We start from the raw sequence: 72,089 nt of genomic DNA, 5'->3' as shown, positions 1-72,089 counted from the left end.
TAGGTCATTCCCCAACTTATACTGGCTTTCTCGCAGCCTTTCTCCGTGCTACTGTGCAAGTGCTGCCTCTGCCTTTCATGAGTTGAATTTTTGCCCCATGCAATAGGGAATGATCCAGAAAGTCCATGACTTCTCAGGAGCACCATCTCTCTGTGTCAGGGGACACATTACATCCATACCGTGTAATACACGCAGTCACTTCCAAATTCAAGGTGCAGGTGGATGCTCAGATGTTTGTGCTCGTGGCATTTCTCCAGCTGAAGATGTGACCCAGGAGAAATTGGGAATGCAGGCTGGTCCTACAAAAGGCTGGACGACAAGGACAGAGGGACCTTTTCCCGGCAGAGCCTGTGGTCACCTTGCCGGGTGAGGATGTCGCCGAGGGTGGGGAGGCACCCAGCAAACCCTGAGCAGCATAGCAATGGCGTTTGTCATGGCCGCGTGTGAGCTCTTCTGCATCCCCCTGAGGTCTCATGATCCTTCCAGATTAGTCTCTGTTCTTCTTTGCAGTTTCATGTGTTCTGGCACAGAGTGGATATATTTTAACTGTTTAACGCCATCTTTTTTTCATGGTCTTTTTTCCTGTAGCAGCAGCCGTTTCAGAGAGTAACTCATAAGAGATGAACCTCCACAATGAAAGGAGAGTTAAACATTTCTTCCCAGCCAAAAGCTTGGATTGAAATGGTGCAGCAATTAACTAAAATTCATCAGAACAGGGGGTTCCTTTACTCCCAATTTCTGGTTAACGCCTCTGCTTTAAACTCTCACCATTTATCCATCCACGTATCCCATTGTTCTCTGCTCCAGACAGGGGCTTCATACAAACACCATTTTAATTACTTTTGTAAGTCATCAGCACAATCTCTGAAATGCCTCATACTTACTGAAGTCTTTGCTGCTTTTTTTCATGTATTATATACAACTTCTCATTAACTTTTTCAAGTCTAATTAAATTTCTGTCATCATTCTTACATTTGCCCCTCCAGTATCACTCTTTGCTGATTCTTCTTGTGATATTACAGTCTAGATGACATCAGAAAGTCTCATTTGTTTGAGTGGAGAATCCATTTTAGAAAAGGAAGGCTTGCAGCAAGTTCTTTATTTTTTAAAGGAGATTTCTTTCTGGTTTGCCGAAAATGAAATAAAAAGCAATTGGTGGTTACTTCTTAGAAATGCTGCTGTCAGATGACTGAAATACTTTAAACAAAGTTGGATTATTATAATGGTGAATTCTGGATTTTTTGATATTTTAGAAACAGTAATATTTCTAATAACAGTTTAAATTGAAAAAATGAGCTGACATTGTTGACTCTTCAACCTCTGTGGTAAGGACATGGTATACGCCAAGAGAACATCACTGTCACTCCAGCTGTGATTATTTTAAAAAGAAGAGAAAGTGTAAGAACAATTTCAGGTCTCATCTGCCTTATTTTAAGGAGTTTTGGTGTGATCTGAGAGGAGCAGAAGAGTTGCTGGTCAATGTCTTTGGTGCCATACAGACCACGTGAGTGATGGTTTTAGTGTCACTAAAGGCCGTTCAATCACTTTAACGGTGGCACACGAGCAATGCAATATTGTGTGAAGATGCACGCTTTGTAAATCCAGTATAAACAATTAATTCCCTATCCTAAATTATCTTCCCCTAAAGTTCCTAGTGGCCTCTCGCTGACCTTAATGTACAATTTTCACAAAGTCTGTTATTAGTGAGACATCTTGAACAATCCTTTCCTGTTTGCTCCTTATGTTTTTGCAATTCACTTCCATGAAAAGGTGTTTTTGGTCCTTATTCATAGACAGCACGTGGAAACGCATGTCCTGCGCTGCCCCTTGGCTGTATCTTGCCACTGTTTCGTCCTTCCTTGCCTACTTCTGGCACAAGATGCTTGGAATGGTGAGCAGGGACTGAGCCATGGGGTAAATGGGAACCACATGGCTAAATCATCATCAGGGCTCTGAAAATTAATCCCTATCCCTGCTGGATTTATCATGGAGAGAGAACTATACGAAATACCGCGGATGAATCTCAGTTTATCTTTGAAAACTTGCTACTCTTTTTTTTGTCTCTTATCTGCATCTGTTTGCATATCTGCAGCATTTATTGCTAATGTTTCCTTCTGCCTGTGCTTCCACATCCTTGTAGTGACTGTTCTTTAACCTTTGAGCACTTGGTTTCAATCTAAAAGCCCTAAACCGGGGCTCAGACTAGAAATGGAAATCAATATCCCAGCCAGGGGCCAAACCAAAGCCATTTTCCCCTTTATTCTCTTAACTTGACATGAAGTCCTTCCATACATTTGTGCAAAGTTTCAAAGACTGTGCAGAATTTGGATCATGGGATGTGAGGGTTCACGTTCACCTTCAGGAAGATCTGCCACAGTTTATTGAGGGCTGAAGAACCCCAAGATCTGCTGAAGAGCCCCCCTCCGCAGGTGAGATCCCATGGGACAGCAGCCTTGGGGCAGAGGTGCCACCTTCCTGTCCCACATCCCCATCAGAGCCACCACCAGGTTGTAGCACTCACTTTGTGCCATTGAAGAGCTGCTCACAACCTGCTCCTCTGGAGTCCGCCTCACCTGCTCCTCGCTTTCCCCATATAAACCATCCCATCCTGCTGATGGTGAGACTTGCCCAGCCCAGCAGGTTGTGGTGGCATCTTGACAAAATGAGGCCTGAACTTGGAAAAGACCTTCTGCGCATTTCACTTACCCTCTTGGTTTTTTTCTCTAAGTGAATCCAATTCTGTGCATCTTTCTTTGACAATTCCCACGTCCTTCCAACCAGGCCCGTGCTCACCACATTGATGTGAACGCTAAGGGTTTGTAGTAATAACAGGAAACGATACGTGTTCAGTGAGTATTTTATAATGACGTGGCTGATGGTATTCTGGAAAGACGGGTTTAGAGTTTTACTGACATAGAGTGTAATAGAACACATTGTCTTAACTTGTTTGCATTGATAAGAGAGATGTTGGGGAGATCTTGCTTTCATGCATTCGGCCTTCCTGCTATAGGCATTGGCTATTTCATGTTTTTCCTCCCGTGCAGTGTAGGTGGTTTCTACACCACCCCCTATAATTCAGGCAAAACCCTGAGCTTGTGCTGGGAGGTACTTAAAGCCAACGAACAGCAAAACAAGCACAGATACTGTCTCCTGCTATTTTCCTTATATTCTGTTGGCATTCTGTATGGCAACTTCCCACCCGGTGCACAAGACATTAAGGATTTCATGACGTTAGTGTGCAGGTTTATTTTTGTCTTCTTGCCTGCTCTAGGAGTCTTGACTCTGAAAAGACTTTTCGAGGGGAGGAAGGGGATGTGCTGGGTGAGGGTGAGACTGATAAGCAAAGACGACACGTGAATTATGCATGTTGTTGAGCGTTCACCTGCAGAAAGCAGCAGGACTTGGATAGTGGATGACCAGCAGAGAGGACCTTGAACAGTAGCTTTGTGAGGCTTATTTATTTACCTATCGGTGCTGTCTTCTAGGAAGATCAATTATCTGAAGGAAAAGCCTTGAGGGATCGTTTTTTGTTCTCATTGTGTACATTTTGGACCGATAAAATAGCGCTTTCTGGTAGTCCTGATGAGCTGTACAAGCAGCTAGTACAGCACACCAGCGAACAGGATTATTCGACCTGGATATGCGAATACGAACATGTTACAGCTCTCCCTGGCTTTTACGACCTTCATTACGCACAGGGGAACAGTTGAGCGTGCATACATTGACTCACACCCAGCCAAGACCATGAAGTGCAGCGCGACGCAGCTCCCTTCCCCGAGGGCACACAGAGCTGGGCAAAGCGCGTTCAGCTCCATGCAGAACTGATTGTACCACTCACGCAGCTCAAATATCAAGACCTCCTCAGAAATTAACACGCCAGGAAAGGACAGCTTTAGACAGGAGGAGTTTGTGATCTGTATGTGTGTAGTAATCACAGACCGTGACTGCCGGTAATTGCGTACCTGACTTTCAGAGTCACGTAGCACGTGCAGTTGCTGCACAGGACTTGTAAATTACTTTGTTCAGAAAATGGAGCTGACGTATCTAGACCTGTTTAATATGCTGCCTGTACACATGAATAGAAATTTCCTTCAGTGTATTTGGTATCCTGAATAAATGGGGGATTAAAAGTGCCTGTGGTTTATCCTTTTTAGCACTTCTCCATGTGTAACCTGGGACGGACTCAAAGGATGCCTGGAGTCTCCTGTGATGGTCAATACCTTTCAGCATCTAAAACTGGCTGGCTCATTAACCATTGGTGGAGGGAGAGTATAAAAGGGATTTCAGTGGATTTATTGAGAGAGTTTTGAGGTTTGAAAGTACTGTCTACATTGTGGGGATTGTAAGGTCTCAAACATCTGCTTCTGTTCCTGGAGCCGCATCTATGGGAAGGAGAAGAAATTCTCACCTGCTGCAGCTGGCTGACCCCAATTTCATCCACTTTTAGAGGATTACCAATGCCAGAGCACAGATTAAGTGTTGAGTTTGAAGTTTTTCCCTCTTTCCCAGCTTGCATGTAGGCTTTGCAAGCTGGTGATGTGTCAGGCTCAGAAACTGGGATCATGGGATGTGAGGGTTTGCATTCACCTTCAGGAAGATCTGCCACAGCTTATTGAGGGCTGAAGAGCCCCAGGATCTGCTGAAGAGCCCCCTGCTGCAGGTGAGATCCCATGGGACAGCAGCCTTGGGGCAGAGGTGCCACCTCTGTCGTCTGTTCTACTGATGCACATACAGCAGAGGTAGCTCTGCTCAGCACGGGCAGCCACCTCTTCCAGATCTCCATCTCTAGTGCTCGCCAGGCTTTGTGGAATCGTCTCTGGTCAAAGCAATGTGGTGGGAGCTGTCCTGCCCCAGCCCCACCATGACTGCCACAACCAGGGGAGCTACAGAAGGAGGCCAACAAACCAGAAGGTCTCTCAAAGTTGGAAGTTTGCCTCTTTGAAAAAAATATTGCAAGGCTATGTCCTTTTTTCCTGCCATAACCATGTTATTCACTAATGGTAACATTCAGACTGAAACCTGCAGATCTCCTTTGGGATCTGATGCCATGATAACAAACACACTATGACTCTTAAGAAAGTTGTTGCCCTTTCCCTAAAGTACTTCAGTCTCATAAATATAAGTATACAAAGAATGATTTTCCTGGAAAGCAGCTGATCCAAAGTTGGGCTCCAGGACTGCTGGACACAGACTGGCATGAGTGAACTGGTTTTTCTGCATGATCTGAGGCTGTGGTTCTTTGGGAGAACAGGTGATAAGAAGATGTGCCTTCCAGCTCTGCTCTCTGGTGGAGTGGGGTGGAAGTCAGGTATGAGGAGATACCACAGGCTGGTTCAGGCTGGGAGCAAACTGGAGGTTAAATTGCAAAGCTGCAGTTTAACTCGCCCAAAGCACGACAGTTGCACCAGTTTTCTTCCAACGCTTATAATTTTTCTCATTGTTACATTAGAGACCCATAATTACAAATTCCAACTCTTATTAACCATCAGCCCTCCACACTTGGGAGCCTCAGTGTTTTGTATTTCAAGGCACCGATGGCCTTTGTTTGATCTTCCATCGCTCCAGATAAAGTGCCCTTGCCCTGACGCTGTGTGTATCGTCTCGTAATTGGAAGAGCTCCTTGAGGCGTCTTATCTGAGCTGCGAACGCAATGCTTCATCATTACAACTAGTTAAAAGAACACTGCCTTCATAAATTGTAATTCTGTGACTCCTTTGAAAAGGAATTAGTATTTTCTAATATCTTTCCTCCTAAAAAGCACCCACGGGTAGTTATTCCAACAGAATTATTTCTTCACAATTAACGATGCAGGCTTCCCCTCTATGAAAGAAGAGTTTTGTGTTAATATTAGTTTTTGGTCGATAATGGGTGGTTGTAAAGGTCAGGCTGTCTAATACCTGCAATGCCACAACATTTGAGTGGGGGTTACGAAGATTAATAGGAAAATGGTTAAAAGAAGCATTAGAAGAACCCTTGTAATTTAAATAGCTTGTCACGCTCTGCTTCGAAGCCTTTGTAAGCTGGAAACCGAAGTTCAGGAAGGAAGGGCAATTAAGAACAAGGGCTCAGTTTATCAATGGCAAGGAGGAATGTCACCTACCGAGTGTCCTGCTCGAAGCCTAGTAAAGGGATCGGTGCTTTTTGGGCTCAGGGATAAAGACCAAAGGGCTTCCTCCAAATTAGTGCTTTGGAAACCTTGCAGATTTTCAGTGGAGATGAGATCAATTGAGCATCAGAGAGAAAGAGAAAAGAAATAGAACAATGAGATGAAGATACCGGGTCTGTCTCGTTGAGCAGGTGGATTAGAGACCCCAGAGATCCTTCCAGCTGAAATGATCCCATGGTTTTGTGATATCTACTTTGCAAAAAAGAGAGTTCCAAACACAGCGGGTTAAATGCAGTACACAAACCCTCTTGGAAGGAACAACCTCTTTCTTTCCAAAAAAATGAATTCATGGTCGTGCCAGAGCTCGCATCAATATCCTTGTTACTATTTTTATATATTGAGCTTAATTCATATATTTTTATTAAAAATGTTGCCTTTGATACTAGTGCTGATGAATGACAGGCTGTAGAATCATCGCATAAGTAGATTTAACTGCTGCTGTGTTCATTCTGATTAAATGGCGTTACAGCGATGTTTTATGAGCCCAGTGAGCAGGCTGGCGGGGAATTTCAGGGCTCAAAATATGCTGAATCTCATACCTACCATCTCAGAGGAGCACCGGGGCATCTTTCTTCTGTAACATCACACGGCGAGTTAATGCTAATGTTATACATCCCCCCATTGCTCCCGGATCGTTCTCTGTGCTATTGCTCTCAGGGGCAACATCCTCCTGGCTTGTTCACCTGCTATAACGCTCTTCGTGCCCATCCCCGTTACCGTGTTTGATGGTGTAATTTCACTTGGCGCTTCCCTCATGGTGATGCTAGCGGTTATTAAACTTGCTTATGCCCTCCTCTTCCTTCCTCGCTTCTGTTTCCATGTGCATTGTGTTATATCCACTGCAACACTTTAATCTTGCAAATAGCGCATGACTATTTTTGACGGTTCAGCAAATTAATGGTTTTGAAGCACCTTTCGTTTTCACTATGAAAATGGAAAAAAGAGTATTGTAGCAGTTCTGTGCAGAAGTTGTTCAGAGGAAAGCTTGCAGCACTGAAAATCACTGCCTGAGTAACAACCTCAACAAGGATGAGGCAGAGACCCAGTGCGGAGCCTTTCAGAGCCAACGGGCGCTTGCCCTTGTGCACTCAACAGCAGGAGCTGCAGAGCACTGGGGATAACCAAGCAGTGTTTAAAGAAAATAGCGTACATTTCTATTGCTATCCTGCAATGACTTCGTTTTACTTAACAGATTAAATAATACAGAGCCTCTGCTATAGGGCAGCGAGCCGCAGGAGATATTTCACAGTAAATCAACATTTACTTCCTTGAGTTATAGAGAGAATTCCGTGGCCCTGAGGCCATTTGAACAAATGGATGGGAATAGATGAGAAAGCGTGGTGGGGCTGGAAGGGTTTTTCAGCAACCTTCTCACTGTCTAATGTCTCTGCACAGAGGAATGAGGAGGGCGTTACACAAAGGGATGTGTGTTTGCTGCTAGTTTTCACGTTAAACAGCTTAGTGTAATATGTAATCTTATGTGTAGTTATGGCTTCCGACAACCAGAACCTTCATTCTTAAATCCTTTTAACTTTTTATTTCATGCAGAGAGCAGGAAAAGAAATACTTAATGAAACTGGAATTTCAAGAAATTGTTGAAAAAATTGAGCAGAATGTGCCAAATAAAACCTGCATCCAAATTTTGAAAATCTATAAAGTCCCTTTAAGAGAGATATTAGTTGTGACAGCAGATAGAAATGAAAAGGTTGTTAATAGTGATATTTATGAACTACTTCTGAGTGTTGCTTGGAGAGGAGCAGATGCACTCGTTTAGTGAGAAGTTATTGTCCTTTGGTTCAATGAGTGCTATGTGATCACTAGGAATAAAGAATAGTTATACATCAGCAGGACTGGATAGCTTGCTCCCAAGCGTCCTAAAACAATTGAGTTAGGGGATTTTTGGTGCAACAATTTCTTAACTAGTAAAGCAAATGTGTAAAATAGAGCTCACAATACTGAAGGGATTTTAAAAGAGTGAGTAAGGTCTAAAGTGCTGATGAACAAAAGGGACAAGTGCAGGTCACCTGCAAAAACAGTTATAAAGTAAAGTAGAAGGAATCAAGTTCTTGTCGAAGATACCGTGAATGTAAGTTGTGGTCGGACACACACTTGGGCTCTGTAGCAGGATAAAACGTAATGTATCGTGCTACAGAACAGATCAGACCGAATGATCTAATGGTCATCTCGAGGCTTAAAATTGGTCAGTAACTCTTCTGCCAGTCCCTGTGGCAAAGTGACACGACAGCCCGCAGGACCCACTATGAATTTCGCTTGGAAAAAAGTTATCAGGCCGTGTATCTTCGACTTGCCGCTGTGTGATGGAGCCGTGGTGGGCCCCGGGTGCCCTGTGAATAGTGATGTGTCTTTAATTAGAAACGGGGGTAAGATTTCCATGGGCGTTCGGGCAGCGTTGTCGCCCTTACCCTGCTGCGGTCGAGCGTTCTGCATGCCTGGCGGGTGGGAGAAGGGATATTTTCTGAAGAATCAGTCATTTTTGGGAGTGTGCGAAGGACAAGGGCTATGTGCCAAATCCAGCCAAGGGAAGCTGGGTGGGAAGTCCCCCCAGTGCAGGGCAATGCTTGAACTGTGGCCCATGAACACTCACATTTACTCTTAAAAAGATTTTTGAAGATGGTGTTTCATGGAAGAGTAGCGATATTTTTTTGACTTTTGAGAGAAGTGGTGTCTGGGCATCAGAAATCCTTTAGTGAATATGTAGCATTAAAACACGGCATGTTAAAGCTATGGAATCCCAGAATGTGAGGGACTGGAAGGGCCCTGTAAAGCTCATCCAGTGCAATCCCCCCATGGAGCAGGAACACCCAGCTGAGGTTCCACAGGAAGGTGTCCAGGCGGGTTTGAATGGCTGCAGAGAAGGAGACTCCACAACCTCCCTGGGCAGCCTGGGCCAGGCTCTGACACCCTCACTGGGAAGAGAGTGAAGTCTGAAGGTATTTCTAAAGGCTTCTAAAAGTGTCGCATTATTGCATGCAGTCGTGCACAAGCGCTGTATGTTATAAGGTGCAGGTACCCTTTACCATGTGGCCGTGTCACCATTTCCAGTCACACAAAGCACCAGTGGAAGATGTGGTGGTGTTCAGACGCTCTGCTCAGGTGGCTGTGGACACACTGGTGATCTGACCGCAGAGCAACTCTGCAGAAGGCAGTGATTTTTATTTCTAATGCTATTTTTTTTAGGCTGTCTTAACTGTTTCCTCCTCCTTGGGAGTCTGTGTCGGGCACTGTGCGATGATGGCACTGACCAGGTTCCTTCCCCTGCCCTGTACGTTGAAGGATAAAGTGCTGTTTGTATATCCAATAAACAGTGTAGAAATAGGTAAATACCGTCAATCCAGTCTCTGCTGTCCTCCTGGTGCGAGGGCAGCCAGAACAGCTCTGCCTTAGGAGGCTCAGTATATTTTCACATGGCAAAGTGATTTTTGGGGTGACTTGGTTTTGCTGTGTGGGCTTCTGCGATCTGACTCACTGACTCTCCCCTCGGTGGAGCTGGCAACTTGTATTTGTTGTATATATATATATATATATAATATTCTTTTTCTCTGTGCAATTGGCAGCTCCATCAAGCTGTAAAACCAACATGTTGGGGAACTGTGAGCTGGCATTCCCGGGGCTCTTCTGAGTCATATTTATAACAATGGCTAATATGAGTTCTGCAGTTAATCAAGAACGAGGGCTAATGTACCATAATTCCTGTTCAAAGGACTGTTTTAGGTATCGCAGCTCAGCCTTTGGCATGAATTGATCTTTCCTTTCTACATTTCCAAACAGACACGTCATTAGAACTGGGGTGGTGCTGGGTGAAATTCCAAATCTCAGCTTCTCTTTGCTGCTGGCTTGGGCCGGACCAGGACACAGCTGGACAGGCCAACACTGATATTTGGATATATTGATAGCACCTGGAGGAGTTCAATATTGCTTAACAGACCTGAGGCATAACATTTATTTCTTGAGCTGACGCTCGTAAACACAGCGCTTTGAATCTGCGAAGCGTCGTGTGCCATAAGAACTAAATACCATTATTGTTCTGCGGTCTGTGTGTAATTTTCCACTCTATGAGAATTTTTCCATGTCCTTAACTGCTGCTTTAGCCGTTAAAGATTGAAAATGGCATTTGGAGATGTGGGAGGAAAGCAGCTGTGGGTTGGAAGCACTGTAGTCAGCCTTTGCAGCCCCCTGTATCACAGGGCTGGGTGCATGGCTCTGATTTACACCAGGACTCTGGCTCTTCTGCTGCTGGGAAGGCAGATAGTGCCACAGAGCTTCAAAAGGAACTCCACTGTTTAGCTGAAATGAAATTAGGGGAGACATTCTGTGTGCTTTTCTTTAACGAGAGTCTCTAAATACATTGAAATATCATAATAAATCCCAGCCTGATTAAGATACTACAAATGCCAGGAGTTAAAATACTCTTGTTGGATATGCTGTGTGCCTTTTCACCTAAGCAGGCTGCGATAACCAAAGCTTAATTTAAAATGAACGATGGATATAAGAGATGTGTAGGATATGTTTTTTAGGGGATGTTGGTTGGTTTGGTGGGGTTTTTCTGTTTGTTTTTAGCAGTGACAAATGAAGAACTGGATTCTGGGGTAGTACTTGAGAAAGCCTTGGGATAGCGATGGATTGAGGAATTTGTTAAACCGCCAGAAATGACTTTTTAAAAATTATTTTTTAATTTTAATAAAACAAGAGAGAAAAACCTGGCTTGTCCTGCCTGTGTCTCGAGTTAGTGCTTACGGACACCAGGACAAAAAGAGAAAACAACTAAATGCCAATAGCATAGGCATATGCTTATGGCTCTATGCAGTATGATATACTAATTAAAGACCTGAGTTTGATTCTACATGGAGTGGAGATGAGACCGTGGTAATGTTTGACGTGAGGACCTTTGGTACCAGATGAAAATGTTGTGCTCCCAGGAGGTGAAAATGCTCATCTGGCCTAAAAAGCTCTGATAACTTCTTGAAGCGTATTTAACTCTGTGCCGCATCACACTGCCTTCATAAATCTTTCAGAACAGCCAAAATTGGGCAAGTTTTCTTTGTGACAGGTCCCATCTGGATGGACTGCATCTGCACAAAGCAGCAGCGGGTGGGCCGGGAGCGAGTGGGCTTGGAACCTTGCGCAGAAGGGAAAGAAAACCCTAAACCTGCTCTTAAATATATTAGACCTGGTTAAAAAAGGAGGAAACAGGTGTTTGTTTAGCTCTGCATAGATCACCAGTGTGGGTTGTGTGAGTAGCTGCTGCAGGAGGTTAAGAATTTATCAGGATTTATAAAAAAACTATGATGTTTAAACAGTTTCTGAAGGTTTATTAGCCCCAAGTGCTGTTGGATAAACCAGTTGTTACCTGCTGGGATTCGAAGGAACTGCTCCTGAATGGGAAGGTATTTTATTGAAGCCACTGAAGAATTTCTTTCTCAGCAGCCCTGATTTTCCATTAAGTTGCTTGGATGGACAGATCTTGAGTGAGATTCTGTATTTAAAATCTTTGTTCAAAGGTTTCTTGCCAAAATCACAAAATTATGCAGAACTCTAGCATGGGAATTCAAATACTTCCTTTACATATATATATATATATGTATACACATATACATATATATATATATAAATTTTTAAAGTACAAAATATAGGAAGTTACTGTATGTAATTTCTCTATTAAAAGTTTAGTCCATACCAGAGAACCACAACTCGCACAACTGGAACTTAATGACAAAGATATACTAAGGCATTATTTTTCTCTTGACAAATTAATTAAATTTGCAAACATTTAGAGTAGGTCTCACTAGCCAATGGGAAAATTGCACTAATTAAAAATGAACCCCAAGGATCAGCCGTCAGAACTCAATTGTTGAAACAGAAATATTAATCCGTTTGATGAAGAGGAGCGGGAGAGTCGTCCCCTCAGAAGGGTATTCCAGGCAGTAACAAAACTTTGGCATTAGACGAGCTAGAAGGATGAAAAATTGCCTCATTTACAGTGTGACAGTGGCGGTGTTGTGAGCGATGGCTGTAGAGGCAACTGGGTAAGAGTCTTCCAAGGTTAAGGAAATCAAACTTTTAACTCTAAGAAAAAGAGAAATAAGTTATTTTCTGTTTTCTCACATCATTTTCAACTTCAAAAATCTGAGCCTGACACTGTAGAACCTCCAACTTGTTTTTTTTGTGAGAAATTTCTTCTTCTTTGCCGCTGCTTTGGGGACTTCCTACAGCAGAAATACTTGTGTTGAGTCAGCAATTTTGCATCTTTTCACTGAAGTCGGGTGAGGACCTGGGTTAGCAGAGTTTAACCGACCACGATTCAAGAAGAAAGCACAGGTTTTGTGGAGCCAGTTGAGTTTGGGGCTGTGAGGTTGTGCGAAGATGTTTTGTGCTCAGTGCTGGCCTCCTCTGGCAGGAGGTGGAGGACTGGACTGGGAACTGGCCCAAGTGAAGAACCAGAGAGTTGTGGGCAATGGGGCAGAGTCCAGTTGAGACCTGGATCCAGTGCAGAGCCTCAGGGGGCAGTGCTGGGCTGGTATTATTCAATATATTCATAAATGACTTGGATGAGGGAATAGAGTGACTGTCAGCAAGTTTGCTGGTGACACCAAGCTGGGAGGAGTGGGTGACACTGGAAGCTGTGCTGCCATCAGAGACCTGGAGAGGATGGAGAGTTGGGCAGGGAGAAATTTAATGAAATATAAGAAGGGCAAGTGTAGAGTCTGGAATCTGGGCAGGAACAACCCCAGGTTCCAGTGTAAGTTGGGGAATGAGCTATTAGAGAGCAGTGTAGGGGAAAGGGACCTGGGGGTCCTGGGGACAGCAGGGTGACCATGAGCCAGCACTGGGCCCTTGTGGCCAGGAAGCCAATGGTACCTGGGGTGGGTTAGAAGGGGGTGGTCAGTAGGTCAGAGAGGTTCTCCTGCCCCTCTGCTCTGCCCTGGGGAGACCACACCTGGAATATTGTGTCCAGTTGTGGCCCCTCAGCTCCAGAAGGACAGGGAACTGCTGGAGAGAGTCCAGCGCAGCCACCAAGATGCTGAAGGGAGTGGAGCATCTCCCGTGTGAGGAAAGGCTGAGGGAGCTGGGGCTCTGGAGCTGGAGAAGAGGAGACTGAGGGGGGACTCATTCCTGGGGATCAATATGGAAAGGGGCAGTGTCAGGAGGATGGAGCCAGGCTCTTCTGGGTGACAACCAGTGACAGGACAAGGGGCAATGGGTGCAAACTGGAACACAGGAGGTTCCACTGAAGGAGGAGAAGCAACTTGTTGGGGGTGAGGGTGTCAGAGCCTGGCCCAGGCTGCCCAGGGAGGTTGTGGAGTCTCCTTCTCTGCAGCCATTCAAACCCGCCTGGACCCCTTCCTGTGGAACCTCAGCTGGGTGTTCCTGCTCCATGGGGGGATTGCACTGGATGAGCTTCCCAGGTCCCTGCCAACCACTCACATCCAGTGATTTTGTGATTCTTTGATACCTGGGGCTGTCCTGGACATGATACTTGTTGTGTAGCAAAATTAAGGTATGGTCTTCAGGTCAAAGCACCTGAAATATTAAGAACTGCAGCATTTTATTCTTCCTGAGCTTTTGTAAGTATTTGCAGTTAAAATTTTGTAACGTTCCTTGCTGTCAGTAGCAATAACCACAGGACATAGGGGATGCTTCCAGGGTTGCTGGTGTAAACCAGTCGATACCAAGAGCCCAGCTCAGGGCTCCTCTCCTTGCCAGTGCAGCCTTAGGACCGACTTTTGGCTTCCGTCCTGCTAAATGGCCCTGCAAAAATTCCCAAATTTGTAACATTTATAATATGCGGTTTATTTTATAGCTCTAATAAAATCCTTCAGTGATAAATTATTTACGTTAGCGTTGTTACTCCCTGGTATGACTATACCATTCAAAGCGATTTTCTTGTCCCAGCAGCCAGCGACATACTTCAAGGAGCCCAACAAAATGGCAAGAACAGGTTGAGTTTGTGCTATATAAAGCACTTTTAATATCAGTAATATAATTATTTTTATTATAAACACTAGCATCTTATGCTGCCGCAAAAATAAGTTTACACGTTGCTATGTTCCACCACAAGAGCCTCAGGAGTGTGCGAGTGCCAGGTTCCAACCACTGTGCTGGAAATTGCAGCTCTGCTGGCGCTTCGGCTCTTGGAAACAGAAAAGGAAAAGTCCAGGATAAGTCCTATAAATAACGTTGCCTTCTTTTTCTGCGTTGTGTGCTGGTAGCTGCATTTTCGTATTTCATAGTCTCTTTTTCAGGGATGAATAATTTAGCATGTTTTGAGGGTATTGCTAAATAAATCCTAAAGAAAATAGAATAAGAGGAGGGAGAAGCCTACCAAGGTTATTCACCCATCGCAAATTGTGTGTGTGTGAATGCGTAGGGGTACGTGGATGTTGAATTATAGTCAGCTCACATCTGTTAAAGGCCTTTGCCCACCCTACACAGCCATCCACCAAAAATCCAACATAACAACCACCTTGGGCAGGCTGATTTCTTCCTCTGAGCTGGAAAAGCCGTTCTGGGGGTGATGGTCCAGGAGATCCACTGAGACTCCGTGAAGCATCTTGCATGTTTGTGCATTAAGGGTTTTAGGGGCAGAAATGCAGGAGAGTGAGAAGAAAATACAGGTAGAAATGCTGCTGAAAACCACCAGTCAACACAGAAGAATTTGCCAGTACAATTTGCGGTGGTTTTAGCGCTAATAGCAGGAGCACAGCAGGCAGCAGAGCCCTGAGGTTTCCACTCAGGTGATAACACACAAGGAGGAGCCAGAGACAGAAAACCAGATTATTCTATTCTAACGTATGGGGTTTGTTCACCAATGAGTGTTTTACCAACTCCAGGCATCTCTGAAACACAAGGAGCTGCTGTTTGGGTTGGGTTCTCAGCTTGTTGCTTGGGCTGTTACATTAATTATTGATCTTTTTACTTTCTTGCTGGATGGGTCAGTGTTGTAACCTGAGAGGATTTATTTGCAATGAGTCTAAGAAACTGCAGAACCTTCATCGTGTATCCAACAGTGTCCACCCTCCTACTCCGCTTCTCGTGGCTCTGAATTTATTAGGGGTGTGGGTTTAGAAGATGAAGATCATAATATAATTCCCTACAGGCGTGAGCTCAGCTACAGCAGCCAAACAGGATAAATCACGCAGATAAATCACCGCAGGTGAATCTCAGCTCCTCACAGTGGTTTTTTGGCTGTACGTTTTGGCCGGTGGTTTTTGGTGGTTTGGGATTTTTGGCAGCCAGCCGTACCTGGTTTTACACCCGTTTTAGCGCATCATTTCCCCTGTGTAAATAAGCAGCCCAGATACCAAGGGCTCGGGAAGGAGACAGAATGTGCCCTGCAGGTCAGAGACCCCGTCCTGCTGGACGAGGTGGAGGCTCCGTCAGTCCTGGTAAAACTTGAGCTCAGCTCTGACTCTTCTAAGATGTTCTGCCTGCTTTCTCATGTTAACTTGCCCGTCCTGCCTTCCCCAGGCTGGCGTAAGTCTGTACCAGGCATTTTTCTCCCCATAGAGGTGCTTATCCCCTGTAATCACATTTCTTCTCCAATTGAGCTCTCAGGCCATGGCATTTTTCCCAGTCCTCGAGTAATTTCTGTGGTTCTTCTCCACGCCGATTTTTCAACCTTGTTTTAGAAATGAAAGCACAAGACATACACTCAGTGTTGAACCCTCAGCTATACAAAAAGAAAACCACTTTTTTCCTCACCTATTTAAGCACGTCCAGGGGTGACTGTGGCCCAAATCACCGTCTGCCCTGGGACTTCTCTGGTCTCCTGTTTCATTCACTGTTCCTTAACCTTTTGTGGCTCTATGCTTGTATTTTGGATTTACCCTCTTCCTTTCCTGGGGTCAAACGTGCCCTTCGTAGCAGCTCTTTGGTGGCTCTGGAGAGCTCTGGGCTCTCACAGGGACTGTGCATCCTCCTGGGCACCTGTGACAAGTGGGGACTGGTGACCAGCGGGTCCCTTTCCTCTGAAATGCTGTTTGTTACAGCTGCAGAGAGGAGAGAAAAGAGTGAAAAATACAGAATCCCAGAATGTGAGGGGTTGGAAGGGCCCTGGAAAGCTCATCCAGTGCAATCCCCCCATGGAGCAGGAACACCCAGCTGAGGTTCCACAGGAAGGTGTCCAGGCGGGTTTGAATGGCTGCACAGAAGGAGACTCCACAGCCTCCCTGGGCAGCCTGGGCCAGGCTCTGACACCCTCACCCCCAACAAGTTTCTTCTCGAATTCAAGTGGAACCTCCTGTGTCTGAGGCATCCTCATATAATTAATGTAATTTAATCCTCAAATAATCAATGTAAGAGCCCAAGCAACAAGCTGAGAACCCAACCCCACAGCAGCTTCTTGTGTTTCAGAGATGCCTGGAGTTGGTAAAACACTCACTGGTGAACAAACCCTATATGTTAGAATAGAATAATCTGGTTTTCTATCCCTTGGGTTTATCTCTGGTGTCACGGGGCACCTGGATCTCCTTTCTCTTGGGTTTTCCTGCCTCCACAACCCGTGTGATACTCCATGCAAACACCTCGGCACATCCCAGGGGCCTGGATCATCTCCTTTCCAAACAGCACTATCTGGGTGGTCAGATTAATCCCACACCTTTTGGGGTTTGGCAGCAATTTGGCGGGGACAATGGCTCGTTTGAGCACAAGCAGAGTGCAATCCAGGCAGCCCGAGTTTCAGACCCCATCTCAGTAAATCCTCCTGCAGCTCACTCGTCACTCCGGGCAGCCTTGCTTGCCATTTATAAAACCTTTGTGCGTGGCACAAGAGTTATAATACTCCAAATGCTGGCTTTTAAACACCGACGTTGCAATCCCATTGTCTTTGAAGCCAGTGCTCAAAGCTCCCATTGCCATAGTGAAACAGAATTTCCAATCAAACATTTCAAAGTGGGGGCGGGTTTGCTGGTTTTGGTGGCTGTAGTGAATTGGCAGTGATTTCCCGGGCACCGTTCCGCTGGCGTGGGGTGTGAGGGGTCTCGCTCTGCTCTTCCTGCAGCCTTAGCGCTGCAAAAGCTCCAACCAGCAGTGCAGTGTTCTGGAGGAAACAAAATGGAACAAAACAAGCAAAAATAAAAAAAAAAAATGAAGCTAAGACCCCATTCCTATCTATAAAGCCTGGTGGTAGGTGACTATCTTCCCTAAAAAAAGCAAAATAATTTCCACTGAGGTAGAAATACCAATGTTTGTTTTGAAGCCTTCTGAAATAGCTCTCATTGTCCCTTAGCTGTTCTTAGAACAAAAAGGGAGTTGATGGGGTGGGACACACTCCGTGTCCCTTTGCTGTGGCGGAGCATTCATGTTTTTGCTGTGGATGTAGCTCTGGTTTCCCGCAGCAAAGCTGCAGGAGGTCCCGGCTGCATAAACTCACCACTGCCCCTCATCCCTCCATCAGAAAACTGCCCCGGGCTTCCTGACATAGAAAGCATTATTATTTCTTTTAACGTGCAGTTTTAAAGCCCACATCTGGCTGCGCTCACCCCTGCTCGCAGAGGGACAAACAGCCACACGGAGCCACCAGCCTTCCAGACCCGCCATATTGCTGTGGAAGGGGAACTGCTGGTAAAGGGATTGCTCACGCGGTGCTGGCAAACGGTATAAATCATTTGTTTTCCCGGTGAGCAAAAGGAAAAGTCGCAAAGAAGCGCTTTCCCTGTTCCTCGCTGCAAACTGCTTTGCTGCTTTCACCTGTGACTTTCTGCAGACTGGCTCCCCCGGGCAGAGCATCCCTGGTGGGGTGGCCGGGCAGGATGGCACCACAGCCCATCGTGTCCACACATCAGGGGATGTTGCCTTATGCGCAATACAGATTTGGGGTGGCCGGGCAGGATGGCACCACAGCCCATCGTGTCCACACATCAGGGGATGTTGCCTTATGCGCAATACAGATTTGGGGTGGCAGGGCAGGATGGTGCCACAACCCATCGTGTCCACACATCAGGGGATGTTGCCTTATGCACAATACAGATTTGGGGTGGCCGGGCAGGATGGTGCCACAACCCATCGTGTCCACACATCAGGGGATGTTACTTTATGCACAATACAGATTTGAGCAGGCCTTGGTGTCCAGCTGCAGCAGGCTGAAATCAGAGAGGTTCGGAAAAATTCGTGTGCCCAAAAAGACAAGGATGAGAGTGAGTTATCACACGTGCTGCACGCAGGGTTTGGAAGAAACAGCTAAACGTGAGCTTTTAGTAAATGGTGTTTTCTACGGGGGTGGAAAGGAGAGGGTGGAATATGGGTGTGGTTTTTTACTAAACAGCCCTGCAATGAGCCTCAAGGGTTCAAACAACACCGAGGAACAGTGTGGAGCCTCATTTTCTGTCCTGCTTCCCATTGATGGATCCCATAGCTTCAGGTAAAATACAGTATTTGAGTCTCTGCAGATTTAGTTCACTTTGCTCACACATGAGGGTTTGTTTTCACAAGGGGGTTATATTTACATGAATACGAATGTTCTCTCATGACCCAAGGAGGGTGAACAGTGCCTGGACAGTGTCAGGATGGAGCGCTGAGTGCTGGGAAAAACACCAGTGCGGATGCATAAGAGACAGAAAGAACAGCCAGGGCCGAGCGGCAGAGATGGACACGTGGGGGGGTTGTCCTGGGGCGGCCTCTGGGCTGAAATGGCTCTGTCAGCATACGGGTGCTGAGCACTGGGGAGCACCGAAGGAGAAAAGCCCCAAATCTCCTTCCCAGGCTAAGGAGTATGGAGGATGGATATATAGAGCTTTAGGAAAACTGTGAATTAGGTTCCATTTGGGGTGGGGGATGCTGGTCCGGGGGTTTCTGCCCTCTCTGGAGAGCACTCTGTTAGTTCACAGGAGCTTTTCTTTAGATCTTGAAAAGAATTATTGTTGAGGTTTTGACTGCAGGGTGACAATAAAACTGTGGCAGATGTATTGCTAGCCCCTCTCCTCTCCCCGCTTCCGCTCAGCACAGGCGATCGGGAGGGAAAGAAGGACAGAGAAAAGAGAGTTGGAAAAATTCAAAATGTTTTACTAATGCTGCTGATAAAATAGAGAAAATAATACAAACTCTACCAAACCAATCTGGAAAGTCCCGGCAACTGCAGAGCCGGCAGCCGAAGTCCTGGGCTGGACTCTCTAGCCAACCGGAGCTGGATTCAGTCTGGCACTGGCCTCGGTTCGCAGGGACGACTCGCAAGGTCCTCTGCTAATGTCGCCATAGGGAAAAGGGATGAGATCCTGGTGATCTCCCACTTTTATATGAAGTATCAGGTGAATGGGATGTTATACTCGGTTGGTCAGTTTTTGGTCACCAGTTTCTCGTTGCCCCTCTCCCGAGATGTCCATCCATGCTTATCAATGACCTCGCATTCCATTGCTGTGTCTACCAAAACATGGATCTGGCTTTCAGGAAAATGCAGCTGATGTGAAGCTTTAGTTGACAGGCACGTTCACTAAAAGAGAAACCTGTTTTAAACAAAACCAGGACAAATGACATTTTTCTTTAGAGACTCTTTGCTCAGTTTTTGGCCACGCTGGAGAACTTTGCAGCTGTCTCAAGGTTTAGCGAGAGTTTCCTTATTTCTTTCTTTTTTTCCCTGAAGCTGTACAAGCCTAAAGGAATTCTCTCCGCTGTGCTATGTCCATGCTCACACTTGGTGTCCATCTCCTGTCTCTGGATGTCATTCTTTCACAGGCACCAGTGGGTTAGATAAGAACCACCATCAGTTCGCTTTGTTGGCCAGGAACGTGGGAAGCTGCTCTCAGGTTCTTTCTGATGCGCTCCAGCTCTCACGGCTGAACCGGAGCCAGGCTTATCTGCTCACCAGAGATGAGTCAAGCTTAACAGCCCTTCAAGCGCTGATCCTGGCTTATGGGAGCTCTCCTCCCGCTCGGCAGTCGCAGGCACTTGGGACCGAAGAGGTCGTTGCCATCGGGCAGCCCTTGGGCATCTGGAGCTCTGTCCTTGCTCTTCAGTTCATAGGATTGACATGAAAAGTTTGCTCTTGCTGTGCAATGAAGTAGCTGGGGCTGTGCTGCAGGGTTTTGGCCAGGCAGGGCTTGCAGGAGAAGGGGGTGGGACAGATGTTCTGCTTCAGGTCCCTCTTGCTAAAACTTCTGGTAGATCAAAATCTGCCTTTGTTTCTAAAGCTGTTTTCATGCCCTGATTTCAGGGATCAGCTGAACAAGTACAGGTGAAAAATAACGTGACATCTTACGATCAGCTGCCTACAGAGCAATGCGAAAAGGCAGAGCCTTTGATCTGCTTCAAATAATGGTGTTTCTCGTACAGATAACAGCCCAGCCAGGGCAGAATTTCATGTGTGACGAGTGTGAATCGAGAGCTTTGCACTCGGTGGAAGAAACACCCCGCGTGGTGACTGCCAAAGCGAAGGTGACACAAAGGTGGGCTTGGAGATCCCCAGTAACAAAATCACAGGATGGGGAAATCTGGGTGAGTTTGTAAATGACTCAGAGAAAAAGGTGCAGAAAACAGGACAAGTCTGATCTGGGGATGCCAAAGCGTTGCTGAAGCTGCTTTTGTTCTCTAATGCCAGACAAGTCTGCCAGTCTTGGCTCTGCTGCAAGCTTCACTCTCCGTAATTAAAAATCAATTAGTATGTTTAGCAATTATCTAATTAACTCACTAAAGCTATCATGTTAGATTCATATCCAAACATGCCTCTAAATTGTATGTGTTGGTAATAATGCAAATGATGCCTTTATTTCTCATGTAAGTTTGAATTAATTGAAGCGCGTGACATTTCTGTTAGTTTTGCACATACATAATACACTGTACTTGGGTGTCTTTGAATAACCAATTAGCATCATGAAAACTTTCCTGGGAACACAGTTTTGCGAGTCAGGACTTGCTCCCTGAAGCTTGGGCATGAAAAGCAGGGCTAAATTAATCCTGCCACATCAGCACCAGCTTGCAGGAGCGTTTAAGTCAGTGTGAATTGACTGTACCTGGGCTTATTCTCATATAACTGGTGGATCAGAGGACTAAGCTCCAGGCTATACCCTGAGCAATGTGTCCTGTGCTTGGCAAGTGGCCTTTCACTCGCTCCTTGTGTTTCATTTAGGCTGGGATCTCGGTGCGGTGAGGACCGTCCCTCACCAGCTGTGTCCACACTGTGTGTGTCTGCGCCCAGCCCGATCCTCTCAACAATCATAGGGAAACTGCCAAGGACCCCGTCATTACCTGCATTCAGAGGTAAGGTCAAATTCATTATTGAGTTAGCATTTAGAAAGCCATCTATTAAGCCAGCTTAGGTAATTTTCTCTGCTGCAGCTAACAGAGAAAAGAAAGAAGGAAGGAAAGCATCCATCTTTTTGCAGCTGTCTCTAGAATGGGAAGCGTGAGCAGCTTTTGCAACCTCTGTTGTTTTCTGAAGCTACCTGGATACCAACGCTTTCCTGGGAATCTTGTTGTTCAACATATTAATGAGCGGGGTGCACAGAAAGGTAGAACAGCTCTGTAATGTGCTCCAGCTTTGCAGAGCCAAACGTTTATTTAGTTAAGCAAACTTAATGGCTTGAGTGCTTGCTAATGGGAATTGGAGAAAATCCATGGCCAAATAATAAAGACCCTATTGCAAAAGGTGGTTTGGGGCTATCAGTCTGGATCACAGAGAAGGCTCCCTGTGTGTTCAGGAATGGTGACTAAAAGGTGACAGATACTGTTGGTGAATTTGGAGCGCGTCCCCTCTGCAGCTTTGGGATAGCTGCAATTGCAGGTGTTGCCAAACAGTAATAAAGACGAGAATCAATGCTTCTGTAAAACCCCTGGAGTCTGAAAAACAATGGGTGAAGCTCTAGAGGTTTTGCAGACCTTAAACCAGCGGTATTCTCTCCCTTTGGGCACAACAGCAGTTTCCAAATCAGAAATCCGTATGTTCAGCAGCTTCGGTGCTGCTGAGCAGGATGGATGGATGGATCAGTGGGCGCTTCAGAGATGGTCGCTTCGACCTTATCAATAGCCAGGAATGTGGCCAGAGAGCACATGGTCACCGAATGGTGGGAATAGAGCCATCTAACAGGCTTCTTCAATTCCCTGGGGAACGTTGGTCCTTGGTAAGAGTAGACTTGGTTTGTTTGGTGATGTGGAAGCCAAAGCTGAGATGCAATGATGTGTGTTGGGGGCCTGGATATCTTGGATCCTTCGGTTGGTTGGAAACCTCTGCAGTGAAAAAATACAATAGAAAGGGCTCTGTCTGGGAAATAAAAGCAAAACGTGACTGTGGGCCAGATTTGTGGAGGTCGTTAGGTGCCTAAAGGTGCAGATAGATAGTGCTGAATAAAACCTGCATCCAGCAGTAGGTGGAAAGGAGACTAGAGAAGAGATGAGTGAATTCAGAATGCTAATAAGGAGCTGTGAGTTAGCAGGGTCAGAGAGCGGCCGGGGGCAGGTGAAGAGGGGAACGTCCAGATTTACTGGAGCTGAACTGGTGTTTAAATGTGTGCTGAGACCCAGTGTCTGCTCTTCAACAGGGACGTGACTCCAGGCTCCTGGAAGCAAAACACTGTTCTGTTTCCACGTTATGTGAGGTACATCATCTTTGCAAATAAGTATTCCTTTCTGTACTCAGATCCTGATATCTTAGAGGGCATTTAATATTATAATTGTTATTGAGAAGGAAATGAAATGTTTCTTTGGTGTAGCTGCCCTCTCACAGCACTTAAAGCTTTTGGAGTTAAGAGCAGGCACTGAAACAGGTGACTGATTTCATCATACTTAACATCTTGCTGACATTCACAGGCTTCTGCCAAATGCACTTTCTGTGTTTGGTGTCTCATAGCTACATGAGATGCTCTTAAAAATTTATCAGTGCATGTTACAAAAGACAGTCTTTCAAGCGCAGAAGCCTACTAACTTGTATTCCTGCTCTGCCACCCAGAATAGAAAATGCATTAAGGTCTTTTTAAAGATTTTCTTGCTTTACAACCTCCTGGAGCTGCTGAACTGTGTCATAAGTTTGGAATAATTTAAAGGTTGTCTCCTAGAAGTAAGCAATTATCCTATTTACAGCTGCGTATTTGCAGTGTGATCTCTGCTACAGCACCTGGAGAAAATGCGGTTTTGTTTGCGGAAGTACTGGAGAGGAGGATTAGAAACAATAAATTAGACCTAGAATCGTTTCTCAATTTTAAAAAAGTGGCCATGATGGGATAATCTCCTTTTCCTCTTCCTCCAGACCACTGCGTGGTCTCTTCTGTTTGGAAAAATTTCTCTCGTGGGATCTTTCCCTAAAAGTTGTGAAGGCCGATGTCTGCAGTGATGTGTGTGGAAAGGCTTTGAGCACCTTTGCAGCACTTGCTGCTTGGGTCCCCAGACAGCGCATCCTCCATTCTCTCTGCAGCGGTCACTGCACGGGCAGAGGCGCATTTGGAAAGACAAAGTGATTTAACCGAGGCCGTATCTCAGGTCACCAGCACAGCTCAACCTCATCCGCTCTTACTCTCCTGTGTTTGGTCCTCAGTGAATGCTTCATTTGTTTAGTGTAGCGGAAAAAGGAATAAAGAATCCCAGAATGTGAGGGGTTGGAAGGGCCCTGGAGAGCTCCTCCAGTGCGATCCCCCCATGGAGCAGGAACACCCAGCTGAGGTTCCACAGGAAGGTGTCCAGGCGGGTTTGAATGGCTGCAGAGAAGGAGACTCCACAACCTCCCTGGGCAGCCTGGGCCAGGCTCTGACACCCTCACCCCAAACAAGTTGCTTCTCCTCCTTCAGTGGAACCTCCTGTGTTCCAGTTTGCACCCATTGCCCCTTGTCCTGTCACTGGTTGTCACCCAGAAGAGCCTGGCTCCATCCTCCTGATTCTGCCCCTTTCCATGTTGATCCCCAGGAATGAGGTCAAAGGTGTAGATGCTTGAGGGGGGAACTGAGATTTTCTCTTTCCCATTTCCCTATCCAGTAAGCCTTTGGCACACTACTGCTGCTTATTTTGAAAGTCCCATATAGAAGGTAATGTAGGGACGTAGGGGAAATGGGAGATGACTCCAAGAGAAATTAATTTCCTGTTCATATACCTAAGTATATAATTATAAAGAAGGTATATACCTAAGAAGGTATATAGGAAGGCATATATCAATACTTAAAAGAGGCCTACGAGAAAGACGGGGACAGACTTTTGAGCAGGGCCTGTTGCAACGGGTCAAGTGGTGATGATTTAAACTAAAGGAGAGAGATTCAAGTCAGACATGGGGAAGGAATTGTTGGGTGGTGAGAGCCTGGCCCAGGTTGGCCAGAGAGGTGGTGGCTGAACCATCCCTGGAGACATCCCAGACCAGGCTGGACGGGGCTCTGAGCAACCTGAGCTGCTGAAGATGTCCCTGTCATGGCAGGGGTGGCACTGGGGAGCTGGGAAGGTCCTTCAACACCAAACCATCTGTGATTCTGTGAAGGAATTCTGAATCCCGGGCTGACCCCACATACACAGTAGACTGGTCTAGGGGTAGATGCTGAGATGCTGTCAGCTTGTCCCTGGGCTGATGGTGACAAGTGACTAAGGGCTCATTGTGATAACGTTTGTGGTGGCTTGGTACTTAACCACACTTCTGGTACCAGGCAACCCTCCTCCTGCAAACCCCACAAAAAAACCCTTCTCAGTTCTGCAATGTACTGAAAAATCAATGGATTGGCTTCTCTGGCTTGCAAGTATCTGCACAATTATTATCCATAGGAAGGACAGCAAAACTGCAGGATTTTTTCTGTTTCTCCCTCCTCTGAAGGCCTACTGAGCCATCCAGGAGGAGGTGGTGGAGCTAATATTCAAATATGCAACTTGGCTAAGAAAATGGGAGCTTCCAGCTTTGGTTCTGAGCAGCAGGATAAATTGGCTGAGAATGAAGGTAGGAGGCAGCTCGTGAGCATGACCGTGAAATACAGAGGTCACACGCTGCAGGAAGGCTATGGAAGAGAGAAAAGTGCAGAAAATGGAAAACAAACAAATGAATCCAAACCACAAACAGCAAAAAAAGCACCTCCCCAAACCCAAGGGAAAAACCACTGGTGACCTTCAACAGGGCCGAGTTCAGTAAACTCGGAACTGGTGGGTAAGGTCCTTTGGGAACCAAGCCCACATGAAACAAGTTCAGGAAAGCTGGCAGTTCTTTGAAAATGCTCTTAAGGGCACACATAAAATCCATCCCGGTGCAGAGGAGCAATAACAAGGGTAGTAAGAGACCACAGTGGCTAAATCATGAGCTCTTTTATTGACTGTGAGCAAAAAGCAATTGTACAGAAAGTAAAAAGTGGACCAGCTCTCCGAAAAATAGAGCGTAGGAGAATACTGGAAGCACAGAGGAAAAAGGAGAAAGATGAAAGCACAAAGCGAGGGTCAGGTAGAAAAGTGCTCGGAGGTGCAGCTGCGTGGGCTGCAAGAGGAGCCCCAGGGAACCCCTGGGTCACCATGGGTGGACGCGGATGGGGACACGTGGGTGGTGCCTTCAGGGGTGGCTGGAGCTCCGCGTGCTTTTCCTTCCTCCCGCCCTTGCTGAGAACAGCAGCGGACACCACAGTTTGCAAAGGGATGAGCACTCGAGCTGAAAGACTTAATAAAGAATTTGCATAAGGTAAATTTTGGTGAAGCAGGCTGGTTTGACAGCACCGTTTTGTTCTCACTGAGCTCACCAGGTGATCGTTAGCAGTTACCTGCTAATCCTCGAATTTGCAGTTTAAGATTGGAAAATGACTAGCAAGATCTGGATGAAATGATGTATGGGGTCAGCTTAATTCTTGGAGCCAGAGGGCTGACCCCAAACAGGTGTCAAAAGAGCAGGACCCTGCACCGAAGGTGGTGTCAGGGAAACTGTCCCTGTCTGCAGCAGCTCTTGGGGTTTCTATTAGTTTAACAGAAGCTGGAGGCAAATATAAATCAGTCTGTAGCTGTGAGCTTTCCATTTGCCTATCTTAGCTAGATTAAAATTATGTTTTGAAAGCTCTGTGCTTGTGCTTTGCCAATAAACCAAAAATGCCTTCCTGGATGAATGTAGGAGCTGTAGTTTACCATTTACATGGAAATTACGTAATTCTTTGCGAGTTTTATACGTTCATACTCACCAATAAGGTTTCAGTGAAGCAAACAGCAGTGGTGCAGCATTAAAAACACAACCTCTGCGTCACCAGGTATTAAATTGCAGCAGGAATTCATGGCTCCTGACCAGGTCATAGCTGGAGACAAAGGTATTTTTGTGGCACTTTGCAAACTCCAGGCTCTGTTGGCAGCTGTCTCCAGCCATCAGGTAAAACCCCCCTGCAAATCCTGCAGCTGGCTGAGGTTTGGAAACGCGGCTGCCCAGGGAGTGTGTGTGCAATGGGCTGCACGAGGCTGGCAAACGAAGCAGATGCTCGTTCTAATTGAGTAACCTGAGCAGAAACAGCCTCTATAATAAAGCCAGATGTATCGGCCAGGGCTGCACTGGGACGCTTCTCTGTGTTGTGGGGAGCAAGAGGAGCCTGGAGATACAACGCTGGCGAAGTGACTTTTCTGGCGCTAAGGTAAATCACAGCCTTCCACTGGGTGCTGTCTGGGAGCAGGGAACACACCCCACAGTGACGTTTCCTTTCCCCCGTGCCCCACCAGTTTCATCTCCAATGTCGTGGAAAGGCCTGAGAAGTCCAGATTTCTTTGTGTTGCCAGACATTTTTTGGCTGGCAGGGTTACTGAGGAGCCGATCGCCCGACGGGATGGCCGGCGCTCCGAATGCAGGCGCAGAAGTGAGTGTCTGCAGATGGGTGAGCTTGGGTCTAGGATCCACTTTCTCATCTTTGTCCCCACTGTTTTCCCTTGATAAAACAGCTGAATAGCATGGATGGTAGTTTCCTCCGGAGAGGAGATATAGAGGGAGGGGCATGTAGAATTCTATTTAAATGTGTCAGTAAATGGATGAATTTTTCAGTTGGATTTTTTTCTCGATAGAATTTGTTCTGCTTACCGTGGTGGTTTGGCCCTGGCTGGACCCCGGCACACCAAGGCTGCTTTTTCACTCCTCTTCTTCAGCTGGACAGGGGAGAGAAAATAAAACGCAAGGCTTGTGGGTGGGGATGAGGACAGGGAGGTCACTCTGCAGGTACCACCATGGGCTGCAGGAACCTCTGCTCCGACACCTGGAGCATCTCCTGCCCCCCTTCTGCACTGACCCTGGTGTCCTCAGTTATTTCTCTCACGTATTCTCACTCCTCTCTCTGGATGAAGTTGCCATTGCACAGATTTTTTTCCCCTGCTTCTTCAATATGTTATCCCAGAGGCAGCAGCATCATTGTTGATGGACTTGACCTTGTCCAGGGGTGGGTCCATCTTGGATCCAGCTGCCATTGGTTCTCTCAGACATGGAGAAAGCTTCTTGCAGCTTCTCATGGAAGCCACCCCTGTAGCCCCCAGCTACAAAACCTTGCCATGCAAACCCAATGCCCTCACAGTGGTGCCAGGCTGTGGCACAGCACCACAGCACGTCCACTCAGAGCTCTTCAGGAATAAATGTGGTCAGCGAAAGTGTCCGCAGGGTTACAGCCGCTCACTCTTATGAAGAAGATAACTTGGGGAAAGTTAATGGAGACCAAAATCAATTCTACTGAGCACCATGTTACCAGAGCAGAGCAGCTGCTACAGCTGTTACGGGTGGTTCTGTTCCTAGTGCACGGTCATGTCCCCCAAAGCTTTGATTTGCCACCACCCTGCTGACCTTTCGCATGGCCCTGACGTGTCAGGAAGGTGTTAAGCTGGAAGGAGGCAGTGGACAAGCAAACAGGGGCTGAGTTATACCCCCAGCCTTGCTCTTCCCATCCCTCGTGTCCCAGAGCAAGTCGTGCAGCCTCGTCATTCCATGCTTAGGAGAACAGACCTCAGCTGGTTGTCACTCTTAAGGTGCTGCACACCGAGGTCCTGAGCTCCATTTCCAGCTCCAGAGCTACACAGGCTCAATGTCACCAGTGAGTCCAGAACAGAAATGCACGTGTAGCATATTTAATCCCTTCCCCTTGTGGTTACTTTCTGTTTGTGTGATAAAAGCAGGTTTGAACAGCAGCATGCACACAGATCTGGTGTTGTGTGGCCTGTAATACGCCCAAGATATTTTATCCCCCGCAAATCCTCCAGCATCGTTCTGACCCAAGCGTACAAACGCGATGCTGAGCAGCACTGCTGAGGGAGGAAATGCCTCGTAACCAGGCAGGTGCCTCGCTTCTCGTTTGTGCCCATGCGAACATCTATGATTTTATTTCATAATGGCGTTGCAGTGAGCTACGCCTTTACAAATAGGAAATTAAATCAGCTGGTGATGTAAACCTGCAGAGGAGAACAGGCAGCTGTAATGGTTCTTTATTGCTTATTTCATCTGCTGTTGCATTTTGCCATCGTCTGGTGCTTAGTGAAGTGTATGATTTATTCATAGAAGACACTGTCACAGCCAAAGGGTTGTACAATAAACCACTGACAAGGCCTATGCCAAAAGCCATTAGGAAAAGAGAACAATAATCTAGACACAAAGTATTTACAGACCAAGTTGTCTTTAATTTAAAATCCTTTACTAAGGCTTGATGATAATTACATCACATTTCAAACCAGCCAATACTGACAGGCTTCTGTGTTTTCCCCACTGGTATTAAAAAATCTGCTGTAATTGAAATCTACTTTAAGAAGCTGCAACAAATTAATGTCGTTTTAAGGTCATTGAAGCACTGATGCATGCTGCTGAGAGCCAGACTTTTCTTTCTTAATACTAGTGCCAGGCTGGCAGAGGAGTTGGTGGGACAGGTATGTGCTTAATACATCTGTTGGGCTGGATCCTGACTGCTGGTTTTCTCCTCTTCCTTCTGCTTCTCTTTCTCTCCCCATACAGAGGTGTGTATATGTATGTTTAAAATATGTATTTTATATATATAGATGTGCTTTTTCTCCTTTGTGAAGGGGTGAGGTATCTTACCAATGTGGGGATGGAGAGATGCTGTAAAGCCTGTAAATGCACTGGGACTCCCAAAGGGACGGTGCCTCGAGGACTGCTCCGCCCCTCACGCCTCCCTCTCTGCTGCAGCTCTGTCTCCATCATTCCACACCACGGATTACTTTAGGAGGCTGTGAGAGCTGCCAGTATCTCTGGATTCAGCATGATCCAAGATGATAAAACATTGATATCACAAAGCATGGGGGCAGAGGGAGGGACATGTCAGTTTGCCGTCATCCCTTTGGGTACCTACACACTGATGCATGTTTGGAAATGTTTGAGGGAATACAGTAACTTTCAGCAAGTTTGCTGGTGACATCAAGCTGGGAGGAGTGGGTGACACTGGAAGCTGTGCTGCCATCAGAGACCTGGACAGGCTGGAGAGCTGGGCAGGGAGAAATTTAATGAAATAGAACAAGGGCAGGTGTAGAGTCTGGAATCTGGGCAGGAACAACCCCAGGTTCCAGTGTAAGTTGGGGAATGAGCTATTGGAGAGCAGTGTAGGGGAAAGGGAGCTGGGGGTCCTGGGGACAGCAGGGTGAGCATGAGCCAGCACTGGGCCCTTGTGGCCAGGAAGGCCAATGGTACCTGGGGTGGGTTAGAAGGGGGTGGTCAGTAGGTCAGAGAGGTTCTCCTGCCCCTCTGCTCTGCCCTGGGGAGACCACACCTGGAATATTGTGTCCAGTTGTGGCCCCTCAGCTCCAGAAGGACAGGGAACTGCTGGAGAGAGTCCAGCGCAGCCACCAAGATGCTGAAGGGAGTGGAGCATCTCCCGTGTGAGGAAAGGCTGAGGGAGCTGGGGCTCTGGAGCTGGACAAGAAGAGACTGAGGGGGGACTCATTCCTGGGGATCAATATGGAAAGGGGCAGTGTCAGGAGGATGGAGCCAGGCTCTTCTGGGTGACAACCAGTGACAGGACAAGGGGTAATGGGTGCAAACTGGAACACGGGAGATTCCACTTAAATGTGAGAAGAAACTTGTTGGGGGTGAGGGTGTCAGAGCCTGGCCCAGGCTGCCCAGGGAGGTTGTGGAGTCTCCTTCTGTGCAGCCATTCAAACCCGCCTGGACACCTTCCTGTGGAACCTCAGCTGGGTGTTCCTGCTCCATGGGGGGATTGCACTGGATGAGCTTTCCAGGTCCCTTCAACTCCTCACATTCTGGGATTCCGTGTGAAATGGAGCTGTGCAGATCCAGCTTCTCCATAAATGGGAAAGTGGCAGGTGACAGGGTCATGGTGAAGCCTCTGAACCATGGACCATGTGGCAGTGGTGGCCACACAGGTCCCTGCCTGGCCATGGGCATGTCAGAGATTTACAGAGTGTTTGGGGTTGAAGGGACCCCTGGAGATCCCCCAGTCCAACTCTCCCAGAGCAGATCACACAGGTGGGTCCAGGCGGGTTTGAATGTCTCACAGAAGGAGACTCCACACCCGCTCTGGGCAGCCTGGGCCAGGCTCTGGCACCTCCCAGCAAAGAAGTTTCTGCTCATGTTCAGATGGAGCCTCCTGTGTTTCAGTCTGTGCCCGTTGCCCCTCACCCTGGCATTGAGCACCATTGAACAGAGTCTGGCCCATCCTCTGACACCCACTCTGAGATACTGATCCCATTGATCAGACCCCTCTCAGCTTCTCCAGCTGAACAACCCCAGCTCTCCCAGTGTCTCCTCATCACAAAGATGCTCCAGTCCCCTCAGCATCTTTGTGTCCCTTTGCTGGACTCCCAAGTAATTCCATGTCCTTTGACTGTGGATCCCAGCACTGGACCCAGAACTCCAGATGTGGCCTCACCAGGCAGAACCACATCTCCTTTGGTGCTTCACAATCTCTTCTGCATTTCTCGTTTTTTGGAGCCTGTGCCCCAAAACAGCCTCCCCAACAGAAGTCCCTCTGCTGCAGCCAGGGCACTGGCTCTTCCCCACACTGATGTGTCAGACAGGGCAAGGGTGCCCACGTTGTGCATTTCCATCTGGAAGACAGACCCGTTTATCATTTTGAACCGTGTTTATTATTTGCTAGACAAGGGTAGCGGTGACAGCTTGTCGGGCACAGGCGACAGGAAAGCTTTTGGCACCTGTATGACGTTAGTGACATCTTGCTGGAATAAAGCAGGTTTTAGCAATCCCTTTGTGAAAGGTAAATACCTACACGCTCCACAAATGGCGTTCTTTTTTGACAGAGGCACTTAATTTCACTGTGTCATACTATTCCCTCTAAGAAATGGGGGCATTTTCTCTGATGGAGGGTCTGCCCGCACTGTCAGAGATCTGCTTGTCCTGTGCTTGTTCAGCCCGATTCCTGACAACTCCTGGCCAGCCCGGAGGAGTCTGTGAGCTCTGGTGTGCGTACCAAGAGTCATGGAGAAATTAAGGAAAGAAACATATTGTTAGCATTTCCAAGGCTCATATAATGTAAAAAAAACGTAAGTCACGGAGTCCCAGAATGGACTGGGTTGGAAAAGACCTCAGAGATCATCCAGTCCAACCCTTGGTCCAACTCCAGCCCATTGACCAGATCATGGCACTAAGTGCCACGGCCAATCTCAGTTTAAAACCCTCCAGGGCCGGTGAGTCCAGCACCTCCCTGGGCAGCCATTCCAATGCTGACCACTCTCTCTGCACAGAATTGCTTTCTCATCTCCAGCCTCAATTTCCCCTGGCAGAGTTGAAGCCCATGCCCCCGTGTCCTATTGCTGACTGCCTGGGAGAAGAGCCCAATCCCCACCAGTCCGGATATAGATTGTGGATGGTGAAGAAGAGCAGTGGAATCATCCCAAAGGCAGCAGTGTTGCTTTGGAGCTAAAACCGGACCTTTGGTTTTTTCCTTAGTCTGCTAAAGCTGTGATTCTTCCTGCACCGATGATGTCCTTGGAACAACGTAAGTCAGTGCAGATGCAGATTGCTTGCATGTATAAGCATAACAGTTTTGGGTAGGCATAGTTTTTAAAGGGTTAATGCCATCAGATGTCTCTACACTGTTCCCTACTAATAGGTATTTAATCACGTTTTGCGGCTACTTTTAGGAGACAAGAGGAGGCTGCTGTGCCTCCTTTGCTGCAGGTGAGTGGGGCCCAGGCAGGTGCGGTGCAGGTGTGAGCAGTTGCAGGGCTCTGCCGATGGAGAGCAGCATCCCCATTGCTCAGCAGCCCCGCGGAACCGCAGCGTCGAGCGCGGGCTCCTGCCAATATTTACATTTGCTATAACTTTGTTCTCGCTTTACTTCTTTGTGATCTCGGGTGTCGCGGAGCTGTGAGGAATTGTTAAAGGACTTTGAAAGAACACATTCTGGTTTCTTTGTGATGTACAATGAAAGCGGCAGGAGGAAGAAAACCGTTTGTAAATCCAGCGGTGGAAAAAAAATCCTTTAATTAGCAGGCAGCCTAATGAAAGCAGTCCGCTTTGGAAACAAAATACATCTAGAGGTCTGTCTCTGGGTGGGCATGCATATTGTGTTTATAGTCCCTTGAAGGATTTGAAGGTACTTTTGTTGTAAATTATGCCACTGTTCTCCAAAGAGTTTAGATAGTCCTTATTATTCCCAGCAGTGTTGGAGAAAAACTCCAGCCCTTTAAATAAGTTTTGTAGCATATGGAAGAGTTTTGTCACAGCTCCTGCTCAGGAGATGTCCAAGCAAGGAGCTGGGTTGGCCATGGCCATGCTTGGGGACAGGAGGTTAGTCTGGTCTAACCTTCGGTCTAACCTTTGGTCTGACCCAGTGCAGTCATTCCTGTGTTTAGCCAGCTTATCTACTATTTCCTAAGCGTTTTCAGCAGCTGATGTGGGCAGGCTGGGGAGGAGATGGGGTTGTGAACACCCCGGTGACCACGCTTACTCCTTCAGAGCTGGAAAAGACATTGAGGATGTTTAGTTAAAGAATAGCAATTTAATTTGGGCATCATGAATTCCTATTCCTCCCTTCCAAATGGGTTTAGACAGCAGATTTAACTAGGTGATGACACAGGAAAAGGATGAGCAGGCAGGTGTTTAGGTACACAGGCTCCTGGAAATGCAGAAAGATGTTCCTGATATGAGCTCTCAAATCTTCACACAAGTAGAAAAGGTCCAGTTGAAATTTTAGTTGAATGTTGTTGTTTGGGGCGGTTTTGTTTTAACAAGGCGAGCGGAAATCTCCACCTCGTCAGGGTCTCCTCCGGCAGTGGTAGGAGGAGATGGGGACATAAACTTCACCCAGAAATAAAGGCTCCTTCCCCTCCTCTCAGCAGCTCTTGCAGGTCTGCAGTGTCTTCTGCTTTGGAGGATGTTTAGAGGGCCCTGGCAGAGATCACTTCTGGAGTTTATGCCACTTCTCCAATAAGAGGCAGCACTTTTCTGTCCTAATGCTGAAAACAGACCAGGAATGAACCAACACAAGGCAGCCAAAGGCATGAAAATGCTCCCTCTTCTCTAGGAAATGTCCCTGCCCCTCCTCACTGAGGCTGGAGGAACCGTCCCCTCTCGTGGTCTTCATCCCTTCTCCCTCCTACCCGTCCCCTGGATCCCTCATGTGTCGCGGTGGCAATAGAAGCAGATCAAGTGTCCACCTGCAAGGGCTGAGAGTTGGCAAGATGTAAAGAAAAGGAAAAGAGAAAATAAGTTATGATTTTCTGGAAAAAACTGCCACCGCCTGAAGCTGGCAGATTGCTAGGGGGGTTTCATTGGGGCTGACGATGCTGTCGCTGTTTGTCACAACTTGTCTCTCTTAAGCCGCTGGCTGTGGGATGGGATTAGGTGGGAACACCAGCCTGGCAAAGCCTGCTTCTTGTTGGAGCTCCGTACCCGAAAATGAATGCGTGCCTCTGCTGGCTTCCACGGCGATGCCTTGGCAGGGGATTCTGAACAACCTGCCATCGCCTCCCCAGACTTCCTCAGACACTACACTCAACCTACTGCTCTTCATCCGCAAGCATCGCAGCCTTTAAAGGACTTTTCTGTACAGGGTTTTCTTCAGCCGCTGTTTTCAACAAGCAGGAGATGCTGATAGCTTCAAAAATCCTGCTCGGGATATGGCATTAATATTTGATCTTCATTGAAGCCAAGGAGTTGTCTGACTTCTGCAGATGATGCAGAGAATAATAAAGCTTTTGTTTGTTCTTCCCGCAAGAAAGAAAAGAAAGGAAGCTTGGTTTGTGCTGATGTAAAGTGAATGCTAATGAGGTGCTTGTTAGTGGAGAAGCTGCAGCCGAGCTCTCTGCTTATGAAAATTTCCAGCTCTGAATAGAGAAGAAGGTGAGGGAGGAAACGTGAGGGGGAGCGGGGGTGTCCTACCACCAGTTGATTTGTGCGGCTCTGAATTCCTGTGCATGTGCATCTCCAGAACATACCTGGAAAGGGATGGTGCAGCAGGGTCGGGGTGATGCTGCCGTGAGGACGTGTTACCGTACGGAAATCACAGAATCAGTTAGGTTGGAAAAGACCTTTAAGATCATCAAGCCCAACCATAAACCTCGCACCACCAACTTTACCCCTAAACCACATCCCTAAAATGAAGGTATTCAAATAAGTAAATAACCCATTTTCACTGTAAGTGATTTTTGGGGGAGGTGGAGAAGGTTCTCCTAGAGTTTGGTCAGCAAAGGTTCTTCTGGTTATTGTGATGTTTCCATCTTGAAAAACAAAAGAAGCAAAAGTTGATGCACAGTTTTACTCAGCACAGATCCACGGTAAAGGCCGAGGACTTGCGTGTACTCTGAAAATGAAGATTTCTGTCTTCTCACTCAAATTTCAGCCTGACAGTCCGGGTGTACATGTCAACAGATGAGGTTTTCTTTGGCCCATCGCCCTGCGCTTGCCCCAGGTGAGCCCCAACAACGGGACCTCTTGTCCGGCACCACTGCGTTTGGCCACAGTTGGTTCCTGGGAAAAGGGAGCACTGAGTAAGTTCTGAGAACCTTAAATTTTATATTTTTGGTCTATATTCTTCCTGTTGTGCTAATGCTGGAAATGTTTGGGTTTTACTTACTTCCTTGCTATAATAAAAGTTTGGGGTGGGCGAAAAGCAGCTATAAAGACAGGAGTGGGAAGGCTCTTGGCAGGAAGAAAATAAGGAGAAAGTAAATTACTGCCTACTTAGAAAGTAATGAGATGAGCAATTACCGCACCGGTGGAAATGAGGTGATCTCAAATGCAAAAGTCCCTTCTGAGACATCCTCAGCAAATGCACCTTTCAAGGATGGGACCTTCTCCAAAAAGCATTTTAACCAAGTATTTTTTATGGGAACAGTTTTATCTTTGGATTGGGAGAAAACCATGCAAAGTCTACTGTTTCCGAGCAGAAACGCTATATTGTTGAACTAATGCTGAGCCAATTTTCTGGAAATCTCAATTATTTTCCCTTTGTAGATTGTAAAGTCAGCCGAGGGTCTGCTCTAATGCCTATAAAAGTCAATGGGAGATTCTGCATTAACTCTCCAGAGAGCTGGATCCGTTTGGTTTTCAGCTGCAAAGCCTTTAAGCTTTGCTTTTCTTTGAGCTATGTGAAAGTAAGATTTACGTATTGGAAAATTGCACCCGTGAGTTACAGAAGGCCGCTGCTAATTTTCCACAAGCATTTTGAGCAGAAATAAGATATGCAAATAAGACCTAAAAATCAAATATAAACGACCGAGTGTATCCTTGGTGTTGTGCTAAAAGCAACGCCAGGTAAGTACTTTGTTTCATTACATCACATAGTTGAGACTGGGAAGTGATTAGGACAAAAAGCTCGTTAGTGTAAGCAGAACGAGTTGCTGCCGCAGCAGCTGTCCCCATGTTATTTGGTGGTTTTTTTGAGTTTTAGGAATGATTTGTCAGATTTTTCTCTCCAGACATAAAGAGGGACATTTCCCTGTATATATTGAGTAATTACAGGACATTTTTACCCTTAATGAAGATTTTCACTTTATTATTCGAAGTTTACATGAGGGCAGAGTTGAGAGGCTTTAACTGGTTGAGGGCTTCACCACGGCTGGAGCAGCACAAGTGTTGCCCTAAGAACGGGGCTTTGGGGGCTTGTTTGGACAGATAGGAAATAAAGATACAGGGATGCTGTAGCTGTCTTTGCAGCAGGAGATCCAAAACCTGCCTCTTTACTCCTGAGTATTTTGGCCAAATAAAGCCAATCTCTATAAATCCTGCTTTAGTGATGGTTGGTTGGCGGTGCTGAAGTGGTTGATAGAATCATAGAATCTTTTTTTTTGGAAGAGACCCACAAGATCATTGAGTCCAACCATAACCCACTGCTGGCACTGCCCCGTGTCCTGAGAACCTCGTGTCCGTCTGTCCAACCCTCCAGGGCTGGTGACTCCAGCACTGCCCTGAGCAGCCTGTTCCAATGCCCCACAGCCCTTTGGGGAAGAAATTGTTCCTAAATCCAACCTCAGCCTCACCTGGTGCAACTTGAGGCCGTTTCCTCGATGCCTGAGGAGCTGAATTTCTCAGATGATGGTGGATCTCTACGATGGTTGATGGTTTGGGCCTGGCCAGCAGAGGGAGGTGCAGGGGATGGGTGTGCATGGACGGGCACGCACACGCTGAACCGCGCTGTAAATCAGGCTCCTAAAGCTGATGTTCCCCTGGGAACAGATGGGCATGGAGGAGCAAGAGCTGCCGGTGCCGGCAGAGCTCCATTGGTGATGAATTTGCTCCATCATCTTCACCATGGTCTGCAATGTGCTGTCGTCTCTTCAGGAGCAGGATTTGCTTCCCTACTCACCGGCTTTCGAGCTCTAATAAAAGCCAGCCTGCGGGTAATCCTGCTCCGATCCGCATCCTCCGAGCTGGCTCCAGTCTGCTGGAAATGTGGGCTTGTTACACCTCGGACGCATAAATAAAACCAGAGCTCTCTGCTCCGGGTATGGTGGCTGCAAGAAAACTCATCGTGTTCCGCTTCATTTCTGCCTGGACTCATCTGCGAGCGTGATCCGGACCGAAGCAGCGGTGTGATGGAAGATGTTCCTCTGCACTCACTGCTGCTCAGCGGCCCTGGCGATGGAGTTATTTTTCAACCTGCGCTTCTCTAGCGTTCGGTGGAAAAAATGTGAGTTAAAATGAAGCCCCAGCCCTCTTCCCACAGTGACAGGAGCCACCAGGCATGTCCTGTTTGCCCATTGCGTTGGCTTGAGCATCCATCTCTTTCCTTCCCGCTCCCACCACCCTTTGCACAACGCACCAAAAGATCGCTGCTGTTAGCATTAATAATTCTATTTTTATTGCAGCTGCTTTATTTTAAATGGCAATTATTGAAAAAATAAACGTTGCCTCCTTAAACTTGAATGGGAGACAAAGGCTGGCAGATGCCTGGGCTGGGCTGGCAGTGCTGGAGACCCTGGGCAGAACACAATTTATCAGTGTTCTGCTATATTGTTTGGTTTTGGTGTGCAGTGCATGGTGAGGGGAGGGAAATGTGTTGCGGGCCCGGTCACTGCTTTACGGGCATATTGTAGGATGCGTGTGGGCGGCGTAATTGCAAAGAGAGTCTTGCTGGTATCTCATAATGAGAAAATATCTTAATTTAGCAGCGAGGGGCCTTACAGATGTAACAGAAGAAGTTCAGACGCCTGACATTTTTTCTATACAGAAAACCGTCTCTTGATAGCGTGTGCTCCTAGTGCGAACAGCCACTTCCATTGTTTGATTTCCATCTCAAAAGAATCTCTACATCAAAGGTCAAAATCATCAATAGTTAACCAAACTAATTAATAGCTCCTAGGATCATCGTTAAACACAATTTCTAACATAATTTGTATTTAATTCCACTCATGGTCCACCAGCTTGATAAACTTTTTTACAAGTTCTGTGTTCTAGAAGCTTAATTGCACTTTTGTTGTTGTGTTCTGAGTAATTATATAGCAAACCAGGTTTATCTCTTATATATTAAATCTAGCAAGTGCTCTTTTAACAATCAATTGATATTTAATTACAACAGAGAAACTGCCCTATTAAATCTAAATTAAATGCTCATTCAAGACTATTGAAGTGTTACCAGGCCATCAAATAGCAAACGCAACACAATGCAGCATAAACCGTTATGCGGTTGGTTTTAGGGGCCACTTTGTAAACCCGAGTAGAAAAGCTGACCTCAGATAGCATTTTCTTCAATTTTAGGTGAATTCCTTAGCAAAATTACCATTACAAAATCAATTTTGCTTGATGAATGGTAGCATCTTTTACCCTAGTCATGATAGCTTGGAAGGGAAGGATTAATGAGAAGCTCGGAATTATGGAGCACGGGAAGGCAGGAGCCACCTCAACTCTCGGCCTGTTTCCTCCTCCGACAGCTCAAGAGGAGCAGGATTTTGCCTTTGAAGCCCTGATAACGGTGGATAGCAGGTAGATATGGTGACGTGGAGGCCTTTATGTCAAGTTAATGGGCAAACAGAAAGAGAAAGATAAACGTTATAATGAAAATGTCAGAATTTGAATTGCTTAGTGGGACAGAGGCGTCGCAAACACCAAAAAAATATGTCATATTTCATTTTGCATGGACAAGATTCCTATATACTTCTCAATCAGAAAAAAAAAACAAGTCTGGGCTTGACTAATTCCCAATGATGAGCAAGCCTGGAGGAACCATCTCCCATCTGCCAGGTCCACAATCCATTTCTGGTTTCATTGCAGTGGCTGAGCTGCTACAGAAAGACAAAATACACATGGGGCTGAATATGGGTGAAAAAGCCTCAAACTTCTTCAATGTCTGTAATGCGATGGGAAATATCCTTGTTCATTCATCCTTTGCGGGTCCAGAAGCATCCAGAGCATCTGACCAACCAGAGCGATATCACCCACAGACTTGGTCTTAGCAAGATCCCACCTCCTTCTGCTGAGCCCATTCTTCAGCTCCACCTGAATGAGCAGAGCTGCTTTATTTCTAATATTTCTAATATTTCTAATATTTCTAATATTTCTAATATTTCTATTATTTCTAATATTTCTAATATTTCTAATATTGGGGTTTTTCTGCAGTGCATTGTAGAAGGCATTTAAGTGACTAATGTTTCATGCTGAAAGAGGAACCTCCATTACTCAGTGTAAACTGTTACTTCTGATGAGTTACGGGTCATTCATCAGTCGAATCTGTAACGTCCCATACATATTCATGCCTGTACGCTCTTAGAAGAGTGATGTTAATTTTGGTTTCTCTTGACTTGTTTTCCATCTTCATTTACCTGCACGCCCTAAGCTTGTAGTTTAAAAAAAAAAGAAGTCCAAATTTGTGTTTGATAATTTTGATTGGGTCAATTAACAGCAGAGTGACCTGCAAACCATTAGGAACGCACTGATGCCCGTGGAAAGGTGGTGGATGCACCAGCACTCGCCGAGCTCAATGCTTTGGGTTCCACAGAGATCAGCAGGTGAAAACTTCCCATTTAAGGTGTATTTACACTCCAAATACATCTGATTACAGCACAATCTTGTTGTTAGCTGCAGATATAATATCAACATACAAATAGGAAAAGGGAAGAAAGGAAAATTAATAGTTCCTAATTTTTCCCCTTGCATCTGCCGTTCGTTCCGATGTCTTGTCAGTGGCACATTTAGGCTCACAAGCCCACAATTAATTAGCATTTCCTGAAGTGTAAAAGTAAAGGTTCTAAAGCCCCAGATTAAACCCCGTTTTGATCTGGCATGGGGAACACGGCACTGTAGAGGCAGAAGCTCTGGCCGCTCCACTTGGCTTGGCCCCGTACTGCTGTAAGTTTAGACCTTGAGGTGCTAAACTATTTTCCTTTTAATTATCAGGTTTTGTCTATTTTCTTTTTTTCAATGAAAGAACAAAATTGATTCTTTCTTTTGCAATGTGAGACAAAAAAATATCCTTTAACACACCAGTGTAAGGACGGGGGAAACTCTTTGAGCAGAATAAGAAAGCCTGCTCCTTGCAAGAACGTCCAGGGAGTGTTTGTACTGCTAGTTCAGGAGCCAGACCTTTCACAGAAATATATCCCTTAAGCAATGAGAATGTATTCCCACATTTAGAAGTCAGGAATAAATGGATTTAGCTTGTGATTCCCTTTTTTTTAATCAGCTTAGCGTCACGCTCCCAGCTCTTGCTGAGTACCAGGAGACGGTGATCCATCTGTCAATATTGACAGACGTTAGAGGCCAGCGGTGTGCCAAGGCCGGCCGGAGCGCCGTCGCGGGGTAATTAGCAAATGGAGCGATGCAAAGTGCCAGGTTTCCAAGTGCGCAATCCAACCAAAAGCTCTGGGCAGCGAAGCCGCTTGGAGTCGGCACTGCGGAGCTCACGGGGCTCTTGTTCCTCCATTCGCACCCCAATTTTCACCCAGCGGATTCAAAGGACGTGCGGCCGCGTTTCCACCTCTCAACCAGGACTTTGTGCGCTCTGGGTGAGGAGTTCAGGAAACCCAAGTCACCTTTGGGTTTGGACAATAACACGTGGTAGGGTTTTTTTGCCTTTTTTTCCTGAGGAATAATATTTTTCCTTAGAAATAATTATTCCTAAGCTTCCACCAGCTGCCTACCTTCCATATTCATTGCAGGCTGGCTTATCTTTTTCACCATGCATAAGTGAGCACTGAAAATTATTCACACCGTTACAATAACTGTCTACTTTTCAACCATAGTAGTACCAGCATAACCCTGAAGATGCTAAGTTATTATTTCCCAATTGAGGTTTCTGAACTCCTGAATGATTTTGCTTTACAAATCGTGGCTCAAAGGAAAGTCTCAACGGTTTGGAGAATGGATGGGTCTTGTGGCCCTGTTTGATTTACCTCATCTTCTGCTAAAGAGCCTGCTCTCATCTTTTAATTATTCCCAAAACTGCTTTTTGCTGGAACAACCTCTAAATGAATGCAGGGCTCTCTGGGCTGGGTCTGGTACGGATACCTCTGGCCATAAAGAGTGGGGTTTGTACCTTCCCATAGTGTGTGTGCTTGATTTACAGGAGAACAACTTTGGGAACAGTTTAGTTATTCCACCAGTGCTTGTATTAAGTGATAAAACAGTCTTTCTGCCCTAAAATATATATGTGAATGCATACTTCAAGAGCAGTACTTGGCCAGTTTTTTCGTTCATGTAGTCTAAGCGTGACGCAGTTGATCTGAGAATGTTTCTGGATGGAAGAGGTTGTGCTCCTTTGGCCATCCTTCCCATGACCTGTCCAAGCATCTCCCAAGAGATGGTCCATACCATGACAGACACTATGCAAGGTCAGGCATGTTCTCCACCCATTGATTCGGAGGTAGGGAACTGCCCACATTCTGCAAAATGAATTTCTACCTGCGACTGCTCCTAGAAATCACCTGCCCTTCCAGGGCAATCGATGTTGCCTGGGTAGGATTTCAAGTGTTTTGCAACAGTTCACTTTGAAGGATGGAGGTTTCTGTGCTGATCTATGTGCTTTTAATGCAAAATAGGAAAATGGAACTTCTCATTCCATAAGTTTTAAACACCCTGGAGTTTATTTAATGAAAACTTGTGTATGTCCATGTGACTGTATGGAGTCAAGCAACCGAAAAAACCCTTGAGATAAATAATAGTGTCATCAGTCTTGTGTTTAATGGCTTCTGAAGAAGGGAAGATAATTGACTATAGGTTCTATCATGACGAACATGTATTTTTATATATAAATATTAATCATTTATGTGATGCATAATCAAGCATTTGCTTGTCTCCAGGTTGCTGAGTGGTCACAGGGCCCATGGGCATCCAGGACCCACCACCGTCCTTGGCAGCTCCATTTCCAGCAGCGCGGGCAGAACTTGGCCATGAATGAAGGAGCAACTGGAGCTGGGGGTGATCAGGGGCCTCCCCAAACACATCCCACTGTGTCCTGCTGCTCACGGTCAGTGTATCTCCACCCACTTTAAAAGTTCACACTTCCGTTGAGCATGTTTTCTTCCGAGCCTGTGTATTACATTATTTTTTCTTAATTGAAATCACATGGGTTTTAATGTCTTTCTGTAATATTTCCCTGTCCACAGCAGATAAAAATCTCACCCTATTAGATATTGCCACCAACCCAACGCATTAATATTCATCATTAGTTTTTGTATGCTGCCTTTCAATTAATTTCCAGCCCACATGAAAGTTCTATTTAAGCGTATTTAATTAGTTTTCAAGGTAGAATTTCTCTGAGACAGTAACTGCCACTTCACTCCAGATATAATACAGATGCCTTGAATCTGCTTTGATAAGTCTATTGAAAAAAACAATCAGGTTTGGCTAGCGAGTTATGGTTTTGATATATTCTGCTGTCAGTGCTTTTCTGAACTGCTTAAGAGTGGAAAGATCTCAATCATTCCTGCCTTTAGAAATGTGGTTTTGTGGAAAAAAGTCTTGATGGTGTATCAGTCTCCTTGTGCCATCATCCATGGGAGCCAGAGCCATGTATTTGCCATAAGCCCTCTTCTTAGGTGCCAATGTGGGCTTCAAAAGAGAGTAGGGAGTGAACAGTGAGTATTTTTGGTGAAGATACACAGTGTGATGTACCTCATTATAGGATGCAGCTGATGGAACACGAGTGGTTGGGCTGCATATCCATCCTGTCTCTTCACTTTGAGCTTCAGTAGCCACATTTACGGTCTCTCCCTTGCTGGCCATGCTGCATTTGAACCCTTCACCTCAATCATCAGAGGATATATCAGTGCGCGACCACCACAGGGCCCTTCGTTCTGTCATTTCTCAGACAAAAAATAACTGGCGTTCAATGTCACTCCAGCTGGCTTTTAGAAAGATTTATGGGTTTTGTTGTTGAGCGGGATATTATAAATAATGACTTTAAGTAAAAAATTATTGGACAGATGCTGCCTTCATGTCAAGTTTGATTGAGTAAATGCCAATGAAAAGTAGTTCTTCATAACATATTCATCTTCTGACATAGAGGATATTGTTGTATCCTTGACAACAAAGCTTAAAAGAACAACAAAACAAATGTACTCGTTATGTTGGCTGAAAATTAAGTGGACCAAAGCTGGATTGATCACCTCCTCATCGCACGGTTCAGCAGCTGATGGTGTCCTCTGCTCACCTTTCCCTTCAGCGTTCTCGTTATTGTATTTCAGAAATAACAACCAGAGCAACGAGATGGCCGGGATCAGGAGAAAGAAAACATACCAAGAATGTAAGAAAAGAACACGATACAGGTATCAGCCTGGTGAGTTTGTCTGTAAAATGAGCCTTCGGAAGCAGCGAGCGCAGCATCTGCATTGGCAGCTGTAGCGGCTGGTGACGGACATCCGTGTGATGGGCACATCAGCACAGAGTTCTTGTCTTGGTTCTGTTTTATATATACAGATAATCTGTAATACGTATATGCATGTGTATATATACATGTATAAATATGTGTTTATGTGCGTGTGTTTTATATAGACACATAATCGACTTCTAAAACATAAGTTGTTAAGGAGCAGGCAGATTGTTCAGTCTCTAAGCTGGAAGGGCTGTACTAATACTCGGATTTGGAAGCAGGGGGGATTTGTCAGTAATTAGTGATATGCCATTTCCATGAACTATGGCTGTTTCAGACAAACATAACGAAGACAGAGGAAATCCAGTAAACCCCTTTAAAAACCCATATTTTTCGTAGCTGCCAGATGTTGGCAGTATGAGATTTACTGCCACTAAATGCTTTAGGGGGAAAAGTAATGAGTTCTCAGCAAGGTCAGAATCGTTATCAACCTCCATGGCTGTGGATTGTGTTTAAAGTACCGTTTGTATCAACAAAAATCTGTTCATTACGTGGCAGATCATGTCAGGTCATCCAGGCAGGGTTAGCGTTGGTGACTAAACTTCCTACAATTCAATTTTAGGGGTCAGTAGGAAATCAGAGAGAGAGGAAAGACCATTTTGAAACATGCAGAGTGTCCACATTTGGGGAATGACTTGTTCTCCACAAGGGTGGGCTGGTTTGGGAGCTGCCGTGTCACCCTCCAGGCTGGTTCTTACTCAGAGTCTTCTTGATAGCAAAGAGCATTAAAGGAGGTCTTAAATTATTTACTGTTGACTAGATGCTGCAGATCAGAAACCCTCTGTGTTACTCTGCATTTCTGAGAGGTGCTTGCCAAGGCTTCTCCTGGGCTTTGATGGAGCCGCACACTCCTCAGGGAGACGCGAATGTCTCTTTGATGCTTTGCTCGCTGGCGGAATTTGTGATTCAGCTGTAGATTCTTTGTGCTACACGTTGGGAAAAGGGACAGAGCTCTTCCGAGCTGAAGGCTGTACGTTGAGTGGGTGCCAAGCAGAAGGGTTTATTTGTGATTTGCTCACTGTTGTTGCCCATATTCCAGGAGATGCTCTGGTGAGGGGCAGCAGCCTGACACACAACGTGTGTTGACAGGAAGCTCAACAGGAGCCAACAGTGTGCCCAGGTAGCCAAGAAGGCCAATGGTATCCTGTCCTGTACCCAAACCAGTGTGGTCAGCAGGACAAGGGCAGTGATCCTTCCCCTGTGCTCTGCACTGGGGAGGCCACACCTGGAGTATTGTGTTCAGTTCTGGGCCCTCAGGTCAGGAAAGAGATTGAAGTGCTGGAGCGGGTCCAGAGAAGAGCAACAAGACCGGGGAAGGGACTTGAACACAAGAGCTATGGGGAGAGGCTGAGGGAGCTGGGCTTGTTCAGTCTGGAGCAGAGGAGGCTTAGAGGTGAGCTCAGCACTCTCTAGAACGACCTGAAGGGCAGTTCTAGCCAGGGGGGATTGGGCTCTTCTCCCAGGCAGTCAGCAATAGGACAAGGAGGCAGGGGCTTCAACTCTGCCAGGGGAAACTGAGGCTGGAGATGAGAAAGCAATTCTGTGCAGAGAGAGTGGTCAGCATTGGAATGGCTGCCCAGGGAGGTGCTGGACTCACCGGCCCTGGAGGGTTTGTAAACTGAGATTGGCCATGGCACTTAGTGCCGTGATCTGGTGAATGGGCTGGAGTTGGACCAAGGGTTGGACTGGATGATCTCTGAGGGCTTTTCCAGCTCAATCCATTCTGGGATTCTGTGATTCTGTGGAGTCCAGGAGGGGACGTGCACGAGCAGCATGGAAGGAAGAACAGAAAGCTGCAGGGACAATCCAGACTTTCAGAAGTGCAGGAATGTCATTCAGAGTGAATGTCACATATTTTATTAGGAATTGGGCAAAAAGAAGTTGTCCTTCCAGCTGAAGCACTGGGGAAGGATTTGCAGCTGTGCAGAGGAGTAGGCAGCTGCTTTGTTCTCTTCAGTTAAGAAAACCGTCACCATGGTGTTTTGGTTTGTGCACAGTTAATGAAAAGTGAGATAAAGGCTAATGAGCCGGTTATAAGCAGGAGCATAAGCTTATCCCCAAAATTTAACTATGAACTTAATCAAGGAGATCTACAGCATCCATTTGAAAAATTATTTACAGTTCCTGTGGTGACTTGCTATTAATGTGGCATAAATCAACAAGAAATTAATTCCACACTCGTGGTTCCAAGACTGTGCAAACTACAAAAAGCAGGCAGTTCACCAGTAGGTGACGGGGATGTTCATGTCGGCAACTGCAAGTTTCCGAACATCCATGGAGCGCAGAAGCCGTTGCCTTGGCCATTGACCTGCATTGGCAGCTCTTCTGGTGGCTGCTGGGATGTCTTGGGGGACCATCCATATGTGTCCTTGTCCTCCTTCCTTCCTGTGCTGTCTTCATCCCCCGTGTCTCCTTTTCAACGCACAGAGACCTAACGCAATCCCTTGCAGCTGATGGACAGACTCCCATTAGCTCCCAGTCTGCTCCGGAGTAGACCCTAAAGGCACAATCTTGCTCTTAATGTCGCTACATGAAAAGGTCATTCTTGTAAGGCTAATAATGTATAAATACCAATCCACTTTGAATCGCAGAGACATTTTCCATTGTTATTCTCAGATGTTTGAAATATGTTCTGTGAAAGTCATGAGAACAAGGGCACAGGAACACAGAAGATCCTCCAGGATCAGCACCTCATTTATGGTAACATCTGCAATGCAAAAACTCCATGAAAATATTAAGTTTTTGAACTTGAGATGTGGCTCATAAAGATTGCAGAATGGCAGAAACAGTAAACTAAATCTATACATTAGTACCGATTTACTTGATCCTCAGATAGCTCCTTTCTGAGCATGGTTTGTGCCAAGTGGCGGCTCCTTTGGTGAGGACGGCATGTGGAGCAAATTCGGCGCCCCAGGACCAGGCGGTTTAAAGAATGCTCAGCTTGGTGATTCGCTGAATTGCTGTTATGATTATTTGGAAAATCTGATAATGACTCAGTTTAAAATGCATCAAACGTTCGTGGAGCTTGCAAACTGATTGTTGCGAAAATAATCATTATGGCGCATTATGCTGAAGTGTTTGTTTTATACTAATTGTTCTGACCTTCTTCATCTGTATTTGATGAGATTTCTATGCATAATTAAAAGGCCCTCCAGGAAAAAAAAAACCCAAGTAGTCAGCAAACTAATCTATAGAACAACGGCAGATCATTCCTATCACCTTCATTCATTTAAAATTCAGTCTTCCTTTAAGATTTTTCCTTCATCAGTGCTTAGTATGAGCTAATTACAGGCCACTTTAGCCTGTTATTAAGATGCACACAGACGTTTTCCCGATTGTGAAGCTTAATTTTAAAGTTTCCTTCTATTTTAAGGCAGCCAGCTGTTTCTTTAGTAAACAGAGCGGTGTGTGGGGCTGGACCTGCTCAGCTCGCAGGGACCCCCGGGTACAAGCAGGGTGTTTCCTCTCTTATTTCTGGCCAGTAGAATGAGCCTAGAGGGAAATATTTCATTTAGTCTGTAATAAAGATGCTCAGTTCCTTCTCATCAAGGCTCACTGGACACCAGTGGGCTACATGGGATGGGGGTGTCCCTTGCATAGAATCACAACATCATTTTGCTCGGGAAAAAGCCTTTAAGATCATGGAGTCCAACCATAATCCACCCCGGGCACTGCCCCATGTCCTGTGAACCTCATCTGTCTGTCCAACTCTCCAGGGATGGTGACTCCAGCACTGCCCTGGGCAGCCTGTTCTAATGCTGAGGGAAAGATGAAATTTGTGGAGATCACAGAATCCCAGAATGTGAGGGGTTGGAAGGGCCCTGGAAAGCTCATCCAGTGCAATCCCCCTGGAGCAGGAACACCCAGCTGAGGTTCCACAGGAAGGGGTCCAGGCGGGTTTGAATGTCTGCAGAGAAGGAGACTCCACAACCTCCCTGGGCAGCCTGGGCCAGGCTCTGACACCCTCACCAGGAACAAGTTTCTTCTCATGTTTCAGTGGAACCTCCTGTGTTTCCGTTTGCACCCATTACCCCTTGTCCTGTCACTGGTTGTCACCCAGAAGAGCCTGGCTCCATCCTCCTGACACTGCCCCTTTCCATATTGATCCCCAGGAATGAGTCCCCCCTCAGTCTCCTCTTCTCCAGCTCCAGAGCCCCAGCTCCCTCAGCCTTTCCTCACACGGGAGATGCTCCACTCCCTCCAGCATCTTGGTGGCTGCGCTGGACTCTCTCCAGCAGTTCCCTGTCCTTCTGGAGCTGAGGGGCCACAACTGGACACAAGATTCCAGGTGTGGTCTCCCCAGGGCAGAGCAGAGGGGCAGGAGAACCTCTCTGACCTACTGACCACCCCCTTCTAACCCACCCCAGGTACCATTGGCTTCCTGGCCACAAGGGCAGAAGAGAGATCAGAGAGGACGAGAGGAAATGTTTCCAGGGGAAAGATAATGGTTATTATTTTATTTAACTTCAGTTCAAAGAATATAGATATTTGAAGTGGTGATTTCACCACCACTAAAGTAGATATTGTTATTTATGATAAAGAGAGGAGTTCAGAGGCTTTTTTTTTCTTTATTGCCTTTGCCAGCTTGAAGGAGGAGCCAACACAAACACGGTGCAGCAGCTCTGAGACTCTGAGAGCTCTGGAGTTTATTGAGAATTTCAGCCTGTTCTTTCTATTAAGCAAACTACCACTGAAGCACTAGTTCCTGTACTTTCAATTAAGCGAACTACCACTGCAGTGAACAGTAATTCAGCTAATGTGAGGTCTTAAAGCATGGCTATTTGTCGGCATCAGATCTACATGAGTAGATGCTTCTAACCTTGAGTAATGTGAGTATTTCAGTTGTGCCATTCTGCCCAGGTGGTTAAAAACCCAACCATTAGTTGCCCCATGTTAATCAACAGGTAATTACTCCAGCTGTTTGGCAGCATCAACAAAAGGGTCCCCTGTAGACAGAAGGTACGTCTTGTTACGGAGGGAAAAAACAGTTAAAAATGGTGTGAATATACTGTGTTGGTTCTTTTCTGTCTCTAACGCCCCGCTATTGTGGTGTCTTTGGGGTGAGCAGTGTTTCATCTTCTCTCTCTAAAATGCCTGTCTTGTAGACACTGAGGAAGGAAAGGTGCAAGAACTCTCTGGTACGCTGCTAATGAGCAGTTAGGGAATAAAAACCAGGCTCAAGGTGAAGATCTAAGTAAGGACTGAATCCTGGTCGGACTTTGAGTTTGCTGAGGAGCTGGTAGAGCTCAGCCCTAAGTAGCTGTACATATATCCCCGAATGAAAGCAAAGTGCTGAGCCCCTGTTTAATTAATAAATGCTGTGCGACACATTTTTGTCTCTGTAACTGGAAATGCACGTAAGCACACACATTTCTAAACGAGACCAGGATATTTTCCAAGGTGTTATATCTGCTCTGTTCACTAAAGACAATTAAAGGAGATAAAGCTTTAAAAGACAGGAACTGAAGCTGAGAGCTGAGTGTTCAGAGTCAAGTGGCCAACAAAGCAGTGGCTGCATAACAAGATTTGCATCTCTTTAGTGTTCTCTCCCACTACAACCTTGACATTTTAAATTGGTCAATAGATGTGAAATCGCATTGATTCATTAATTTTTAAAAGCAAACTTTGAAAAGCAACCAAGGTGCATTTTAAAGAAAGGCGCATAGTTAGAAAGGTTAATTGTTGTTTCGAGTCGCTCGGTAAAATCAATAGGACTTGGAGCTCTACTGCTTCCCGTGCTGGGATTGTGTGCAGAGCTGTAGCTCCCAGCCGGAGCACAGGGCTTTGGGAACAAAGCGGCTGTTTGGGGACCCAGGGCTTGGACTCAGATCAGAATAGCTGCTTCAAACTCCTTGTAAATAATGGAAAATAAGGGAAATGTTATTTTTGAAAGGACGGACTAGGTTACTAGGCGTCTTCGCTTACACGTGTGCATGTGTACCACCCAGGAGCTGTTTTAAAAGCCACTGGCGAAGGGTGCGGAGTCACTCAAGCACCAAGGGGCAGAATTAAGGGGCTTTATCTGCTCCTCTTGCTTTGTGGCACAGCATTTAAGGCCACGGTCCCTTTTTCCTCCACTGAGGACCCTTTGAAGCTCCAGAAGGTCCAGTGCTCACCCATCATCCATGCTCTGGGTGCTGTCTGCTCTTTGCACGGTCCATGGCCTCAACATTCATCTGCTGGGCACAGTTCAAACCAGCTTTAGATGGGAAACAGGTCACAATTTCTTGGAGGCAGAAGGGCTTGAGCACGTGCTACAGGGTTGAAGGGCTTCAGAGATGTGGTTTTGAGTAAAAGATGACAAAACAGATGTTTTTTCTCTCCTTTGCACATGAAAAGTGTGGAGACTCGGAGGGATCAAATGAAAAGCATCCCGTAATTTCAGGCGCTGTGTTTGGGATGCCATGGCCCTGGTTTTGTGGAGTTGGTCGCCCGTGCTCCAAGAACTGGTCCCATGGTCCCATCTCCTCCCTTTCCCAGCCCCAGCTCGTCCTGCTGTGCTCTCAGTGCCACCTCCAGCCGGGCTCGCGGGAGCGCAAATGTGATAACAGCTTTGAGACTGACTTAATAGATTCAAAAGATAAAACACAATTGGGCTTTTGTTAAGAACATGAGTGCGTGGCTCCGGAAAGATGAAACTATCTGAAATTAAAGTCAGCAAGGAGCGACGTGGATGCCGCTGGTGCTTCCAGCTGATCTTGTCACCACCCCTACCACGCAGCCGACCTCGGGTGTCCCGATCCCAGAGCTTGCCATCCGAGTCGTTCCTCTCTGAGCATCCCTTCAGCTGTGCATCGGGTCCCTTCCCACCCCCTCTCCCCACACTGATCTTCTTTACGATACAAAAGCAAAAGCTCAGGCTTGTTGAGCTAATGCAATGGATCAGAATTATTGAACACCCTCATGTTCTTGCTGTTTACCGAGTGCATGTAGCACATGCAGTAACTTTTTACATACATGTACCTTTTCATATGCATGGATGAAAGCTCGTGAATGCCAGACTGAATTCAAGTTGTTGCTAATTGCCATTGAAACCTTACATATGAGTTTTAATTAAATATTGCTGATTAGATCTAGTTCTAGTGTACCCAGCTTTATCCCTTCTTTCTTGGGGTTTATCAGTAATTTGTATTTTAATGGCCCAATACTGTCCTTTTTAACAACTCTATAAGGCTTCTCTTAAATTTTGTCCCTCCCCTTCTGATGGTAAGAAAAATGCAACAGAATTTGCACAATTAAGGCATCACTCTGGGTTTTTACTCCTTGTCCCCTATCTTAGCTTCCCCCAGGCACCCTCTTGGTGAAGGTGGAGCCTCCGGAGTAACAGGAGCTGCCACCTGTATGAGCAAATGGGCTGGTGCAGTGACACAGAGCTGTGGATTCACACTGGTGATGTTTTAACCCAGAGTCTGGTGCTTTGCATGACAGCAAATTTGCTCAACTTCACAGAATCGCAGAATGGACTGGGCTGGAAAAGCCCTCAGAGCTCATCCAGTCCAACCCTTGGTCCAACTCCAGTCCATTGACCAGATCACGGCACTAAGTGCCGTGTCCAATCTCAGTTTACAAACCTCCAGGGCTGGTGAGTCCAGCACCTCCCTGGGCAGGCCATTCCTTCCTTGGCCTTTGCGCATTTTGTGTGTCAGGATTTGTGCGTTGCAGTCTTCCCGCAGGTTCTGCTGACGAAGGAGAGGGCGCAATGAATCGCTGCAGAAGGTTATTCCAGCTTCCCTGCTCTGTGTTGCTGCTCACCGAGATGCAGAGGGAAGTTCCACCCGGGCAAGCTCCCAGATGCAGGGAACACAGACCAGCTTAACAGAAACCAGCTCTGCAGAGCTGCTCTGGAGCAAAGCCATCTGTTGGACTCCATGATCCTCGTGGTCCTTTCCAGCTCAGGATGTTCTATGTAATCGTTGTGGGTGCGGATGTTTCTTAGCCCAGTCTGCTCATGCTCATCGGTCTTGGCCTCCTGCAGAGCTCAGAGATTTCCACTGTGTGAACAGTGGCTGGTGTAGCTAGAAGATGTCTTTTAGAAAGCGTTGGATGCCAAATTAGAGAAGATTTAACTGAAAGGATGAAGAGACATGTAGCCAGAAGGTTTAAAACCCTCAGCAGTCCTCAGATCGAAGGGAAATGCTATGTGTATTTGATTGTGGGTGGCAGAAGTATATGCCATCTGCTGGGATTTTTGAGAGAGGGCTGGTTTTGGTGGTTTGTGTTGTATTTTCCACTGTTGTCTTGTGTCCAGACTCATAGCTCGTGTTAGCATGGCAGGAAGGCAAAGAGAAGTGATGCCCCCACCAGAGCAATTAGATACTGGCAGTTTCAAACCCAGGTCCCACAGGGGTGATGAGAGTGGCTCCCAGATGAAAGGAAATGGCCTGAAGTTGCGCCAGGGGAGGTTGAGGTTGGATCTGGGACCAATTTCTTCCCCAAAGGGCTGTGGGGCATTGGAACAGGCTGCCCAGGGCAGGGCTGGAGTCACCATCCCTGGAGGGCTGGACAGACGGACATGAGGTTCTCAGGACATGGGGCAGGGACAGAGTTATGGTTGGACTCAATGATCTTAAGGGTCTTTTCCAACCAGGATGATTCCACGACTCTATGGTGCTGGCTGATCAGGGCCATTAAGGCATTTTAGTGCTCCCAGGTCCCTGGCAATAATGAAACGTATCATGGATCCAATCTACCATCACCGTGTGATCTGGGCTTCATCCTTTTGTCTTATTCTCCTTTAAAACAGCAGCGGGGGCAGATCCTTCAGTCTCCTTCAGTCGCCTCGGTTCTCTCCTTTGGGTTTGTCATATATTCTTGCCTGGACTAACTTCATGCCTTGGATACTGCGCTGTGCGGTCGCTGCCAGAACAGATCAGCCCTGCTCCTGGTTAAGCTCTCCCTAGGTTGTCTTCCCGCTGGTTTTGTGCCTCTTGTCTCTCTCTCTGGTTCCCCAGCTGCTCTTTACTGGTCCTTCTGGTCCATGCATCTCCAACACACTGTGGTTTGTTTGCTCACCGCTTTAGTTTCTGCTCTTGTCCATCCTCACTCCATCCTCTTCCATCATACTCCTGTCTCCCCCCTTTGCCTCTGAAGCATGAACAGAAACGTGGGATTTTCTGTAAGCAGGCGGGGTGGGATTCTCTGCAGCTAAAATGGGTAAAACCTGGCGCAGTGTTTTACTGCTGCCTCTGACTAAAGCTGGTACAAACGCAGCCCTAAGAAATCTAAATTAATCCAGGGCAGGATTCTAACTTTGAAAAGCCTCAGCTCAGGGCTGGCCTTGAAAAGCCTTTTCCTTTTGGAGCCGCTGCGTGTAGCCGGGTGAAGGATTCGCTTTGCTGCCAAACGGAGCTGCAGCGCATAGCACGGGTTCGGGCGGGGGTGAGGGCAGCGGGGAGCTGTGGAAGCCGCTGCAGGCGCTGTCGCTGTGCAGCCAGCGCGGCTGAGAGCGGAGCAGGAAACAAGATGGGACTTTGCCACTGCACACGTCGGGGAGCATCTTTTCTCCGGCGTTCTCAGCTCAGAAAGACGAACCTGAACCCTCTCCTGCCCAAAGCCGCGAGTGGACCGAGACCAAGCAGCTGCAGGAGGGGTTCGCTGCGCTCCTCCCTTCTCAGGCGTTCTGATAAGCATCGGAAACTGGGTTCCTACTGCGGCGCTCAGTCGTGTTCAGGAGAGACAAAACAATCACTGCTCTGTGGGTTGATCACAGCACTTCAGTTTGGATCAGCTAATTCCAGCATTTCCACTGTAATTGCACATTGATAGAAAGAAGTGGTTGATTTTGATTTATGAATATATATATACAAAGACCTGTAAGCTATCTCATTCCTCTTTAAAACAAAGGGATATATATATATATATAAAAAATATATATAGACACATATATCTATCCTGTAAATATATAGATATGTGTGTATATATCTATATAAAATATAGATATAATATATATTTTATATTTTATATATTATATAAAAATATCATAATATATAAAAATATATATAGATGTATAAATATATATAAATATATATTTAAATGTATTTATATTTTTATATCTATTTACTATATCTATTTAATGTATTTAATAGATAAAATATAGTCTATAATATATATTATATAAATATGTAATATATATTTTATACATAAGTATATATAAATATATATTATATAAATATACATCTAATACATTTATTTAATTTATTTAATATATAAAAATATGTTATATAATATATATATACACACACATATACATATATATACATATATATTTACTATACACAGGCCTGTAAGCCATCTCATTCCTCTTTCAAAGAACGGGATATGTGTATGTGTATATATATATGTATTCACCAGCCTGACTGGAATGTCTCCAAGTTTAACCTGGGCTGTTGTGTTGTCCACAGCTCCGCTCCTTTGGCAGACGGGTCAGACAGCGCGGGCTCACGGCTGCCTCTGAGGAAATGCCTGACCTTGTGTCGTAAGGCGCGTGGTGCTGCAACAACAACAAAGCAACAGGTGGGAAAATGTGATATTTCACTCTTCTTTGTTCAGGAAGCAGTGATTCCATTAGCGATGTGCTATTAGCAGACAGCACTGGTCCACGCGCTAGCATTGCTCAAAGTTCGTTTTGGCAAATAACTTGTTTTGGCAAATAATGTGTGGCTTCACATCTGGAAGTTTGTGAAAGAGGCACAAGGGGATTTTTGGCAAAAAAAGCCCCAAATAAATTGTTTTTTCCCCCAAACAGGCAGTCTCCAACGCACTCCTGTCCTGGGTAATTCAGGAGCATACAGTTAAATTGGTCTGTGATGTAATAGCAGCTGAAGGATTTATTTTTGTGTCATTTTTGTGTATGTGAAGAACAAGTGGCTATGCTGCCCTGGCAATGAAGAATCTGCCTGTTTCTCTGTGCTATTAATCGTCTTGCAATTAAATGTCTATAATCAGCAGAGACAGAATCAGTGAACCTGGCTCGCCAAAATGGTACTACTGTGATTTCTATTTTGGTGAAGTGAATTTCCAGCTATATATCTGGGCTTGTATAGCACCAGAAAAAAAGGGTTTTTGTAGACTTCAGCAAAAAACCCAGCCCTTGAACATCAGGTTTTGATGGTGTAGGAGGCAGTGTCTTTTATAGACCTGCATCAGGGATAAATGGCGCTTTTTTGTGTGTCAAAGAGGTGAATAAGCCATTTCACTTTGCCTACAGTCATGCGGAGGAAAAGTAATGACATTTGGTCCCGAGAGGTGGGTAATACTGCCCAGAAGGCAAAGCCCTTCAAAGTAGTGAAGTTTTATGAGTCTGTCTTTGCATCTTATACATCCCACCCATGGGGCTGATGGGAGGTGTGAGCAGCTCTGGCGATCCAAAAGCTCCTGGAGATCCTTGCAGTGAGGGGTGGAGGCCGCTCTGCAGCACAGGCCCCGTGTAGCAGCATCGTGCATGGGGGATGTGTCCGAACAGGAGGTTTGGGAGGGGGTGTAGGCTGGATCGCTGTCACTCCTCACACAGCCCTATTCTTCCGTGAGTCCAGATGCTTGTAAATGAAGTAACAGAAAAGCGTCTTTATTAACCTCAGTTTCTTATGGAAATCAACTCGATCTACAGCCCAGCAACCAGAGAAGCATGAGGATGGAAATGCTGCACATCCCTTGTGCACAACGCTCCATGCATTAACACCAGCTATTGCACACCCTTGTGCACAACGCTGCACGCATTAACACCAGCTATTGCACACCCCTGTGCACAACGCTGCGTGCATTAACACCAGCTATTGCACATCCCTTGTGCACAACCCTCCATGCATTAACACCAGCTATTGCACACCCCTGTGCACAACGCTGCATGCATTAACACCAGCTATTGCACATCCCTTGTGCACAACGCTGCACGCATTAACACCAGCTATTGCACACCCCTGTGCACAACACTGCGTGCATTAACACCAGCTATTGCACATCCCTTGTGCACAACCCTCCATGCATTAACACCAACTATTGCACACCCCTGTGCACAACGCTGCATGCATTAACACCAGCTATTGCACATCCCTTGTGCACAACGCTGCACGCATTAACACCAGCTATTGCACATCCCTTGTGCACAACGCTGCGTGCATTAACACCAGCTATTGCACACCCTTGTGCACAACACTGCGTGCATTAACACCAGCTATTGCACACCCTTGTGCACAACGCTGCATGCATTAACACCAGCTATTGCACATCCCTTGTGCACAACACTCCATGCATTAACACCAGCTATTGCACACCCTTGTGCACAACGCTGCATGCATTAACACCAGCTATTGCACATCCCTTGTGCACAACGCTGCGTGCATTAACACCAGCTATTGCACATCCCTTGTGCACAACACTGCACGCATTAACACCAGCTATTGCACATCCCTTGTGCACAACGCTGCATACATTAACACCAGCTATTGCACATCCCTTGTGCACAACACTGCACGCATTAACACCAGCTATTGCACATCCCTTGTGCACAACACTGCACGCATTAACACCAGCTATTGCACATCCCTTGTGCACAACGCTGCATGCATTAACACCAGCTATTGCACATCCCTTGTGCACAACACTGCACGCATTAACACCAGCTATTGCACATCCCTTGTGCACAACGCTGCGTGCATTAACACCAGCTATTGCACACCCCTGTGCACAACACTGCATGCATTAACACCAGGGAGGAGTGTGCCAGAACCCCCCACCTTTCATGGATTAATGCTTAGGAACAGGCTACTGTAAAGCTGTTTTAGGCTCCACTGGGATCCCTTTACACCTCCACGAGTATTTAAACGATCCTTTAAGCGACTGAAACTGCATAAACCCATAGTTTATCCATCTGTTATGGTCCCTTCATGCTACCCAAGCTGTGTAAAGCAGCTTTGACATAACCGGGTGCTGAGAAACCCGACGGAACTGTTGAGGCTGAATGGACCAGCGCACAGCAGTGGAGCCCTGGGAGCTGCACCTTTCACCATGGAGTAATTCAGCTTGTTTAATCCCTCACTGCAGCCCCAGGGAGGCTGGATTAGTCCATTTGGTGCTGCCAAGGTGCACCACCCATAAGGACAGATATTGGGGCTCAGTTGCCATTGAGCATCGTGCTGAACTCGACTGAGCTGAGCTCCAAGAACGAGTAGCGCCGTGTCTAAGCTGGATGTCACGGCAAGGTTAATATCTGGGGTCTTTTCCTTCTCTGCACAATTCAATCATCAGCTGTTTGTGTTCGTAGCCACAAGCACTAAAATATAGTTTATGGCAGCGCTGTAAGAAGGGAACGTGGAGAAAGGCCATGACAATAAACACCCTTCAACACCCATTACCGTGAAGAGCACTAAAGCCGAAGTGACAGCCTAAAAAGAAAGAAGTGTCATCTTTGATTCATGCTGCTGTTGAATTAAGCAATATAATCACTGACAAATCAATCATTACCAGCCATAAACAACCGGTTCGTTAGTTGGCCTTCCTAAGGCAAAGCTGTGCACCATTAACGTGTTACACATTGGGCTGTTAACAGCAATAAGAATCAGCCCAACGCCATCAGGAGAATTACCAACAATAAAGACCAATTTTGAATGCTGTGCAATGTAAAGCAGGATCAGAATCAATCAGAATAAATGAAGAGTAATTCTCCAAAGCACAAAGAAATCACTGTATTGTAAATATCGTTTTGCAAAGTACGAGTTTCTGGTGGAACGTTTTAAACTGCTCAAACAGTATTTTTAGGGGAATAATCCTGAAGTAAGCACAAGTGTCAGCACTTTAAAATTACCATTTAACTGGAAAGGGCACAGACCTTTCTCGAAGGGCTCAATGATGTATTTTAGTAGGACTGACAACTTTTTTAAAGAAACAGGGACGTGTGGGCCATTTTCCTTTCGCTCAGTTCGTTAGGAGTGATTTTAATTAAAAAACCCCACCTTACTGTATTTCTTTTGGAGAGCATCCTTTGCTGCACGTTCACCTAACACAGAGTGGCACTATCCGTGGGAAAAATAGATGATTCTTATTAAAGGAAGAGGGAACCTACTTGCAGAAAAGCTGAAGGTTTCCAGCAGACTCTCATTGTGAGCTCCTGGGCTGCAGAGAACTGCACACCAAGCTGGGCCTTAACGAGCCAAAGACGATGCCAGGATTTTACCTTTTTCGCTGTAAACAGCTTTATTTTCTTGATGGATGTGCCTCTGTCTTGCTGCTTTCTTACATTTTGCCGTATCTCAGCACACCTGTTATGGCTGTATCTGCTTTTTATTCTATTTCTTTCTAACACCTCTTCACTTATTATTCATAGAAAGAGGCAATAAAAACATTCGGAAAGAGCAAAAGAACAACGGAACAACATGTATGTCCTCCCTCTTCCTCCTGCATCTGCTATAATTCCACCCCATCACATTTCCATCCTTCTCCTTCCCTCATAAACCTACAGGAGCCAAGAAATCTGTCTCACTGCCCATACTTCTGAAACACTCTTCTCAATTAAAAAGAATTACCTAGATGTCAACAAACCTGAGAAGATTATCACAGGTAATAGCATGTGATTCAGTGAGAGCCTTTGACAACTCCAGCAGATGAATACTCTTCATTTAACCTCTTGCCTCAATGTTACTAAGTTAGAGGAGCATTAGCACAAGGTACTCAGTGTGGTTGTGACCCAGGTGTCATGAGGCCATGGCCAAGTTAACTCTACCTGCAAGATAAAGATCAAAAGGGCAAGTTCCAGTTGCATCTGGAAGGGAGCTGGAAAGCCACTGCAGATCTGGAGTGTGTGTGCACTGTTTACTTGCAAGAATAGTGATAACAACATCTTAGTGCTCTTGGGAGTCAACTCTTGGGTCAAACGCTTGGGAATATTGCATCCCATGGAGGCTTTGAGTGTGAAGTCCTATGTGGAATCATTGAGGAAGACTGAAGATCAGCTCCCTGATCTTTTCCTGTTCCCAGTCGCCAGCTGGAGGGCTGGTGAAGCATTATTTAGGACAAAAGAACAGGAAGACAGCAAAACAGAGGTGCCATTGATTGGCTGTGGTAGTGAGCACACCAGCAGCCGCCCAGGCCAACCAGCCTGGGGTGCAGTCACAGCTCATCCAAAACGTCACCCCCTGACTGACCAGGTTGTTGAGAAAACTCAAGAGCTTAGGAGCTGTTTTTCTTAAAGCCCACTGTCTAAAAGAGAGAAGAAAACTCATTGAGGGCAGTGGTGATGGGGCATGATCTGTGCTGCTTGGGTGGTGGATGACTGCTTTGGATCGACACTGAAGCAATGATACGTCCAGGTCTCAAACAAAAGATCAAGAAAGACAACCAGACTCAAAAGCAAAGAACCCTCAAACTGTGGACAAACTATTTCTGGACGATAGAGTTTGAATTTGCAGGTTAATTCTGGAACGTTACCAGGGTTTGCTTTATTTATTTGTATTATTTACCTTTTTATAGCATGAGCTCCTCAGGTTGTCTCTGCCTTCACCTGTGAATGTACAGAGCCCAGCACAATGCAAATGTGGCTTAGTCTGGCACTAACACTAATGTGTTACAAATTATGCATAAGCCTTTTTAAAGTCTAAAACTGTACCTCTCCCAGATATGAAATCTGTCATAGCTTTACTCTTCATTTTTCTACATGCACTTTATGAATACTTTATATCTTTCTCGAATCACTTTATTTACTCCAATGAGATGGTTTTTGTATGAGGGAGGTTGTGAGCAGAGTCCCAGAAACGAGACGCAAGATTATTTTTGTATTTTGGAACAAGCAGGTTTGTCCTGCCTTGATGCAAACGCAGAATGCGTCACATTAGTGACAACTCCAGCTCGGGTCCCTGTACAGCGATTATGTTTTATGCATGAGATCTCTGCTCCTCCAAGGCACATCAAAGGTTCATTGCTGACCACTGATAAACACATTCATCCTCATTTGAAAGCTTTGTTGTAAGCTGTGTTCTTTTCTTGTCTCTCCTAATGGTCTCTCAGCAAGAGAGACCTCTCCTGGGAGATGCCGCAATCCAAAGCTGGGTTTCGGCTGAATCATCAGCTCTCTCAAGGTTTTCTTGTTGTATTAATGGGATTTCAGGACTTCTGGGAATTTTCACGTTCCTTACCATGTGCTTTTCTTTTAGCCCGGGAACGTGAGTGATTCGCCAGGCTCTGCGCCCGTTGATGATGAGAGTTGCACTGGAACTCAGTCCCATTGCAGAGGTGTCCAAAGCCAGGTGGAGATATCCAGCTCACGACTCCTCTGCAAAGCAGGGAGGTCCAGCAACGCTTGGGAGAGGAGAGGAGAAGAGGTTAAATGCAACCGTCTCCCCATTTTGTGCTGTCATTGATTTGGGTCTTTCTGGGCACACTGGCACGGCTGCACTCCTGCTCTCATCTCCCTCAGTTCTTTCTCTCCCCGGTTTATGTGGCCACTGTGATGTGTAGGAGCATCTTTCTTGAACCGTCTGCCGATGGGTCAGTACTTGTATTTTTCACTGTTTAATGCCTGATCCCTCACTTATCTGGACTGAAATCTATTTGCCTAATACTCGGTGACAGGAGTAGCGCTGAGATGTTGCGCGTGATAAACCATATCATGTCTCTTTTGATACAGGGGAACAGGGTCTACACAAAGGTAAGGCTGGAGAAAGCAAACATAATATGATTATTGAAATTCCAAGGTGTAGAGGTACATCCTTTTTTTTTTTTTCCCCTGAAAAAAATGTTGGGGCATTGTGAGATCACAGAATTAATGGAGGCCATCCTTATTAAATGGGTAGTTGCTTCTCATAGTAATAAACTAATTTATGGTAGACCGCAGCAGTTCAGCATATATCAGCTTAAAGTATGTTCCGAGGGTATTCATACAGCTGCTGGAGAGCTGTGCAGACAGTACTGAATTAATCAGGCGCTTTGGACTATGAAACGCTGCAAAAAGGGAAAAAGACAAGTGTGTCTGCTCTCTGAACCGCCTGTAGCCGAAATGGTACCCAGGGACCCCTTAGCAGGAGTCAGCGAAAGAAGTGACCTTCATTACCAAAGCGCTGACTGGGCGCTTTCCGGCCCTGCTTTCCAGCGTCTCGGATGGAGAAATATCGGGCAAAACTGTGTGCTCGGAATAAACACCGATTCACGGCCTGTAAATGGACGGGTTTCAAAGGAGGATGGTGGCAGCATCCCATTTCGGGCCTGTAAATGACAGAAGGATTTGTGCTTTGTTGCTGACTGCCTGCCGTGTTATTTAGTCTGTTTAGTCCTCGACTCTAAAAGGGAAAAATGAGTGTAATAATTCTTCTTTTTTCCCGGTGTCTGTCATATCTATTGGGCTTGAAAGCACTTCAGTGCAGGAATAACTTTCTTTTTGTTATACATATACCCATACTGGGCACCTGGTGTGTGGAGAACCTGCAGAAATACAGTACTATTTGTCTCAATAGTAATAGATAGGTGTGTTTTTCTTGCTTGACCCTTCAGGTAAATTCAGTATAGGGTGACATATGTGATCCTATATCCCTGCTAGCATTGCACAGAGCTCGTAGGGTGCAAGTGGACAAGCGGGGCTGTGGGGTGCAGCTCTCTGTGCTAGAACCCTGGCAGTTCTCTGTTCACGTAGCAAGCACACTAATTGCTCACAGTGAAGCAGATTTATTCCAGCCAGGAGTGTCCGTACAGCACGACATGGGAAGCTGCTTCCAGAGAATTCTGCAGAGCAACTGATTTTGGCATGGCTGCTACAGCTGATTCCCATAAGCGAGTTAGCAGGGCTGCCGTCAGGACGTGGTAATGGAGCTGCCAGCCTCGCTGGAGACAGCTGGCACAGAGACCCTCAGGGTCTCCAGGGACACCACAGGGTTTTGTTCAGATTGCTGCCTGGAACAAAGCAAATGAGTCCGCAGGTTCGTGTTGTACATTTGTTTCCCCACTTCCCACAACGTGATCTCCAGGGTGACTTTCAACGGTGTGCATCAGATGCTTTGGGTACATCAAAGAGCATCCTCTTCTAGGGGTCTGGAGCATCTTTCTTATGAGGAGAGACTGAGAGAGCTGGGGCTGTTCAGCTGGAGAAGAGAAGCTGAGAGGGATCCAATCAATGGGATCAATATCTCAGGGTGGGTGTCAGAGGATGGACCAGACTCTGTTCAGTGGTGCCCAACACCAGGGTGAGGGGCAACGTGCACAGACTGAAACACAGGAGGCTTCATAACTTTGAACCAGCACTGGGCCCTTGTGGCCAGGAAGGCCAATGGTACCTGGGGTGGGTTAGAAGGGGGTGGTCAGTAGGTCAGAGAGGTTCTCCTGCCCCTCTGCTCTGCCCTGGGGAGACCACACCTGGAATATTGTGTCCAGTTGTGGCCCCTCAGCTCCAGAAGGACAGGGAACTGCTGGAGAGAGTCCAGCGCAGCCACCAAGATGCTGAAGGGAGTGGAGCATCTCCCGTGTGAGGAAAGGCTGAGGGAGCTGGGGCTCTGGAGCTGGAGAAGAGGAGACTGAGGGGGGACTCATTCATGGGGATCAATATGGAAAGGGGCAGTGTCAGGAGGATGGAGCCAGGCTCTTCTGGGTGACAACCAGTGACAGGACAAGGGGCAATGGGTGCAAACTGGAACACAAGAGGTTCCACTGAAATTTGAGAAGAAACTTGTTCCTGGTGAGGGTGTCAGAGCCTGGCCCAGGCTGCCCAGGGAGGTTGTGGAGTCTCCTTCTCTGCAGCCATTCAAACCCGCCTGGACCCCTTCCTGTGGAACCTCAGCTGGGTGTTCCTGCTCCATGGGGGGATTGCACTGGATGAGCTTTCCAGGGCCCTTCCAACCCCTCACATTCTGGGATTCTGTGATCCCTCTGCAGCTCCGGAAAGGCCAGGGTATAAGTATTGATGTATCCTAATTTTTTTGAAAGCACATAATGGGATTCATATCACTGGACTTTTTTCAAGGCCCATAGTTTAACAGTATTTCCATGCTACACTCAGCAATAAATACGTTTCTAGAGAAAAAAATGTCTTTCCATTAGTCTTACACAGATCCCTTGGGAGGGGATGAATCGCCCACACGGACCATCTGCCCCATCCACCCCGAGCAGGATTCTCACCATGGGACTGCACAGCTGACGCAGCAAAGAAGTTTTGGTTGAAAGCGCTGGTGATGAGCAGAATCCTCCCCATAGAACAGCAAGACCAAGCCCTGCTCCTCTAAGATACATTTAGACCTCTAACTCCCATGGCAAACAGGAGTCTTAAGGGACTTGACAGAGTTACAAAAGCATCAGGATCAGATGAAGATGTGTTTGCTTTCCTTTGATCTCCTGGATTTGCAGAATAATGCATGAGGTCTTTCCAATGCTCCTTCCATTGCTTCCCCGTCAGACACTGCCCGCAGGCAGCACAACCCTGGCTCCTGCTCTCGGGTGGGCTCCGCAGGACGTATTAGGACAGGAACGTGGGCAAGGACTCGTGTTTGTGGTGCCACCCATCTAGGAGTGGGTCAGGTTTGCCATTTAGAGACAAGCAGCACTCCTAAGAAACTGCCCGGCCATAAACCAAAGCTCTGCTGTGCTTATAGCTGCTTTACGCAAAAGTATCGGTAAGTAATTCAGAGTTTTAGTTTCGCACATTTTATTTGCTCTACAAAAGCCAACATTTCAGAAACACCACAAAAACGAAAAGCTGGAAGAAAATTAACTCATGTGGGATGACAAGCACCTCTCGGTGCTCAGAACTCACTCATTAGGTGGTGTCTTCCTTCACTGGCTCATCCGTGAGATGCGCATTATGGACAAAGCGATGTGGATGAATCCTGAATTTCTAGTTCCTGTTTTTCTAACTTATCTGTTTGTGAAAGTTTTTGGGTTATAATCTGTCGGTGCTCACAGAGCCTCTAGAACCAACAGTGCTGTTATCACCAACACTCTTACTAATCTGATACGAAGACTGAGCTGCAAGTTACACGAGAAAGGGAGAGGTTTAATGATTTCCCTATGCTGACTGCCATCTTCTATATTCCTCAATAGTTTTGTTGTGGTCGCTGCAGCCTGTACTGTTGCATCTGCTGGAAGAACAGCTGGTCAATTATTTCCTGCAGTCGGAGGCAATGTTAAGGGATTCAGAAACTGGACATAAAACAGAATCTGGACAATACAGGACTTGGCTCATTTGTGTATTGTGTACTCAGAACTCGCACCAGCTGCCAGTTGATCCTTCAAGGCATTATTTTAATAAGTAGGTTAAAGAAAGGAACCCAGGTGCAGCGTAGATGTGGAAAGGAGGTCTCCTCTGAGCGATCACTGTGTTTGGTGGCATCAAAGCTTCCAGCAGATGGGTTTGTACGGCACCGGTTGCGGCTTCAGCTGTCACTGATTTTGCACGTTGTTTGACTCCCAGTTTGTCGCCTGCCAAAGCCCAACTAAGCTCTTCTGACAAACGGCAAGCGGAGGAGTTTGAGAAGTGGGGAAGCGGGACGGTAGCAAGGTCGGCTGTGTCGGAATCAGGACCAGCCTCTTATCATCATCTGCAGGTACCAGTGGGACAGGAAAGACCAGGTTTTGCTCCGGGCAGTGGTAGAGGGAAGGAGCCGAAGCAGAGGCAGCCCCCGCAGCCTGAGAAGCACCACTCTGGAGGGAAAACAGCTTCAGATGCAAAACCGCTACCAAAAGAGTAATTAATTGGCCACCATTAAATTTTCCACCAGCTGATGGACAGCGTGGAATAAAGGACAAAGAAATCTAATGCCAGCAGTGTAGTGTTACAGATGTGCATGTGGTGGAATGGCTGTTTCTGAAGAACCACAATTTCATGCATTTTAATGGTCTTTGTGAGGGTAACTCTGCTCCCCGAAGCAGGGCCAGTGTTTCCTTCTCCAGCTTCTTTCGGAGGAATTCAGCACAGTGTGACCGTGTCCATCACACGGGAAAAGTGCATCGCTACTGCTCTGCTCCTCCTGTTTGCACAGATGCTCTGTTTGGGCATCCCTGGATGTAACATGAGGGACACTGGAGGCAATGCCTTCAGGTTCCATAATGCAGAACTCATTGAATGTGATGTTTACACACTTTATCCGATGCTTCATAAACACCTCCTACAAAATAAGATAGTAGGGAAAGTTGTACCAGTATCAAATTTTAGAAGCTTCATTCCTCTTGTGGGAGTTAATACAGATTTACATGGGTGTTGCTGCTGAGGGGAAATCGTGGCTCACAAGGAGGGTCCTGGAGTTCCCACTACGAAAGGAAGAATTCCAGTAAAAATGGCAAGTTACACTGAGCAATCAGGAGTGTTAAATTAAGAAATAGATATCTATAAGACTTCTGAGAATGGGATGGCATGGGATGGCATGGGATGGGATGGGATGGGTTAGAATAGAATAGAATAGAATAGAATAGAATAGAATAGAATAGAATAGAATAGAATAGAATAGAATAGAATAGAATAGAATAGAATAGAATAGAATAGAAGTAGAGTAGAATAGAACACCATACCACACCAGGTTGGAGGAGACCACAAGGATCATCTGGTCCAACCTTTCTTGGCAAAAAGTAATTTCTCGATGATTAGAACAAATGATTTGGGAATACTTTATGAGGTAATTAAGCACCTATTTGGTCAGAAGGGTTCAGTGCTGAAGACTGGGGATATAACTGTGTCCAGGTGCAGCATTCCTGCATTATGGTTATTGAGCACTGTGTTCACATTTGAAAGGTGTCACTCCGCAGTGTCCCCAGCCTGTCCTCATGTTTGGTGGTGGTGGAGCAGCACCAGAAGACCTGCTGCTGGCAATCACACCTCATTGTATGGGGTGCCCAGATAATACCACCTTTTGGCCATTAGGTGAATTCCTAACACCCCTATTGGAACTCTATGCAACCAAGCTGAGCCCTGAGCAGGTCAGAACATCCATAGCAAAGAATTACAGTCTGTGTCTTCAAATGGGAAGGAAAAATTCTCATATCGTACAGCTCGTGTTTCTCTGCTGTCCTGAGCACAAAACTGTTTCTAGGGGTTTTGGTTGTTGGGTTTTTTTTTTTGTTATTTTGTAAAAACAGCTCCTTCGCCTATGCGCTCTTAAAGCTATTTAAAACTCCTCTTCTTTTACTACTTTTACTGACAAAGAAAAAAAATGCACGCCATAAAATCAATTTTCATTTAAAATTATACCATTTTCATCCACAGGATTTTTCAAGCAGATCAATGGGTTTTAATTAGCTTGAGCTCGCCTTCTAGTTTCCATTTCAGTCATGTAGAAAGATTTTTAACCGCAACACAGGGAGGTCCACTGAGGTGCAACCTGAACCTGCTCGAGAGGGCTCGGTTGGGTTTGCATCAGGAGAGCTCCGGGGAGGCCCATGATCCATAAATGAGTGGTAATGAAGGAAGAAGTAAGTTGTGTTTTGATGCTATGGAGTGCAACTCCACTTATTGATGGTTTAGATGAGGGGATTGAGACCACCATCAGCAAATTTGCTGCTGACACCAAGTTGGGAGGGATTGTGGACCTGCTGGAAGGCAGGAGGGCTCTGCAGATGGGTCTGGATAGACTGAAAAAATGGGCTGATTCAATGGGCTGAAGTTCACCAAGGCCAAGTGTCTGGTCCTGCCCTTTGGCCACAACAACCCCCTGCAGCGCTCCAGGCTGGCACAGAGTGGCTGGAGAGCAGTCAGGCAGAAAGGGACCTGGGGGGACTGATGGACAGGAAGCTCAACACGAACCAACAGTGTGCCCAGGTGGTCAAGAAGGCCAATGGTGTCCTGTCCTGTATCCAAACCAGCGTGGTCAGCAGGACAAGGGCAGTGATCCTTCCCCTGTGCTCTGCACTGGGGAGGCCACACCTGGAGTATTGTGTTCAGTTCTGGGCCCCTCAGTTCAGGAAAGAGATTGAAGTGCTGGAGCGGGTCCAGAGAAGAGCAACAAGACTGGGGAAGGGACTTGAACACAAGAGCTATGGGGAGAGGCTGAGGGAGCTGGGCTTGTTCAGTCTGGAGCAGAGGAGGCTTAGAGGTGAGCTCAGCACTCTCTAGAACGACCTGAAGGGCAGTTCTAGCCAGGGGGGATTGGGCTCTTCTCCCAGGCACTCAGCAATAGGACAAGGGGGCAGGGGCTTCAACTCTGCCAGGGGAAATTGAGGCTGGAGATTAGAAAGCAATTCTGTGCAGAGAGAGTGGTCAGCATTGGAATGGCTGCCCAGGGAGGTGCTGGACTCACCAGCCCTAGAGGTTTGTAAACTGAGATTGGCCATGGCACTTAGTGCCGTGATCTGGTCAATGGGCTGGAGTTGGACCAAGGGTTGGACTGGATGATCTCTGAGGGCTTTTCCAACCCAGTCCATTCTGTGACTCTGGGATTCTGTGATAAACAGTTACCTGCTAGACTTCAGCAGCCCAGGAGATAATGGCCTTGGCTCGTGTACCCATGAACAAGAAATACAGAATCCAGGTCTAGGTGGAAATCCTTGCGTCTAGCAACCTCTCGATAATATCTTTGCACCACAATCACAGCACGTGTCACATACCATCATTTTCTCCTAATGAAGAGAAGGCATTGCCCCGTTTGGGCATTTGCCACATTTGGAAGATTAAAATTTACAATTCATTATTCAAGGTACTTATTGAATTGCCTACATTTCCATTGACTTCATCACTGGTTATTAGGATATTTGTGGGCAAACAGCAGCTACTCCATTCGCACGTAGCCAGGGTTCTTACCCTGTCCACACAGTGACATTACAATCAGGTTTTTGTGACATTACTCATTTGTCACCATGGGAACAATTTTTGAGATCACAAATAAGGGCTGTGGCAGTAATGAATAAATAAGCAGGAAAGGGTGCTGATTGCAAAGAAGGTATTAAAAATCTTTGCAATCAGCAGTAATAACAATAGCAAAAAATGCATGACAGATAATAAATGAGAAAATTCTCAGCATTACAGTTGGAAAACTCTGCTCGGCTCCTGCCAGGTTTCTGTGCATTGGGCCGGGGTGAATCTTCCTGAGGTCACCGTCTGCCTCGGGGAAAAATACCTGCTCATCAGAGCTCCATTTTAAAGGACGTATTTTTGTTAGAAGAATAACACTTAACCAGTATCACTTGCCAAAATCTTGTGAAGAGAAATATAAACTTGGAAATGACCATAAACAAAAATTCTGCTCCACATTTGATTTTGAAATACATAATACTGATGGATTATTATTTTGTATTATTTGACAAAGTGACAAGAAACCATGTAGGAGCCTCAGGCTGAAATAGCTTCTTATTGTGGTAGAAGAGTTTTATTATGACCAGATTTCTACTCTGTCTGTGGGATGCAATGAAGCTGTGCTGGTGGTTGGTGGTGTAGCAAAGCTGTCCCGTCCCTCCAGGCAGTGATGCTCCTTGTTCCTGGGCTGCACCAGACCTGGTTCTTCCACCAGTTCTTCTAAAGGCTTCAGGATCTAGAGCAGCGAGTGGGTCGTGGTCCTGATGCTCGTGGTGTTTGTGGTTCTTCCTTCATCCGTGTGTACGCCCGGGGAAATCCTGGGCATGGGGAGACTTGTCTGTGATGTCATCCGTGTCACCATGTCAGCTGTCAGCTGAAGGCCCTGGTGTCAGCCGTTCCTGGTGGTGTGGGTACATGACACACCTCCATGGGTCAGTCATAGAATCCTAGAATCATTTTGGTTGGAAGAGACCCTTAAGATCATCGAGTCCAACCATAACTAAGCTCTGGCACTAACCTATGTCACTAAGAGCCTCAGCTCCACATCTTTAAAACCCCTCCAGGGATGGTGACTCCAGCACTGCAAATAGAGTGGGAAGCTGGAAGTTGCTTCTTCCTCCCTGCCAGCTGTCACTCCCAGCTGCGCTGAAGCCACCGCGATCACTGGGCTTTAAAGATGTCCATAGCAACCAAAAAAGACCAAAGCGCTGGCTCGTGTGATGCACAAATGCCTCCTCTCCACCGCTGCCCCGATGCTCCCATCCAGCACTTTCCCTTCATTTCTCATTATGAAAAAAGGCAACTGATTAATGCCACAGATCCTTTAACTCATTCTCATGGGCAAACATTTGCAAAAGGCTTGTGGTTTTTGACTGCCAGACAAGCTGTGGAAAGCTGGTGTTTCTGACAGTGCATTCAGTAAACGTCCTTCCTCCCATAAGGAAGCGAGAGAACAACCGCATTTTCCAGCTCTATTAAGATAGAGACTTTTAATAACAGATTTTAATCAAGAAGGTAGGCAGGAGAAACCACGTAACTAATATATTTGGCTGTCACGCTAAGCCCCGGCTAACGTCCATTGGGATGGAAGAGGCCAGGGAGGACAGGAAAACATTAATATCGACAATTAGAAGACTCAATTATGCCAAAGCATAGAAGAACAATGGAGCAAAAGCAGCTTCTGAGGCTCATACGGGGTAAGCACTAACAGCACAATGGAATAATGTCCCCCCTGCATTTCACTCAGAGTTAGCGTTAATGCTAAGGGTGTCCCATGAACTCCTGCATCGAGTTCAGCGTCCTGATGCTTTAGCACTTCATTCCAAAATCCGTCCTGTAAACTCAACACAGAGCAAGCGCAGTTTGTACCATGGTGGGAGTTGAGCCTTCCTGCTGCCTCTGCTGGAGATGAGGGGGCTCCAGAGCAACCACCTCCAGCTTTTGGAAAGTACCAAAGCACAACTGCCCCTCAAGTCCCTGACACCACGGCCGTGATCCCCATCATTCTGTAAACTGTTTAGAAGGTTTTGCACTAAGCCAAATCACCTCCTCCCGAGCATTTTTCTTGGCCAGGCCCACACACTTCAGTAGCTTTTCTAATAAGGCCTGGGCCTTCTCTCCTGGATTAGGCCAAATAGTGGAGTTTCAACCCTGTCTCCATCTTTCATTGTAAATTCAGAGAAAATAAGTCCAATTCTGCAAACATGACAGTGTTGATTAAATTAACAGATATAGCTGGATATACTTTATTGTTCAGATGCACAAATTGCTAAAATCACACTTTAAATACACTGAAATCTAGAAATCACATTTGGAAAAAACATCTACCAGTATTGCAGAGGAGACCAACTCTAGGATTTTGTATTTTTCATGCATTTCTGAGGAAGAAACGAACATGAACGACCTTCAAATCCTACAGAGAAAACCACTTTTCTCAAATGTTTAAACAACAAGTACATGTAGAGTTATCTGTGCTGGACAGGGACAATTCTGCAATATGTATTCAGTGATATCAAAGTAATACACTAACATCCATAGCTTATTTTATATGTCTTTAAAGAAGTTAGCATTGTAGTCCTCATGTGTATCATATCTCAACAGAGCAAAGAAATCTGACTTTATTTCCTATTATCCCTATTATTTTACAATTTGCCTCTTTCAAGCCCTCAGAATTTTTGCTCCTGAGGGTTTAGAGCTCTGGAATATCTCACGCTTTTCTCACAGGTTCCTCAGAGGCTTCGGTCTCCGTGAAGGTCTCGTTCTAAGCTCCCACGACAAGTGCCCTTGGATAATGAAATTTTGCATTGTATTTTAAATGTAAAGTCGAATCAAAACCCCAACATTTCACTTTCCAGCTACTTCACCATCCTTCAGTCAATACATTTCTCCTTTCTTATCAAGGGGTCCCATAGTCATCCAGTACATTTTCATTTTTACTAGGAAGGGACCAGCTGAAGCAATTGTAGCATCATAGAATAGTTGGAAGGGACCTGCAAAGGCCATGTAGTCCAATCCATTTTTCTTTGTTACTTCTTTTTGTTTGTTCATTTGGTTTTTAATGTGTCCCTGTACTTCGTGTCTGAGGGTAGAATTTGGCCCTTCCCAATTTTTTCAAATAAAACACTTTGGTCACAGGAAAACCTTTTTGATAGCTGCCCTCCGATTTGGTAGCATATTTATAAGTAGTCATTTTCCCTCACAGTTCTATATTTTCAGAATTAGATTTTGCAGCTCTAGTGCACAAAGTTGGCTACAGTGTTGAACGGCATCGTTTTAGAGTTCATCCCGTCTTGCTCTACCATAGGACACCGGGAGATGTTTCCAAGCAAAACACAAGATCTAACCGTGATTTGTCCACATATTTTCACCATCGTTTGTACACTCATCACCTTGCACCTGAACTAACCATGGCCATAGGTGATTTATTTGGACGTTTTCTTCATGGCGCTGGCTGTTTGGACAGATGTCCTTACCGCACGTATCTGTGGTCGGATGCTCATTGTCACATCTCGTCCCAAACCCGCATTAGCACTCTGGGAATAAATGTGACAGAGTGCAATTTACACTGTGTGGGAAGAAATCAAAACTTAGCACTGTTCATAAAAGTGCATCTGAATAAATCGATGTTACAGACACAAAAAAAGTGATTCCGATAAAAATAATACTTTTAAGGTAGAAACCTTGATGCCAAAGATATTTAAGGCTACGAAATGATTTATTTTTATTGTTTAAGTTTGAACCATCTGAGCATCTTTGGGTTTCATAAATTTTCCACAAATAGTAGTTTATGTAATATTCTGTAATATTCATGACATCAAAAAAGATACAATCAACTCATTTGACCATTATTAAAATGTGAATTATATGCAATCTCCTCTCTCTTATTATTACAGTTCTTTTGTATTTCTTAAGCCACACAAAATTTAATAAATCTTCGCAGGACTTAATAAAGAGCAGGAGATTTATATATGTACTAAGACATTCATTTAGTCCTCATAGCCTTGCTGAATTTATTTCCATCGGATTCCTCATCACCTGCTCGTTACCATATTTATTGCATTCTCTCGATTGCTTCCCAAAGCACGTACACACGAAACGGAAGAACGTCTGCGCAGATGTTGTGTTCGTCAGGTAAATGCAACAATGCCGTCTGATCAGTAGTGAGTAATCGAGCAGACTTTGACTAATAGAGAGGTTGTGGGTTCAAGTCGTTGCTCTCCATCATGGGACAGCTCCTGGAAAGCTCTGTTATTCGAAGAATAACCAGAAAACTGCCTGAATTTAGGCAACGAACAAGTGTTGCCTTTACATACGTCCTGGCTTTGTTAAAAACAAGTTTCTTTTCAGTGAATTTGCCTGTCAGCTCAAGCTTCACATCAGCTGCATTTTCCTGAAAGCCAGATCCATGTTTTGGTAGACACAGCAATGGAATGCGAGGTCATTGATAAGGATGGATGGACATCTCGGGAGAGGGGCAACGAGAAACTGGTGACCAAAAACTGACCAACTGAGTATAACATCCCATTCACCTGATACTTCATATAAAAGTGGGAGATCACCAGGATCTCGTCCCTTTTCCTTATGGTGACATTAGGAGAGGACCTTGCGAGTCGTCCCTGCGAACCGAGGCCAGTGCCAGACTGAATCCAGCTCCGGTTGGCTGGAGAGTCCAGTCCAGGACTTCGGCTGCCGGCTCTGCAGTTGCCGGGACTTTCCAGATTGGTTTGGTAGAGTTTGTATTATTTTCTCTATTTTATCAGCAGCATTAGTAAAACATTTTGAATTTTCCCAGCTCTCTTCTCTCTGTCCTTCTTTCCCTCCCGATCGCCTGTGCTGAGTGGGAAGGGGGGAGAGGGGGTTAACAATACATCTGCCACGGTTTTATTGTCACCCCGCAATCAAAACCCTCAACAACATAGCACATGCATTATTTGTGATGATTCAGACCAAATCTGTCACCTCTTCATTCCTCATCAATCCCAATGTGTAGGTTTTCCCAGAAAGGACAAAGTTTCCATCTGAAACCGTTTACGGCAGCGTCGCCTCTTGCGTCTTCCTCAAATAACACTATTTGCCTTCCTTTTTCAACCTGGATACAGGGCAAGACCAAACGCCCATCTGGAAGGGAACT

The 72,089-nt window shown here is 46.1% G+C and overlaps 1 long non-coding RNA gene across 1 annotated transcript; it reads left to right on the top strand.

The window, feature by feature from the left end:
- Positions 1-38,959: 38,959 nt before the first annotated feature.
- On the top strand, positions 38,960-71,610 carry LOC139828156 (uncharacterized). Its single transcript, XR_011739488.1, has 5 exons — positions 38,960-41,874; positions 43,094-43,185; positions 53,679-53,790; positions 59,418-59,751; positions 70,263-71,610. It is a non-coding gene; the product is annotated as an uncharacterized lncRNA (long non-coding RNA).
- Positions 71,611-72,089: the final 479 nt, after the last annotated feature.

This window comes from Patagioenas fasciata, chromosome 5 (genome assembly GCF_037038585.1).
Source record: "Patagioenas fasciata isolate bPatFas1 chromosome 5, bPatFas1.hap1, whole genome shotgun sequence".
Taxonomy (NCBI): domain Eukaryota; kingdom Metazoa; phylum Chordata; class Aves; order Columbiformes; family Columbidae; genus Patagioenas; species Patagioenas fasciata.
The sequence above is the reverse complement of the archived record's forward strand: the minus strand, read 5'-3'. Positions and strand labels throughout refer to the sequence as shown.